Raw genomic sequence first — 72089 nt, forward strand, 5'->3', positions numbered from 1 at the left:
AAAATATGTTAATATGTTAAAGGGTCTAATGTAAAAAGTAGACAACATGAACAGATGGGAATGTCAGCAGAGAAACAGAAACTATAAGAGTGAAATGGACATTCTAGAAATAAAAATGCAATCACAGGGATGAAGAAAGCCTTTAACAGGCAGATTCAAGGAAGGTAATACGTCAAAGATAGGATAATAAAAATTATAAAACAAACATTTCTTAAAAACAACACATAACACTGTAAGATGTGGGACAATGTCAAAAAGTTAAAAATGTGTATAATTTTAATTTCAGGAGGAGAACACAGAGAGAATGGATTATGGGAGAAATATTAAAGAAGATAATAGTTAAGAATTTCCCCCAAATAATGAAAGATCCAGAGATCCAATAACTCAAGAGAGCCCCAAACTGGATAAATACAAAACAAACAAAACTCATATATCTACCTAAATCTAGCCATATAATATTCAAACTGCTAAACCCAAAAATAAAGAGAAAATCTTGAAAGTAGCCAAAGAATTACAGTAGACTTCTCATTAAAAACTCTCTAAGCTAGAACACAATGGAATGACATATTTAAAGTGCTGTAAGAAAAAAAATCAACCCCTTCTAGAATCAATTTCTCAATGTTCAAATTTTAAAAGTTGGTATACATTTACCTTAATAAATATACAATCTATGTTCTCCTATGTGTAATATATTGTCAATGATAGTTTAGTGGATACATTTTATTTCACATCATTTACCCCTTAGGACTGTGGAGATATCATCTCTCTTTTTCTTCCTTTAAAAAGATTTTTAGGTGAACCTAAATATAATAAAGATGTTCTTTTGTTCTCTAATTATCAGCTAAAATGTTCAAGGCCCAACCAATATAACTCTAAGAAGCCTGGACTCTCATTGAATTCTGTACTAGTATTGGCATTTGAATTTATCACCGCTTGATATCAATTATCATGTACTACTTTGTGCTATTATAGGTCACTACTCTGGCCTTCTTAATCCATTTCTCTTGCCCTTTGGTCCTTAGGCATTTCTGTTGCTTTGTCCATATTAGTATTGCTTTCTTTTGATATTTTTCTCAAGGTGTGTGCCCATGCTATTCTTTTAAATCCTAAAAGCACAACTAATACCTGTCTATAGTATTTAACAAAAGAGTAACTGTATGAAAAATTAATTTATAGCATATTGCTGTGCTTTAAAGTGTAGCCTCTGTAGCCAGACTGGGTTAAAATTTTGTCGCCACCATTCACTAGTTTGTGACCTTGGGCAAGTTATTTAATCTTGTGATGTCTGTTTTCTCAATTTCTCAGAAAAATAATACTGCTATCATGAAAATCACATTGTTTATAAAGTGCTCAGTCCGGTGCCTGGCACTTAGTAAGTGCTATATGAATGTTTGTTAAGTAAGTTAAACAAAAATTCAAAACGGTTAGCAAATTTCAGTATTTCTATAATTCATTAGCTAAGGTAGCACTCAGGAGATAATAGAACACTGGTTAGCATATTTAAAAAAATAAATAGTAATTGCTATTATTGTTTATTTTGTGACTTGTTCCTTAGCCTTTATTCCACCTCATATAGGATGGGTCAGCTTACTTCCCAAGGATGGAATTGCTTTTAATTATGTTCCCTGCCTCTTTATTTCATCTTTTTTTTCCAGCTTTATTGAGATACAATTGACAAATAAAATTATGAAATGTGTACAATGTGATGATTTGATACATGTTTACATTGTGAAATCACTACCATTGCCCCTACTACTTTAAATCTAGGCCTCCAGGTCTATCTCAGGGTCAGGAAGAAGAAAAAACAAATATTTATCCCCACCACACCTACACTGGAGCCACCACCTGAACTGACTGAACATGTTAGTATGTACACCCTAAACATAAAAGTTAGCTTTTTATTTTCTCAACATCTCCTTTCCAAAAGAGGTCCATATTAACCTAAAGGTTCATCAAAATATTGATTCCAAAGCCAGAAAGCTCTAGCTTCCAATAATGAATTCAAACATTCACTTACCTCCAGCAGAAGAACCTAAAGGCAACATCCAGCAATTTGTTATATTTGCCCTTATAGGATTTTTTATTTACCTTTGAATCACAAACCTCATCACACCAGTCATGTTTAGACTCAGTTTTGGTATGCTGATACACTATTATAAAGTAATTTCTCAAAGTTTCCAGTATATAATTTTTTCATCCTAAATTTCTATCACTGATACTGATTTTTCATAAATTTTGTAATCGGTAATTAATATAATCTTATATTATATAATCTTGATATTTTATATAAATAATATAAATAAATCTTATATAAATATAATCTTAATAGGAACTTTTGGGAGTGGGAAATTTAGACACATTTGCTCAAATATCCATCTTATTCAAAGGCTAAAGACTATTTAAAAGTAATGGAAATGAGGGCGCCTGGGTGGCTCAGTGGGTTAAGCCGCTGCCTTCGGCTCAGGTCATGATCTCAGGGTCCTGGGATCGAGCCCCACATCGGTTAGCAAATTTCTCTGCTGAGCAGAGAGCCTGCTTCCTCCTCTCTCTCTGCCTGCCTCTCTGCCTGCTTGTGATCTCTCTCTATCAAAGAAATAAATAAAATCTTTAAAAAAAAAAAAGTAATGGAAATGAGAACCTAATACTTAAAAATATTAGATAGAGCTAAAACTTTATTCAGAGGTAAATCCTTACCTCTAAATACTTTCAGAATTAGAGAAGGAAAGAAATTATTGAGCCAAATATTCTACTCAATACGTTTTGAAAAACCAAAACTAAACCAGTATAAAATAAACAGATAAAAATGATATAACAAGAAATAAATTGTAAAACAGAATTATAAATCATAGTTATAAAAAATAAGTTTGAAATTGAAATAGAGTCAAACTGATAAATCAACTTAAGAGTCGAAACTTTGGAAAGCAAAAACAAAAGAGAAGAATAAAAACCAGACAATTTTTCTCACAAATCTAATTTAAAAGAAAGAAAACATGCAAAAATTTTAAGTCAAAGTGTAGATAAAATAGGTAATTCAAATTATAGAAATTACGTAGGACTTTATACTACTCGGGTTGAAAATCTCAAATGATGGTTTGTAGGAAAGCAAAAAAACTAAATTATTTCTTTTAATCTAATGAAAAATTGTTTAATATCACTAATCAACAAAAAATGAAAATCAAAATCAAAATGAGATAATCACCTCATAGCTTTTAGGATGGCTATTATCTAAAAACAAAAAGATAACTGGTCTTGGTGAGAACTGGAATTCTCATGCACTGGTGGTGGGAATGTAAAATGGTGCAGCCATTATGGAAAACTATGGAAATTCCTTAAAAAACTTTAAATATAAATGCCAAATGATCTAGCAATTTCCCTTCCAACTATATACCCAAAATAATTGAAATCAGGATCTTGAAGATATATCTGTACCCTCCTCACCCATGTTCAGAGTAGCACTATTCAAAATAGCCAAGACATGGAAACAACTCAAATGTTCATTGGCAGATGAATAAATAAAGAAAATGTGGTATACATATACATATATATGTGTGTATATATTATATATATATAATATTATTCAGTCTTTAAATAGAAGGAAAAATAGAAGGAAATTCTTCTATTTATGACAACATAGATGAATCTGGAGGACACTGTGTTAGGTGAAATAACAGACTCAGAAGGATAAATGCTGTACGATTTCCCTTACATAAGGTATCTAAAGTAGTCAAACTCTTAAAAGCAGAGAATAGAACAGTGATTACTGGGGGGTAGAGGAAAAGGTCAGTGTTGCTAAATGGGTATAAAGGTTTAATTTTGTAATGTGAATAAATTCTGGAAAACTTTAAATTAGTAAAATAGGTCTAAGATGTAGAAAAACTGAATAGCAGTAAACCAAGGAAGAATTTGAAAACATATCTCAACAGCATACACAGATAAGGCCAGATCAATTAAAAATCTGAATGTAACAGATTTACATTAATCTTCTATAACACTGATAGAAGATGATAGCAGAAACAGGTAGGAAAGTAATTCTTAAGTAAAATTCGCCAGACCAAGCCACTAGTTTGTTAAGCCATTAATTAAGTGTGATTAGTTGGTTATATTAAAATTAAATATTTCTTTTTGTGGAGATCATGCACAAAATTAGAGGTGACTTACTGGGTTGAGAATGTGAGAAACCGATAATACCAAAATATAGTTAAAAGCCATGGTGGATAGACTAAATGGTTTCACATATAATAATAAGAACTGTAAAAGGAGAAAAGGAGGAAGGCGTAATATTCAGAGATAATGTCAAAGAAAGGTCTGAGCCCTAACATTGAAGAGACACAGTCGGTGCCAGGCAAGAAGAGTAGCAACATGGGTGAAGCTGGTCAAGTACAAACAGCCAGTTATAAGTTAAATAAATCCTGGAGATGTAATATACAGTATGGTGACTATAGTTGACAATATTATATTGTATATTTGAAAGATGTTATGGGAATAAATCTCAAAATTTCTCATCATAAGAAAAAAGGTAACTATACATGATAATAAATGTTATCTAAACTTATTGTGATGATCATTTTGTAATATATATATATCTTAAAACATTATGTTGTATACCTAAAATTAATACAATGTTATATATCAATTCTGTCATAATTTTAAAAGTTGATTTTAAAATACCCAAAAAACAAACAAACAAAACCCAAATTTCCATGTCAGCTCATCGTGGCAAAACTGTAGAATATCAAAGATATAGAGAAAATCTTAAAAGCAACCAGAGAAAAAACAAAGTCTCCCAAGGAGCAACAAGTAAACCAATAACAACTAGACTTCTTGGTGACAACAGCAGATGTCTGAAGACAATGTAGTAATAGTTTCCAAGTGCAGAGAACACCTGTCAGATAAAGTATTATTCAAGAGTGAAGATAGAATTTCTTCAAAAACTAAGAAAGTTTGCCATTCATGCACACTTATTGAAGAAATTATTTACAGATATACTTTTAAGGTAGCTTACTATTTGGGAACAAGAGAACTAATAAAGCTTATTTTATTCAGTAAATAGAGGAAAGAAAAAAAAACAGTAAATTGAAAACAAAATAATGTGGTAGAAACAAGCACAAATGTATGTGTAATCAAAACAAATGCACAAGGAATAAACTCATAAATTAAAATACAGACTTGAAATTAGAAAAACAAAATCTAGGTATTTAATCTTCTAAGTGGCACACTTAAATTATAATAGTGTAATTCAATAATGAAACATATCATGTTCTAGTGGGATTTTTAAATCCTGTAAACATGTTCATTTCTTTTTATTTATCTATAAATTTCATGAAATTCCAACAAAAAAAGTTTGATTCAGAAATTTACCTGGAAATGGAGAAACCCAGGAACTGGTAAGATAATTCTAGGAAAAATACCACTGAAAAATAATAAAAATGTATGAATAAATTAAGTCTCTAAAACATAATGTTGAATTTTTAAAAAGTTGCAGAAGGAAACATAAGTATAAAATAATTGAAATAAATGTTTAAAATACAAATAAATGTTAGGTAGTATTTATGCATATTTGCATATTTATGTAGTAAATAAATAGATACATAGACTGTAGGAGAATTCATTCTTGTTATCTTTGAAGAGAAAGAAGGGAGAATGGGCTTGGTTGAGGATCAAATGGAATTCCACTTTATATTATTTATGTTATTTCACTTAAATAAAATTTAGTTTAGTTTTAATTAACTAAGCAAAACATAATTTTTGTTTTTTAAAAAACTGTAGCAAATATAACAAATATTTTATGTTCATGCTGGGTGGCATATATATATATATATACATATATATATATATATATATGGATTTTGAAGTACTACTTTCGATTTTTCATTTTTACCAATTAAAAATGGAATATATGGATAATAAACAAAAAACATTGTTAGCACTGTTGTAGAGGGAGAATTTAGTGGAAACCTCTGTCACTGACAGATCAAAGTGACAAAAATTAAATAAGATTGAAATATTTTGAATATGTTATTATTAAGGCTGAATATACATATAAATGTGTGTATGTGTAATTTTCATGAAATATTTATAAAAATTGATCACATAAGCCACAAATTGCATCTTAATTTATCTTCCAGAGTGAAAATTTATAGGTCACAGATACTGACATCAATAGAATCATATAGTAATTTAGTTAGAAGAGCTTAAACCCAGCAAAACAAAAGAACATCAACAGAAAGAACACTTTCAATTAAAAATTACTCAAATACTTTTGTATCAACGAGGAAATCCAAATTACATTTATAGGTTATTAAACATAAATGAGATTGAAAGATCCCTAGGCATTTGAGGAAAGCCTGCAGCATGATAGCAAAACCAAGAGAATAAAGTAGTAAAAGTGCCTCTAGAGAAAACAGAAATAAATTAGGGAAAAAGAACTTCAAAAAGAAAACTCTAATTATTGATCTCAGAAAAATTCAAGACTAAAATGCATGCATAAAACAAATACTGTATTCTACAGGAAAGGCAAAATCAAATAATAAGATAACTCTTGAGATTTAAATAAATGATTACCTCATTCAAAAAATAATGTAAGATTTGAAAAATAAAGTTAAAGAGCTTAAACAGAAAGTGTAATGAAAAAGCAAGCATAAAAAATATATGGAAAAGGATAAGAGACACAGAGGATCAGTTCTAGTAGTCCAATATACAATTACTAGATCATCCAAAAAGAGATGACAGAGAAGAGCTGGAAAGAATGTTATTAAACTATAAATATAAGTAAGTTATAAATATAAAATTATAATGTCCTAGAACTGAAGGGAAAATATTCAAGTGTTGAGAAGATAGATGAATAAAAATTTCAAATTTGACATAGCCATGTGAAGTATTACAAAGTCAAGCATAAAGAGGAGTGCCTAAAAATTCCAAAGAGAACAAAAAATAATCTACAAAAGAATGAAATTCCAAATGAAGTCATATTTCTCAGAAATGCTGGATGCTATGAAATAATGGATGCCTTCATGCATCTGAGGAAAAGCAATTTTCATTCTAAACTCTCCTTAGTCATATTATCCATCAAGTGTGAGGACAGGATAAAAATATTTTATGATATGCAAGAACTCAGATATTGTCTTTCTTAGGATTTATTTTTTTAAGAGGATGAATTCTGTTGAAATAAGGGAATGAATTAAGATGTGAGGTCAGGGAACAGTGGGGGGAAGTGCAATTCTATCTGTGGCCTCTGAATCCATGTTGGAGAGATGAAAGGACTAAGGGCTGGGGGTGGGGGGAACCGACTTAGAATGTGATGGAACATAAACTATGATGGAGAGTTTAGGAACACTTTGTATGATACAAGCAAACAGACAAATGCAAGCAGAGATTCAAATGCAAAACAAACAGAAGAAAACTATATGAGAAAGGCATAATCCAAACAGGCAGACATCTAAATTGTGGCATAATTTGTGTCACTCAGTAGGGTGTGAACAAAAATAATAAATATGAAGTTGGCCCAAGAGTATTCTTGAATGTCACAGGTGACCTGACAAAACTGTTTAGAAGCACAGCTGAAAAATGTACCCAGTCATTAGAATGTCATTACTATGTATTGGTTTCAACTTTTAGAATCTTATAAATGACTTATAGTCAAATCATGGAAAAACTAAGATTAGAGAAGAGAATAAAAATATTATAAAAGATTACAATGGAAAAGCTAAGGTAAAGTCAGCACCATTTGGGATTTGGAAAGGCAATAGAAGGGGGATAATGATAATATTCTTATCATATAAAGAGATTAATTAAAAGTAGTATATATTGTTACTGAGAAAAGAAGTGGTAGTTTAAGAATATTACTATAAGTGGAAATTGAAAACAATGTTTTAATTCTAGTGAGAAAAGAAGGAGTAACAGAATTGTGTTAACTCCTTTTCTATCAAAACAAGAAGCCAGTAGATAATATCTAAATTATGTGAATACTGAAATAGAAGTTCATTGACCTAATTTAAAGATAAATAGATTATCACTCAAGAAATTAAAACAAAACTGGTTAAAATGGCTATCACTAGTTAGTGACATCTGAGTGGCGATAATAGGGCATAACTTGGGCATAAATTTCTTTATTGATCATTTAGAACTTTGTTATTTAACTCTGTGCATATATTACTCTGGAAAATATCTGTAACTCAAAGTTTATATAAAGCAAAATGACAACAAAAAGCTATATAAGGAATATAGAGAATGTGGTCAATGTGAATTCAGAGAGAAATTAATAGTCTTTAAAGATATTATTAAATAAGAAATAATTAAAGGAAGTGAAAAAATATTCAATGCAAGTTAGAAAAAATGACTAAGAAGACCAGAAAGAAGGGCACAATAAGGATACAATAAAAAATTATAAATTAGAAAGAAAGAAAATTACAATAAATATAATGTATCTCACACCATTTAAATACTTTCTGTTTTTTAATCCTTTTACTCTTCATAACAATTATGAGGGAATTGCTAGTATTTTCCTCATTCTCAGATGAGGAAATTGATGCATACTGATAGATAATTTGCAAAGAGTTACCTGGGAAGCAACAGAACAAGAATTCAAATTACTGCTGCACTAGTTACTTGGCAATGCTTAACAAACAGTTCTCCTCCCTGATCTCCCTGCTCTCTACAAGTTCCTGACTTGTAGTGTCTACAAGTTCCTGACTTGTAGTGTCTGCAAGTACTCCCACCATGATCAGTTTCAAGCTACCAATAAATCAATAATATGAGTGGAATTGGAAGGAGATCCACACAATTTGTTTTTATGAGCCTGTTTGAGTAGGTTCCAGCACACCACTGATTCAAATCCAGGCAATCTGGCCCCAGAGGATTAAAACAGAAACCAACAGTGATGGTATTCTAAGCATATTTCCATTAATATTAATTCTAAGAGAGAGATTCTGTCATTGTTAGATTGCTAACATTATGTAATAACACTATTAACTAATGCAATGAAACAAGTAAGTGGCTACAAATCTACTAAAGTCATAAAAGTGGCATTTGATCTTTTTTATTATTTGTGTCTATATATTTCAAGTGGAGGCTAATGTAATAATGCAGGAAAATCAATAAAAATAATTCTAGAAAGCCAGATAACTACTATCATTATTTCCAGATGATATGTCTATGTATGCAGAAAACCTAAGTGACTTGGGAAACCTATTAGAAAACCATATCGGGGGCACCTGGGTGGCTCAGTGGGTTAAAGCCTCTGCTTTCGGCTCAGGTCATGATCCCAGGGTCTTGGGATCGAGCCCCACATCGGGCTCTCTGCTCAGCAGGGAGCCTGCTTCCCCCTCTCTCTCTGCCTGCCTCTCTGCCTACTTGTGATCTCTCTCTCTCAATTAAATAAATAAAATCTTAAAAAAAAAACAAAACACCTGCTCAGAACACTTAACATTAGTTGCATTTGGGCAAAGTCAGTTAACATAAACCTCTCTGATAATAAAGCGTTGACTATCTCCTGCGATTTATTATAAAAAAAAAAAAACCATATCGGCCTAAAAATTTCAAATTATTAAGTGAATTTTTAAAAAATCAGTAGTTTCTCATTGTATCAGCAAAAATACATTAGAAAATATAATTTAAAATGTTCCTTTCAAAATAAAATGCAAACATGGAATACTTAAGAATAGATTTAGGAATTAATCAGTATTGGGATGAAAGAAACATAAAACTTCACTGAATAAATGGACTCATACAAAGTTCTTGAATGTGGAGATACTAATAGAAAAAGTAAATTTTCTCAAATTGAATTATAAATTTGTTACAACTTGGTTTTAAAGTTAATCTTAAAAATGAGAGAACAGCCAAGAAAATTTTTGAAATTTTAAAAAAGAAGAATTATGATTAGGAATTATACTGCCAGATATGAAAATGCATTTTAAAGTCATGATAATTAGAAATCTGGTACTGTTACATAATTAGATAGCACAGCAGAATAGATTAGAATGCCTTAAAATATTGCCAATTACATGCCAATTTTAGTGTATGATAAAAGTAGCATTTAAAGCAGGAAGAAAAAGATGGGAGTGTGATTGAACAGATGCATTTATCTTCTTTCCCTATAGAAACTCTTCTAAAATATCAGTAAAAGGATCTTTTAAAAGCATAGAACTACAAGTACAAATAAATGGATCAGGAAAGATGACAAAAGCAGATGAGTCATGATAAATTTTTTGGAAAAGAGAGAGCAAATGAAGGTATAAAAACTAACTCAGCAAGGGAAAGAGCTGTAACTGAGGAGCCTGCAGGAAGTGACACTGGCATGAAATACAATGAAGTCCAGGCACAGTGGATGGAACATAAGGTTGAAAACAGAAGATCAAAGGAGCTCTGATCCTGAATCCTGGGTCCTCTCCAACACTCTTTCCATGACAATAGCCAGGCATGTACTTACCCAAAGCTGAAGAAAAGAGGATTCTTTTCTTGGGAAATTGAGAAGGGGCCCCAGTGTCAGTTACATTTGTACTCTGGTATCTAAAAAAACTATCTTCTTGCCTGATCACTCTAAAATGAAGCCTACCAATTTAAAAGCTAATTTTTTCTCATCCTTCCCCTAGAAAAGCTTCAACTATATTTGTGGAATCTTTTTTTAAATATGCATGGTACACTAAAGATTACAAGAAAATTAAGCAAAATGTCTAACTTGAAATAGAGAAGCCAAACCAAACACAAAACAAATAAATTCTTCAGAGGAAAGGAAGACCCCCCCCCCCAAAAGTTTCAACACCCCCCCCTTAATTTGTATCCTCAGAAGAATAAAAGAAGATACTGCATCCATGGAATAATAACAAGATAATATATAAAAAGAACAACCAGACCACGAAAGAACTCTTAGAAACTAAAAAATAAGAATCAGAAAAACAACAAATCAATAAAAATGTTGGAAGATAAAGCTTAGGAAAAGTTTTCATTTTTTATTTTTACTTTATTTTTTTAAGGATTTTATTTATTTATTTGACACAAAGAGAGAGAGTACAGGGAAGGGGAGCAGCAGGCAGAGGGGAAAGGCCAATCAGGGAGCCCCATGTGGGACTTGGTCCCAGGACCCTGAGATCATGACCTGAGCCAAAGGCAGCTGCCCAACCGACTGAGCCATCCAGGGCCCTAGGAAAAGTTTTTAAAAAGTACAACATAATAAAACATATATGGAAGTAAAGAAAAAAGATTTTTTGAAGGTCAATCTACAAAGAAAAACCACTGGATTAATGAGTTACAGAAAAAGAGAATAGATGTGGAAAGGAATAATTATCAAATAACATACGAATGAAAATGTCCCAGTACTGAAAATGTTTCCAGATTAAAAGGATCCACTGATTACCAGCAATCTATGATTCTTTTGGTCATTAATAGTAACTGGCTCTTTGTGGCCACCTGGCTTCTATTACCTTGAGGAATCATCACCATTATGGCTATTAGAGTGTGACTATTTTTCCTACCATCAGCACTACCCTGTAGAAGTTAGTTACCACTGGATCTTAGTGATGCTGGTGCCCTCTTAGCAGCAGATTCTTAATGGTCTTGATGAATGATGGGTCCTCAGCACCCTTCTTTAGTCTGTTGTTAGTCTTCTGGTCTTTTACAACATATCTACTTCAGCATGCTGACTTCCTTCAGCCTCTTTAATTCTTTCTCTGTGACCTGCCAGAACAACTCAGATATTTTCATGTCACTAGACACTGGCCATCACTTTTTCCAGATGTCTAAGGGCCATCCTAGCAGTGATTCTGCCATATTCTTGTGGTCCTTGCCAGAATGAAACAGTATTTGTCCCAGGAAAATTCCTCAAAGCCAGTGAATTGTTACAATAGCATTCCTTTCCACCAAGGCATTTTACCAGGCTGCCACTAGTGAAATATTTATCAACTGAGCTATTATTTTTTGCCAGGGATTATCCGTGAAACTGAATGCTCCACCTAACAAATAGGGTGTTGTCCTCTATGTTCATCAGGTAGTGAGTGAAGCAGTCCCAAATACCCATCTGTTTTCCTAGACCACTCTCAGTACCACTTGTATTAGTCCTCTAAGCATTAGGTGCCAAGACAGGACCTTTCATTATAGATACTTACTAAGGGAATACCTATGTGGGATAATAGGAAAGAACTTTGAGGAGATTAGGAAAGTCATCAAACCTTGATGTAGGTCTGATTTCTTTAAAGGAGACAGGGAATGAAGAAATGTCATAGGCTATAGAACAGTTTTGAGACATTTGGCAAGGCTGATGGGGAGTCCTTAAGTCAAAGGTACTTGTCAGAGGAATCTCATGTCTCCCAGCAATGGGCCTGCAAGTGACTTGGAACAGCTGTGGAAAGTTTGGCCTTGGTATGAAGGGAGTCTTGGATTCAGAGCCAGGAAGCTGTGGTTATCAATCCAATCTGTTTTTCACACTAGATCAGAGAAGCAGTTTTGTTTTTTTTTTTAAACGAGAGTTACTTATTTATTTCAGGGGGTAGGGACAGAGAGAGAGAGAGAGAGAGAGAGAAAGCTCCAAATAGACTCTGTGTTGAGCACGGGCTCAACCCCACAACTCTGAGATCTCAACCTGAGCCAAAACAAAGAGTGAGACACCCAACTGACTGTGCCACTGAGGCACCCCTGAGAGGCAGTTTTCATAGTTACTGCACTAGATTAATGTGTCTGTCTGTCTATGTTGAGAAGGAATTCCATGAATAAGGCACAACATATGAGAATACCCAGAGGTAAGAGAGCTTGGCAGTTTCCAGAAATAGAAAGGAGAGAAAACCAGGTGTTATAGCCAGGTTTGTAACAACTGGGATGAGGAATGAGAGGAAGAGTGATTTAGTTAGAGATAAAGAATATATGTGCAAGGTGCAAAGTATGCATGCAGTATAACACAAAACTGCAAATGATATAGCTTGTTGAACCATAAAATTCAAAGAGATTTGGAAAAGGTAGGATGGTCTGGGATGAGGATGGAGAGATAAGCAAGAACCTGGTTATGAATGGCCTTTCAAAACCCAGTAAGGGATTGAGTTTCATCCTAAAATGATGATGAGTTGTGAAGGGCTTTAAGCAAAGGGATGTTGATCATGTCTGTGTTTTAGAAGGATCACTTTGGCTGTAACACAAACTATAGATTAGAAGAGAGCAAATGGGATCTATTCAGAATCTACTGTAGGAAATCAGGTTAAGAGGTGATGGTGACCTGGAATAGAATAGTGGCAATTGGCTTAGAAAGCTGAAACTAATTCAACAGAAATTTAGGAGAGACTTAATAGAATGAGTCTAGGATTAAGTCGGTATGGGACATGCAGGAAAGGGATGAGTTAATCACAGATGTTGCCCATGTTTCTTGCTTAAGATCTGGTAGAAGGTGTTGTCAGTCACTCCAATAGAGAATGTAGGACAGGAAATTTTGGAGAAAGATAACGGGCTTTGAATACCATCAATGCAGAGATGTCTAGAAGGAATTTAAATATGTGGGCCTGAATTTGAAAGTGAGATCTAGTCTTGAGAAACAGTAATGGTCATTGTAGCTATGGAGTAGATCAATTGCAAAGGGAAGGTATAACAAGTAAGATTAGAAGCAGAGCCCATAATAGATTAATTTACTTGAGGTCGTATGATATCTTGCTGTAGATTTATAAGAACAAGTTTATGTTACCATTACCTTATTGTCAGACCTGAACATTTTTTTCTCCAGGTTTTAACTCTCACAAATAATCTTGCAGTGAATAGTTTTGCTCCTAAATATTTGTCTAAATTTCAGATTGTTTTCTTAAGATAGACAGCAGAAGTGGAATTACTGGGATGCTGTCCCACTTTGAAGTAGTAAGGTACTTAGGAAACCAGTTGATTATTTAAAGGATATTTATGGATAAAGCAGAGTGTAAAATGGTTTGAGAAAAGATCCTGACTGACCAATTCTTTCTAGGGGAAATGTAGTCATGAAAAACTTAATTTTTTCAGTTTACTAGGGGAAAGTTAGGCCTCTTTAGAGTCTCTTAGAGGTTAGAAGTTACTGGAGGAGTGTTTGGGGTTAACGGACAGAAACAAATCCTCAAGAGGATATTCACAAGAAACTCGTGAAAAACTGGAAGTTTTCTCCCCAGGTTTTCCATGAAGAGAGTAGTTAGTGTTGAGTTTGAGATTAGGGAAATAGGGGACAGTTACCCGCAATGAGAAATACTTCTTTGCTGTCTTCTTGGTAATAATCATCTTTCCTTTCCTTCTGTGCTCAAGTCTCAGTACCTTTTGGATAAAGCTGCTCTGTTATTCTTTTTTTGTCATTGTGTCCCTTCAAGATAGCAGAGGAAAGTGCATGAGCTTCAGAGTACAAAGACCTGAGGTCAGGACACAGTTCTTCTACATCTTTGATGGTATTTGAGTTATTCATTGCTCCAAAACAATCACCTCATGAAAGTGCAATTTAGGCAGAGTTTGGCAGGGACAGCTCATCTCTGCTTCACTTAGAATCAGCTGGCATGGCTCAAAGACTGGAGGTTGGAGTCTTCTAAAGCCAGGTACCTCTATTTTAGCATTTTTAACCTTGTAGGTTGAATATTTTTGTTGAAGGGGACTGGGATTTGTAGAATGTTTAGCAGTATTCTCATTCTCTACACACTAGATGCCAGTAGTATGACCTCTCTAGTTGTAACAACCAAAAAATTATCAAATTCTGTCTCCCTGGGGAGGAGGGAGGCAACATTACCCACAGATGAGAACCAAGGGGAAGCTTGCTTGCTCCCTATTGATGTTGACGAGTAGTTGATGCTCGCTATTGACTAAGACCTTAGCAGAGACTAATGTAAAGGCTGGAACACCCACACATGGTCTCTCCAAAGTTATATGCTTCCTCACAATGTGGTGGCTGAATTCTAAGGGTAGGTGGGAATGCAGAGCAGAGAAGGCCATATTGCTTTCAATGACATAGCTTTGGATATCATGCAACTTCACTTCTGTTGCATTTGTTCACACAGGCAGCCATAATGGTCATTCTCAATATCAAGGGGAGTGGAAATAGATTTCATTTTTTGATGAGGGACTCTATAAATGACTTGTATATAATTGTTAATTATTATATATTTGTGGGTTTATACCCTTTCTAATTCTACTAGCATTATTTTGCTATTGACTTAATTAAAGCATTTAATCTACATTTCCCTGAGGTTTTCTCCAGAGGGTTTGAGAAAGAACTATGTATTGTTCCTAGAAGGCATCCCAGGGCCCAGAACAAGAGAATGGATGGTTGTAGCAGCAGAAGAATTCCTAAGTGAATCTGTGTGCAGAAAACTGCAGGATCGGGGCAAAAAACAACAGGTGAAAATGTTTGTCTTGGGCTGCATGAATGCAGTTGGTTTTCAACAAGATTGAATTCATATAATTCAAGATACATCTTGTTTCAAAAACTAAGCACAGCTTTCCTGGGGCTACTCAATCTTTATCAGGTTTTTCTTCCGCAAAAGGCTACTCTTGCTGAGCAATTTCATCTGGGAAAAGATGTTCTATAACATTGTCCTCACCAACCAGAGAATGCTTTCTGGAATAGCAAGTAGTTACTAATGTCTGAGTCTTCATGTTGGCAAATTATGATAAAAAACAAGCCACCTTTTTGCCACCTTGCTTCGCCTTACTGTGTTGGAGTTGGGTTCAGTCACACATTTTGAGATGGTAGAAATAATAATTGCTTATAATTTAGCAATAGATCTTGGCAGTAGGGTCAAGAGCAATAGGGTCTTGTTCTTGGTTTCAAGAGGATTTTTCAATTCAATAGGATTCTCAACCTTCCACCAAGTAATGCCATCCTGGGGCTCCAACCTACAGAAATTTATTTCAAAATGAAGAAAATTAAAAACCCTATCCCCCCAAAAATATATATTATAACATTATCTATAGTGTAAAATTGATAACAGTGTAAAAGTACAGCAATAGGGTAATTACTATGTAAAGTAGCATATTCTCTGGAATATTTTATATTATTAAAATAATGGTTATTAAAAGCAGAAAAAATGTTTCAGTATAGTGTCAAATGAACCTGATGATATCTAAAATTATATGAATATTATAATTTTTTCATTCCAACACTTAAAAAATTATACAACAAATATAGGTATAATTGCATTATAAATATTCAAATATATGTATATTATCTTATCATGAAAATTTAAAAAATTACAAAAGAAAACCTCTTTATGACTCTAATCTTACTGTTGTTGCTAGATGTAATCATTGGTATTACTTTCATGCATTTCCCTTCTTACCTTCTATATATTTCCATGTATCATTTCTTAAATGAGAATATATTAACTCTATTGTTCTACAACATGCTTTTATTAGTGAATGATATATGTTGGAAATCTTTTCCATAATTGACAATGCTATTATTAATATTGTGTCATATTTTTAAACATCTATTTTTGCCAGTATTTAATGTAAATTTATTTAACAATTCTCCTGATGCAGATTTAGATGGTATCTTTTTTTTTTTTAACTCTGCAAACAATGATTCAATGATCATTGTTACATATATATTTTCATGCATGTATGTGGATATTTTTGTAGGATGATGCCTCAAAGATAGAATTTTAATAAATAGTGCCAAATTTCTCCCCCATGACCTTTTTCCAATATACTCACCAACAAATGGAATATAGCAATGCCTGTATCCAAAATTTTTAATCTTTTGAACTTTTGCCAATGAATAATGCCTCATTGTTTTAATTTCAGTTTTCCTGATTACCAGTGAAGCATACTAAATGCCCAGTTATATTTCTTCTTCTATGAATTGCTTGCTTTCATCTTTATGGACATTATTATTTCAACCAGGAAAAAGATAATGAAATGATGAAAAGAAATACATATAGATATTCATAGTAGTTGTATTAAGGAGTAGAATTATAAGTGATATTTTTTATCTTCTGTAATTTAGAAAATGTTGATGTGGTTATATTAAAAGCTTGTTGTGGTTTTGTTTTTTTAAATGAAAGGAAAAGTCACAAATTCTTCTATGACTATTCTTTAGTTACTTTTACTCCTTCAAATGCCTCTTTGGGACTATTTACTAAAAATAAGTCTATACACTTGATAGGCCATGCGGGAAAAAGTCAGAACAGTTTGCTCACTGTTTGAGGCTGTATGCTTTTTTATAAGCTTGAAAAAGCAATACTGATTTTTGGTTCTGGAACTTCTGCTGTGGTGGATCTCAAATTCTGTTGTGTCATCTCCACGAAAATCTGGCATTACCATGCTTTGCCTGCCCGTGTTTTCAGCTGATAAAATTGCATAAATTAATTGCACAAGAAACAGCTGAAAGAATCAAAGTGTTAAGAGTGATCTTCTCATACAGACTATCTTGTTCAATATAGTATTGGAAGTCTTAGCAACAGCAATCAGACAACAAAGAGAAATAAAAGGTATTCAAATTGGCAATGAAGCAGTCAAACTCTCTCTCTTCGCAGATGACATGATATTTTATATGAAAACCCAAAAGACTCTACCTCCAAACTACTAGAACTCATACAGCAATTCAGGAATGTGGCAGGATACAAAGTCAATGTACAGAAATCCGTTGCTTTCTTATACACTAACAATGAAAATACAGAAAGGGTAATTAGAGAATCAATTCCATTTACTATAGCACCAAGAACCATAAGACACCTGGGAATAAACCTAACCAAAGAGGTAAAGGATTTGTACTCCAGGAACTACAGAATGCTCATGAAAGAAATTGAAGAAGACACAAAAAGATGGAAGACCATTCCATGCTCTTGGATTGGAAGAATAAACATTGTTAAAATGTCTATACTGCCTAGAGCAATCTATAGTTCCAATGCCATTCTGATCAAAATCCCACCAGCAGTTTTCAAAGAGCTGGAGCAAACAATCCTAAAATTTGTATGGAATCAGAAGAGACCCCGAATTGCTAAGGAAATGTTGAAAAAGAAAAACAAAACTGGGGGCATCACGTTGCCTGATATCACAGCTTTACTACAAAGCTGTGATCACCAAGACAGCATGGTACTGGCATAAAAACAGACACACAGACAGACCAGTGGAACAGAGTAGAGAGCCCAGATATGGACCCTCAACTCTATGGTCAAAAAATCTCCAACAAAGCAGGAAAAAATATACAGTGGAAAAAAGACAGTCTCTTCAATAAATGGTGCTGGGGAAATTGGACACCTATATGTAGAAGAATGAGACTCGATCATTCTCTTACACCATACACAAAGATAAACTCGAAATGGATAAAAGACCTCAATGTGAGGCAGGAATCCAACAGAATCCTAAAGGAGAACATAGGCAGTAACCTCTTCGATATCAACCACAGCAACTTCTTTCAAGATATGTTTCCAAAGGCAAAGGAAACAAAAGTGAAAATAAATTTTTGGGACTTCATAAAGATCAAAAGCTTCTTCACAGCAAAGGAAATAGTCAACAAAACAAAGAGGCAACCCACGGAATGGGAGAAGATATTTGCAAATGACACTACAGACAAAAAGTTGATATCCAGGATCTATAAAGAACTCCTCAAACTCAACACACACAAAACAGATAATCATGTCAAAAAATGGGCAGAAGATATGAACAGACAATTCTCCAATGAAGACATAAAAATGGCTAACAGACATATGAAAAAATGTTCATTGTCACGGGTCATCAGGGAGATTAAAATCAAAACCACATTGAGATACCACCTTACACCAGTTAGAATGGCCTAAGTTAACAAGACAGTAAATAATGTGTGTTGGAGAGGATGTGGAGAAAAGGGAACCCTCTTACACTGTTGGTGGGAATGCAAGTTGGTGCAGCCACTTTGGAAAACAGTGTGGAGATTCCTTAAGAAATTAAAAATAGAGCTTCCCTATGACCCTGCAATTGCACTACTGGGTATTTATCCCAAAGATACAGATGTAGTGAAAAGAAGGGCCATCTGTACCCCAATGTTCATAGCAGGAATGGCCATGGTCACCAAACTGTGGAAAGAATCAAGATGCCCTTCAACAGACAAATGAATAGGAAGATGTGGTCCATATATACTATGGAGTATTGTGTCTCCATCAGAAAGGATGAATACCCAACTTTTGTGTCAACATGGATGGGACTGGAAGAGATTATGCTGAGTGAAATAGGTCAAGCAGAGAAACTCAATTATCATATGGTTTCACTTATTTGTAGAGCATAAGAAATAACATGGAGGACATGGGGAGATGGAGAGGAGAAGGGAGTTGGGGGAAATTGGAGGGGGAGACAAACCATGAGAGACTATGGACTCTGAAAAACAATCTAAGGGTTTTGAAGGGGTTGGGGGTGGGAGGTTGTGTGAGCCTGGTGGTGGGTATTATGGAGGGCACATATTTCATGGAGCACTGGGTGTGGTACATAAACAATGAATTCTGGTACACTGAAAAGAAATTTAAAAAAGACTATATTTCATAGGGGGAAATGATTAATTATTTCTTAAAACCGTCATTTGTTCCTTGTCCATTCTATACAAAATGTATCTGAGAATTATAGCAGTTCAGTTTGGTGCTCTTGAACCAAGTCTGATATTGAAGAATGTAAAGGAATGAAGTACATGCTAACTTCAAGTCTCCTTATTGATTTTTAATCCTTTCTTTATTGATCTGTGCTCACACAGGAGGCCAGGAGTATGTTACAGCACTTCTGGGGACAGTTGGCATATAGCTTGGGAACGTGGAGAGGACTAAAGCAGGAACCTCAATTATCAGGCTGTTTGCAGGGATCTAGATATAAAGTGAGAGAACAAACTCAAAATGTAATTAAATGAGGAAGATTCAATACCTGGAGTTGGGCTTTGGAGTTGAATTAACTTGGGCTAAAATCCTGACTTGGCCTTTGGTAGTTGTGAAACTTTGGGCAAGTAACATCTATTTTATTTAGTCTTGGGTTTTTTCCCCAACTTAAAATGGAGTAAAAATACAATTAGTCCATTAGAGTTCTTGTCAGAATTAAATGAGGAAATGTATGTGAAGTGCTTTGCACAGCACACATAGCATAAAGATACTGCTCAACAGTGATATGACTTTATTTTATTATTTTATAAGTTTAATAAACTCAGAATCAGGTGGGTAGAGACCTAATCATGGAGACTGGCACTGAAGTTTGGATTCCATGCCCTAGAGGGCTTGAGGGAGGAAGCCTTGTTCTATATTATTTCCTTATTCCATGCTTGTTCCTTGATTCCACTTTTTCCTCCAATTCCTCTAGGATTTAGAACCAGTGCTGGCTCACTTGAGAATAAAACATTAAACTGTTTGGCATATGCTGTTTAAATCCCTGTAGTCCAATGGCAAAATTGGCTTCACCTCTTACAGTAAGGATAAAGTGGCCATGGTTGGGGGGGGGTTGTCTCCATAGGGTAAGGTAAGTAGCCAGGCAGGAAAGTACTGACAGTAGATGGTCTGAGAGGCATTTTGAAGGAGAGAGAGAGAGAAAAAACAAACAAAACAAAAAAAGCCTTAGTAACAGTTCAGATGTAACAGTGCAGAAAGGAGGAGAGTCAAGAATGTATAAACATTTTCTGGTCTGAAAGAGATGGGGCAGTAGAGACCAAGATTTTCACTATAGCATTCCTCATACACTTAGCCACTCATTAGGACTAGACTAGCAGTCAAAGCAAACCTTCACCTTGTGCAATGATCAGTAGCCAATGATTTTTACAAATTGTCTCTGACACAAACTGCTTCCAGAAAGAGGTTATGTTTCTTCACAAACTGATTTTACAGAAAGGTTCCTTGGGAATAACTTTTTGATTGTACAAGATTTCAATGATTCCAGTTTCTTTTTTTTTAAGTGATTTTATTTATTTATTTGACAGAGAGAGATCACAAGTAGGCAGAGAAGCAGGCAGACAGAGAGAGAGGAGGAAGCAGGCTCCCTGCTGAGCAGAGAGCCCGATGTGGAACTTGATCCCAGGACCCTGAGGTCATGACCTGAGCCGAAGGCAAGGCTTAACCCAGTGAGCCACCCAGGCGCCCCATGATTCAAATTTCTGATACAAGTCATGTGCTATGCCTATTGATAAAAATAACCCACTGCAGTTCACATTCTAAAATTATCTTTTATGATACTGAAAGGCACTATACTTAGAGTTTTACATGCCTTATTGCATATAAAGGATAATAATCTCATTACCATTTTATAGTTGAAAATTAAAGTCCAGAGAAATGAGATTACTGCAGCTGCTGGAGTAATCTCATTTAAATTCAGGCTATTAACTTTGTACCTGGACCATGTATTCCAAGCTGGGTCCTAAGGTTTCACAGCAAAGTAGCAGTGGTTCCTTAAAATCACAGTTTGTATCTTCCTGGAATGTCAATTTTACTAGTGTTAAAAAGAAAACCACAGGCCCAAAATGGAGTCACTTGTGTTAAGGATCTCCTATCAGCAAACCAAGACTTAAAACCTAATCTGTCATTTCAACCATTCCAGAAATGTGTCTGTTAACCAGCCAAACTAGAATTCCTTGGCAAAAATTTCATTGGTAAGTTTTAGTTGTGCTTTCTTTGTGTTGAATTCCTGATCAAATTGGCTTTTCAGTCGAGGGTTCAGTGGGTCAGTTTAGGCTGACACAGCTCCAGCTAGAACCCACATGCCTAGTCCTTGGTTCCATCCATCTTTCCCTAATTGTTTGGAATCCTTTTTTCAGATCCTGTTCACAGTCCCCATTTACTGGAGTCTTTTGGTTTAGTCCACTCTGGGGATTGCTGGTCATGTGCACGGCCTTTCAGTCCACAGTGACATCTTTTGGTTACTGCTAGTGTGTTGACATATACATTTGTCCTGTTTTGTGTGAATAAAGACTATTGCTAGTGTGGATCTCAGAGGCCAAAGAGCTGAAAAAATTGATGGGCATGGGTTGAGCATTTAAGAGCTATTACAGGACTCACTACCTAACTCAAAGATTGCCATGACAGAATAAGTTGGTCGTGGACCATGTTAGATTGACACCAGGTCACCTGCCACCCTCAAGAAAACTTCCATGCAACCAGGTACACTGGTTGTACAATCTCCAACCCAGAGGCACATCCCTTTTAGGTTTTAACTTGACTCTAAGAAACCCAAAGACTAAGCTAATGGGAACTTTAAATGCTAAAGTTAAGCATACCATCTTCCAGCACACTTGCTTATTTATGTCTAAAAACTATGGTCTTTGAAGCTGTGAATATCACAAAAATGGCAAAATTTACTGAAAACAATCTAGAATTACAATAGCCAGGGTGGAGAATGTTCCAATTAGACAAGATTGTTCATTCATGAAGAGCACTGGAAAGTAAGTGTTCCCAGATTAAACAAGTAGAATGTGATACCTATTTTAATTGGTATGCAGAAGTTCCCAAAAGCCTTCAAGATTTTAAAATAGCTATTAAAAGACTCATTACAGAAGGCTAATGAAAAATTAAAGACACAAGAGGTAGCTAAAACAAAAGACAATAGGACTGACGTGACTCCTACTGCCCCCCTCTATCCTCCTTTACCCAAGTATTTATGTTTTACTAATTCTCTATCTGAACCACCTTTCCACTCTGAAGAGACTATTAAACAGTTATGTTTTAAGATAAAACTAGGCAAGGTTGAAATGCACCTCTTCAGGTATCTTTTCACCTCTTAGTAGAAGACTGAACTAAGAACAATAGCTAAAGAATTTCCCAAACCTAGAGAGAAAGCCCAATAGTTTCTTAAAGAATTTACAATCATTATCAGTGCCTATGACCCTGGGCTGTCAGATCTTTATCAGCTTGTGCAAAAGTTGGTAGGACCTGGGGAGGCCCCAAAATGGAAATAGGTAGTAAAATAAGTAAAACCCCAAATAAATAAGACCCTCGACAGGAAAGGGGTTGCATAATAGAAACTGTCTTTTTACAAGCCACTCCTAGAGTCTTCTCTGTCCCTTCTGATTTATCTGTTATTCCATATGCAAACAAAAGAAAGATGAATCTGTGGCTGACTTTAAAGCCCATTTGGAAGCTCTCTTCCTGTAGCATTCTGGAATCACTCTACCTGCTCTAGCTGCCCTATGGTAAACGGGTTGTCTCCTGAGATTAGTGGGTTGTTTAAAAGACAGAAAAGAGGATGAAAGGCCACCAGCCTGACTGAACTTGGGATAATAACAGAATTTGAAAGGGCTTTGCACCACAATCATAAACAAAGGACTGACAGACTAATGGCCTTATAGCTACAACAGTTCCAGGGCCAAAAACTTCAGATAGTACCTGGGCCTCCAACAGCACACCCCCCACAGGGGTCCAACATCTAAAAGCTGACCCAGAGGCTGATGTCTCAATTGTAATCAGTTGGTGCAGTGGAGAAAAAATTGTCTACAAATGTCCTATAAAATTTCCTTAACATTCAGTCGACTGTTCCCAAAGAAAGGCTCCTACATAAGACCCTCCTAAAACTGATAGAGTTCTAAGGGAGTCTCTGGTAAACTACTACCTTTAAACAGCCAAAGGAAAACTAAACTTAAAATTAATGGAAACCCTTGCCAAATTCCAGTAGACACTAGGGCTGAACTTTCTACTTTAAACCCCACTCTCATAAGACAACAGATCCCTTGGGGTACAAAGGCTCCGATGGTGGTCATAATAAAGGTCAGAGAGAATTTCTCTCTCAACCAGTACAAATGACTTTAGGATCTTTTACTGGAAAACATTCTTCTTTGCTATGTGATACAGCTCTAATCTATTAGGTAGAGATTTCCTTTCTAAATTAAAAGAGCTGGTACAGTTTGCCTCCAATGCAGTCCTTACCTTAGCATTTCCTGTCCTTGATATAGAAGAATTCCAATAAAAGTTCCCTAATTTAACTGAGGTGCCCCAAAATCCATGCCTCCTTCCAATATTGATATTGGGAGAATAAAAAATGCAGAGCCTATAAGAATTTAGAGAGATATGACTAAACCTCTTACCAAATTGCTTCAGTAAAGCCTGTGGTCATGCAAGGCCTCCTACCAGTAATAGAACTAATCACCCAGGGGTTAGTCATTCCCTGCACCAGTCCCTGTAACATACAGATCTTACTAGTCTGAAAAACGAATAGGATGGGATAGTGATTTGTCAAAGACTTAAGAGCTTTCATCAAGATAGTTACTCATTTCCCAACTGTTCCAAATATGAACATCCGTTTGTCACAAGTGGCAACCCCAAGTCCCACTCAAAAGGTTCACTGCTGTAGATTTTGGCTTGGCCATTTTCAGCATCCCTTTAGATTCCAGGAGTCAATACCTATTTGCCTTTACAATCAACAAAATATCCTGGACAGTTATGCCTGAAGGGTTTCACTGAGGCTCCTTCTTATTTCTGCCAAGTGCTCCACCAAGAGTTAAGTACCCTCCAGTTCCCTGGGAAATCAAACTGTTTACAATATATAGATGATCTCTTGCTGAGCTCAGTTACCAAAGAGGGGTTCATAAAAGATTCCATTTATTTGTTACAATGGTTAGCTGAAAAAGGACATAAAGTATCTAAAGAGAAATTATAATTATCCATGGACACTGTTCGTTACCTAGGTCATATTGTAAATGCTGAAGGAGTCCAGCTATCTCCAAAAAGGATTAAGCTAATCCAGGAATTTCCTAGACCCACAATGAACTGACAGCTTTGTGGCTTTCTAAATGTAACCGGCTATTGCAAACCATGGGTTCTTAATTTTTCTGTTTTTTTCCCCACATTGTGAATTTACTAAAATTTCAATCCCCAAGTCTCTTCCCTGGGAAGATAAATGTGAACAGGCCTTTATAAGACTAAAACAAGTGCTACAAAAGCTGCCTGCTCTGGGGCTGAGTATTCACAATACTTCACCTTATTTGTACATGAAGAGGATAACAAAGCCCAGAGAAAGCTCATGCAAGCATGTGGCAATAAACATAGGAATGTCACCTATTACAGTGTACAACTTGATTTGGCTGCTTGTGCATATCTGACTTGCCTTAAGGTGATAGCCACAGCTGCAAAGCCTCAGTAGATCTAACCTTAGAACGTGACATTTATTTGAAAATTCCACACACTGTCCAAAGTCTTCTTAGCTCTGAATCAACTCAACATTTCTCTGAGAGCAGACTAACCCCATAAGAGATCCTTCTGCTTTCACCACATAATCTACATCTTAAACAATGTAATGTTCTTAATTCTGTCATATTACCACCCCTGTCTGATGAAGGTTAGCTCCATGACCCATTTCATGACACCACATTCTGATTTATGACTGACTGATCCTGATCTAATTTTTTTTATTAATGGTTCATACTGTATAAATGAAAAAGGGTATTTCCAGGGTGATTATATTGTTACCATCCAATATGAGTTCCTTGAGAGGGGAAATCTCCTACAAACTAAATCAGCACAATGAGCAGAGCTCCTTGTCCTTACCAGAACATGCCAGTTATCAAAAGGGCAAATTGGTACTATTTGTGTTGATAGCTGATACATCTTTGGGACTATCCATGGTTTGGGAATGTTATGGAAACAAAGGGGTTTTCTTACATCTACTGGGACCTTGATCTGCAATAGACAAGTACCTTCTGAAAATGCTGTCGTCAAAACTGAGGTTTACACTGTAAAGACTGACCCTGACTATCAGGGAAATGTTCTAGCTGACTGTCATGTAAAGGTAACAGCAACATAATCTGTAAAGGTTATGGCATGTGTGGATGAATTCCTTTCTGCTTCTACAAAACATTACCTCTTGTTACCAGACTTTTGCCATCCTGATGTCCTTGTGACATGGCCACAGTCTGTTCCAAAATCAGAGAAATAAGATGAGGCAAACAATGGTTTGTAAATACAATACATTTTGGAAACCAAGACAGCCACTTGATTCTTCCAGGCTCCTTGGCAAACCCAGTTTTTTTGTTTTCACATTCCTTCACCCATCATGGGTGAAGGTTTGAAGATTTCAAATGTGAAATCTTTCACAGTTAAGATGACTCAAATTACAAATAAACAGTGGCAGGAATCAGGAATACATATAAAATTGCAAAAATGGTTTAACCATTTTTGGTCAATGGACCTGAGAGGCAATGTGACCTGTCTCAGGTCCATAATCCTAGTGAAACTATTTTTGTTCCCAGGGGCTTTAAACCTCCTCCCTGGAGACCCTCTGAACAATTGCTGATGGCCTTCATTCAGTCGTCTCCTGGAATGCATTATCAATATGTTCTTGTTATTATATGTATGTTTACCGGATGGGTTGAAGTCTTCTCCTGCCACAAAGCTGATGCCCAAACAGTGGCAAAGAAACTGTTAGAAAATGGGTTTCCCACTTGGGGTATACATTTCCATAATTTCCAGTATTGAGATATCCACTTTACTGGTCAGATCAGACAAGCATTAATGAACATCTTACTAACTTCTTGAAATTATCACTATCTCTAACACCCTCAATCATGAGTGAAGGTTGCAAACCATGGCTCTGAAGTGCACTCAGAACACTGAGAATTATCTTGCTTATAATCATAAAAATCTCCTTGGAGTGTTATGTTCTCTCAAAAATTTTAATTGCATGTTCGCAGCTGCTAACCACCAAGTAAATGATCATCTTAAGACTGGAACATCAAAAAGGAATGAAGAGGATGTAAACCTGTAGTCATGGCCTGTTAATATCACACAGAGGATCAACCAAATTTCACAGAAGCTGTGAGAACTACGGAACAGTAGCTGAGAGTTGCACTAATACCTTTGATCATATTTCTCAGTTAAGCTGAGAGTCATTAAAACAGGGGAATTGTTTAAAAAACAAAAACAGAAACAAAAACAGGGGGAATGTTAAAAAAGAAAACCACAGACCCAAAATAGAGCCACTTATGTTATGTCTCCATATCAGCAAACTAAGACTTAATACCTAACTTAATTGCAGTTTCTACCCCTACCTCCAGAAATGTGACCTTTAACCAGCCAAACTGAAATTGCCTAATCAATGTTAGGAGGTGAGTAATCCACTAATAGGCCCTTTCCATACCCCTTAAGAGGGTGACCTTCCCTGAGACAATGCATTCGTTGCTAAAAATTTCCTTCTCTCCACTCTCGCTCTGCCTTTAAAAACCTTCCATTTTTGTATAGTTCCTTGGAAATCCTTTTTATTTGCTAGAGGGGATGATGCCTGATTCATGAACTGTTTCATAAAGCCAAGTTGGTCTTTTAAATTACTCAGCTAAATTTTTGCTCTTTATTAGTAGACTCTTTAGATGAAGACATTTCATACTAATAAGATGTATCACTGGAATGCCTAGATTTATTAGTTTGAAGTGTGACCGCTGTGGGATTCGCTCTATCAACATGCCCAGACTTTTCTAGTGGCATTTCTGTTATGTCCAAGGATTCTAAGGGGGCTCACTCACATTCACAGGGTGAGTCCTGTCTGCTTCAGCCCTTCACTGGTTGATGCAGATCTCAAATATTCTTTTTTGAGGATGGAGGACAACACAAATGTAGCTCTGGAGGCTGGATCTCTAAGAACCTGGCCGAGGTACCTCTGTGCAGCTGCTGTTGTCAACCCTTACCATAGATGCTTAGTGCAGCGGCTTTTTGTCTCCCTGAGCCAACTGCTTCTGCAGCCTTGCACTCTATTGATGCCCTGTTTGTTCTGGATGCCCTCCCTTGATCTGGATTCAGCAGAGGGATACTGCTCTATTCTTCTAAACTGATTCTTCCAAGAATCCCAGTTCTCTGAGTCCAGGATTTTGGCCTTGTGGAAAAGAAACCTTTGATTTCTCTCCAGGCATATACCTTCTCCCTTCCAGACTGGCATGTGGTTAAGTGCAGTTTGGTCCCATAACTGGAGTTTACTCAGGTCTTCCACAAGTAACTGACATGATCTGCTTTATTAATTTACAACATAAATGCAGTTCAAGTTAATTATTTATGTTTTGCATCCTTCCTCTGACTCAAATATTTAAGAACTCCAGGGCCTACTCTGTCCATAGGGATTAATTCCTTCTTAAAATGCCAAACAAAGAAAAATAGAAAGTCCAATTAATCTGCTAGCACCATTGGTTTGGACACTGCCACACATGTAGCTGTGGAACCCAAGGATAACAGTGCCTTTGGTAGGCTTCCCACCAGCAGACCTGTGTTGGGACTACCCTAATCCAACAAGGATTTTTAAAAAATAGTTCTGAATTTCAAAACCAAAAAGGGTTCATTGGTTCTTTGGAGAAATTTTTAATCCTTCTTCAATTTGGCTTCCCCCAGAAAGTTTTGAATATTGAGATATATTTAGTGACCAGGAAACTGTACTAAGCCTCTGTCACCACTGATTCCCAGCAGAAATGTGCTAATTCACATTAGGTGTCCCTACGCATGGATAGCTTTAAGATCTAAGTGTTGAAAGGGGACAGTTTTACTTCACTTAATATCTGGTTCCCTACATCATGCTCTAGCAATCTTTTCAGTATAATAGAGAATGAGAACATTCTTTTTTCCTCAGGAAAAATCCTACACCTAAGCTCTATTATTCCTAAATTCTGGGTACATCTATTTTGTATATGGTTATCTGATTGCACACAGTTATCTTATGGATTATAAGGCAAAACTCATATTATTTTTTTAGGTAAAATATGAAATGGCAAAGGTATTTTAAGCTTGAGGGAAGCAATTATGGGCCAACACCCCCAGACCCATGGCATTTAGGGGTACTTTGGAGGAAAAATCAAAAACTACTTTAGGGCCCCAAGTGTGAAGACACTGTTAGACTATGAATCTAATATTAGACCTATAAGTGTACAGTATTACTTCTCTCTACAGGTGGTTTATGTAATCTGTAGTCTTATAAATGTATAAGACTATCAGACTTTACAAGAAAGTCAAATTGAAACAAATTCAACCAGTCAAAATTCATTAATGGTTCTATCACAATATCACAAACACCCCTATACAATGAGTTTCTGTCAAAATATGATAACTAAACTATATTGACGGTTGATATGATACTGCATAAACCTAATGGAGCAATTTTTTTAAAAGATTTTACGTATTTGACAGAGAGGTCACAAGTAGGCAGAGAGGGGGAAGCCAGCTCCCTGCTGAGCAGAGAGCCCAATGTGAGCCTCGATCCCAGGACCCTGGGATCATGACCGGAGCTGAAGGCAGAGGCTTAACCCACTGAGCCACCCACGTACCTAATGGAGCAATTTTAAAAAGTAATTACCTATGTTGAATGACTAATTGAAAAACAAAATTTTCCTCTTTACAAAAATGTTGATGAATATAAGAATACAATAAGAAAAATCTTACTCAAGGAAGATTATCAGAGAATATTAGAATATGTTTATAATTTTCCAACATGACAAAAGGAGAATATTTGAAGAATGTAACTTGCCTCCTGTCCCACAATCTTCAGTTCTAGAGTCCATTCAGGGACTGACTCACACACTACTAGTGTATGGGCCAAATGCTGCTGATTGACACATTTCCTGCCAGCACAGTACTATAAACATTTTGAACAAATTGCAAACATTTAAAAAATTGTGAAATTAAAAACAAATTCCAGAGTTTCTTGAAAAAGTGAATGGGCAATAATCGTGTGTGGCATATGAGTCCCCATCAGGACTACCACTCTGCATGAGTCAAGGAGATGCTATCCACATGGATATTCGGTAAATGATGGTCCCTAGAGTTGCACAGCACTTTGGTCTTCAACTCTTTATCTGGCTCGGATCATTCCTTTATGTTACCTAGGTAACCCATATTTAAGGATTCTACATACCATTAAACTGTGTACAATCACTATTACTCTTCTTCTCCCTTTGGAAATCATCAATGTCAAAGTAAAGTTCATGCAAGGGAACAAAAAGGGGTTAGAGCCAGTGAGTCACCACAGAGATGCTTCAGGGTTGATCAAAATAACAAACATGGAAATCCATTGGCAGGCAAAGGATGGTGACTGGTATGTCTCAAATAAGAATGGTCCAGAAAACAAACAGGAAAGATCTTATAAGTGTTGTTATTTTGTTTTTTTTTGTTTTTTTTTTTTTTGTTGTTTGTTTTTTTTTTTAACCATAGGCCAGTGAGGAATGAACACAGTTATCTAGCACATTACTCCCAATCCAGGAAAATAGTTGAATTACAGCAAGTCTGTCTGTATAGAAAGGGAACTAGCTAGCAACAGGACTGGGTTACGCATCAAATCTCAAATTCTGAGAAGCAAGGAAGTCAGAAATCAAGCAGGCAGCCAAAGTTGAGGTTTAGCTGTTGGTATTTCTGTGAGTGCTAGAAACATTGTTATGTATCAGGGTGAAATCAGCATCAAGCAAATCTAGTGCTAAACTCCCCAAATGGAAATCGTTGGTTCATTGAATTATATGCCTGATTAGGAATGGAACTGGTCAAATCCAGGACTGAAGGTCATACACACAAACATCAGAGCCTCAGATGGTGATTAAGTGTATTCACGCAGGCTGAACTGATAAGGGACAAAGGGTCTAAAAAATTATTAGAGTCAGACTAAAAGTAAAGTGCTGATGACTTCAAATGCCCTGAAATAAATTGTAAGAGAAGAATGGCCAACATTCTTTAATTCAATTCAGAGAGTTGAGTTGTTTCTTATCACTTAATACATTTCTTCATATCCACATTGAGTCAGTCCACCTGAATTAAATACGGAACCATGGGTTAAGAGTTTTTAAAAGTTTTTTGAATATTTCCAATCCAAAGTTAATGACCCTTCCTTTTTTTTTTTTAAGATGTTATTTATTTATTTGACAGAGAGAGATCACAAGTAGGCAGAGAGGCAGGCGGAGAGAGAGGGAGAAGCAGGCGGAGAGAGAGGGAGAAGCAGGCTCCCTGCTGAGCAGAGAGCCTGATGTGGGCCTCAATCCCAGGACCCTGGGATCATGACCTGAGCCGAAGGCAGAGGCTTTAACCCACTTAGCCACCCAGGCGCCCCAATTAATGACCCTTCCTTACTAGGCAAACAAGAATGTGTTGCAGACGCTATACTGTCTGTACCCATGCTTTGCTAGATATTATAGAGCTAGTTCCAGTGCCATACAAATGTATTTAAAAGATGGAGCAGCATGGCCAACTGAGAAGATAATTGTCTCTGGGCAAATGCACAATACAATCCTAGCCATAGTTCCTCCATCTGGTACTGGTTTTACAGTTGCATTTCTTAAAGACTCAGCAAAATGACAAAATGAATGAGATAGTGATTCTTTCTGTGCCAATCTAACTACTTAAGAAAAGTTACCAGTTACTGTTGTGTTCATCCATGTGATATTCCAGGACATGGCATGACTAAGTAGAATAAACTGAACAGCCTAAGAAGGCTCAGGTTCTAAAAACAGAGTTAACCATTACAGTGAAGCAGAGATGGGAGAAACAGCTCTAAATTCTAATTGATTATTCATGTATAATAAAAAAAAATAACAGTGGCCAACTGCCAGCTGTTACTGAACAGAGACTAAACTTTTTCAGTACCTGGTCATATTGACATCAGTTGTTTTTGATTGACCGGCATCCATTCAATCTCTTTGTAACAACTCTCTGATGTCTCTTGGAACTACGTTTCCCTATCTTTACTCCACGTGGTTCAGACAGTCTGGCCTAACTTTAAGCTTCATGGGTGGACATGTAATTCAGACCTGATCAATCAGCACAGTCTGTCTCTTTCACTGTAATGATTGGTTCTGGAATGGTCATGTAATCCAAGTTGGTCCAGTGATACTCAACCCTAGGAGTTTTACTGAACTGTAGAGGAGAAGCTCAGAAAATCTCTTTACTAAGGTTGCTTGGCTTTGTAGTATGAAAAGCTCAAACCAACAGGGCCCACAGTATCAAATGAGCCGGAGAATGAAGCCAGGACAGAGCCTAATATTGGAGAGACATGAGTTCTGATGACAATGTTTGTGCCCCTGGATCTAACCATGCCTGAAGCTAGTATATCTCTATGGACTTTTCAGTTATGTGAGCCAGTAAATACCTGTTTTCTGCTTTAAAAAAGAATAACAGTGGCAAGCATTAGTACTCTCACTTATTAGTGACCACACACTAAATAAATGTACATTAATACTCCATATTTCATTTAAGCAGTGATGACTCAAGATTATCTGAAGAATTTTCTGGGTAATAATCTGGTTATAGGTGGGTGAGGGAGGGTGGCTTTGTCCTGAAGAATCATTTGCATAACAGGAGCACCATTTTTTTTTCTATTTCCATTGAAAACCATTTTCCAAAAATTTGTAAGTGAGGGAAAAAATTTGGCAGCATATATTTTTTTTCACTCTCTTATGAGGAGACTTTTTAACAAATTCAACCGAGGATATTTAGAAGGTACTTTGTCCAGACTTAGTGAAGATACATGTTACATGTTAATTTGTAGATTTTTACCTGATAGGCATGCAAATAATTCCTGTCCATTTGCAAAGATAACACTGAGGGATGTAGTTTATTGCCTTATAGGCATTTTGTATGTATTAGAAAATTCATTTAATTATTCTTTTGTGTGACTGACTATATAACTCTCCATTTTCTGATTCTCTCTTTTGTACCAGCAAGCCCTACCTTGCTGATTATCTGATTAATGACTAAATTGGATAAAATATTTGATAATGTTCACCCTGTATGTGCATAAGTGTATGTTCTTAACTTTTGGGAAATGGTAACAGATATGCTGTAGGCATAATCATTGCTGTAGGCATGCTCACCACTGCCGTCATTAGGACAAAGCAACATCCGCTGAGTCTGCAGTCCTTCTGAATACTCCAGAAACTGCCATAGATTCTCTTGTAGCCTAGAACTGACAGCTGCTGCTGCTGGATGCACCATCAGAGCAAAAAAAGTAATAGCTTTCTCTTCCTCCCAACTTCCCAGCCATTTTGCGAAAGGTCACCAAAGAAGTTTGGCAAGAGGGCCTAGAAACCTTGTAGACTACTTGCTAACTATGATATTGGTAAGAGCACAGAGAATGTTTGCCGGAGTATCATGAAAAGGAGGAGATGGAGATGAGACAAGTAACTGGGACAAGGGAAAAATAACTGCAGATGAAAGTGGCACAAAAAACAGGATCTATAAGGTACATATAATTATAAATAATAATTTATAATTTATAATTATAAATCCCATTTTACAGGAAATGCGGGTGCAGAGAAATTAAGTAGCCCACCGAAGATCACATAGCTGTTAGGCAACAAAACTGGGATTTGGAGGTAGGCTTTACTCAACATGTATTATTTAGCATTAGGCTACATCTCCTCCTTTATAAGGTGGAGGACAAACTGGAGTAGTTGGCAGTGCAATACGGCAGTAAGTCTGTAAAAGATTAAACAAGAACTTATAGAACCAGGTTGATGGGGTCTAGGAACTAGCAATATTTGGAAGTCAGAGCAAGCAGGTAAAAATCTGTAGCCCCTGAACTGTCCCCATCCTTACGTCTGAAACTTGGGTTCCAATTCCGAACCTTAGAACACTTAAGAGGGAATGAAGGGGAGAGGTATAAATTACTAGGTAGAGATTCAGTCCCAGGACAAGCCAAGAGCTCTTTACTAGCTGGGGCACAGGATTAAGGTTAGAACACCACAGGGTCCAGGTTAAAAGATCTAGTTAACTAATTGAAGTCCATATCAAGAATTCCAGGGAATATCACATTTGCATCTTAGGTGATTTTCCCCTCTTCTTGTCATTGTTCTGTAGTGAAAGGATGAGATAAACTCAGATAAGTGCTTGCTGTCCCAAAAGAATTGGAACTGAAGGTATGCTCATCACTTGTCTGATTTCTGCTAGTGTAAGAGGAACTCTGAAAAGATATCCTTAATTTAAAATACAGGAGAGGGGCGCCTGGGTGGCTTAGTGGGTTAAAGCCGCTGCCTTCGGCTCAGGTCATGATCCCAGGGTCCTGGGATCGAGCCCCGCATCGGGCCCTCTGCTCAGCAGGGAGCCTGCTTCCCTTCCTCTCTCTCTCTGCCTGCCTCTCTGCCTACTTGTGATCTCTGTCTGTCAAATAAATAAATAAAATCTATAAAAAAATAAAATAAAATACAGGAGAATGTCTGCAGAGCTATTTTTAAAATTCAGCCTAAGAGAATACTTTCAAAGAGATCTCTTATCACTTATTTATCATCCACTTGCTCATTAATTCACCTAAAAACATAAATTAATCACCAAACTAAATTTTGGGGATACAAAGATGAGTCAAACTCATTCCTTGCCTTCAAAGTGCTTACCATCCAAAGATGAGTAAAACAGGTGTAGGCAGCTATCTGCAATGTGAAGCACAATTAAGTAAATAAACAAGCAAAGAACTAGAGAAGAGAACATAATGTCCCGAATTCTCTGAGGGGTAAGAAGGGGCTTATGGAAGAGGTTGCTTTGTGGTGATTCTTAAGGCAGGATCATACTATTTACATGAAAGTTGTGTCTATTTTTAAAACTTTGTAGTATTATGACACTAGTAAATGTGGATATACCTCTTGTGTTTAATTGCTGTTTTCATGCTTATAAATTTATATCCCTTGTCCAACACCCAACATAATCGCACAGATACACATGTTTGTATTTGAACTTAAAATATCTGGATAAGGGCAGGCTGAAGTGGAATAAAGCGAGGAGGGAGACGACCAGATGTCTTGTACTTTTTGCTTCAAACGTAATTATTTTGATTGATATTTTTAGGACAAGCATGAAATATCTTTATAATAAATTATCTTTCTAAATAATACTTCCCCTTTTCCTACCCAGATCAATATGATTCTGTTAGGAAGAGCATGGACCTAACAGAATAGGACCAGAAACAGCAGATGGTATATAGTTTTGGAGCAAAGAGTTAAGGAACTTGAGGCTAATTGTGTTGGGTCCTAAATGCTTGAGTACTTGGAAGTCTTTTGGCTGAAAAAATAGAAAACTGACTTACTCTGGATTAAGCATGAAGGGAATTTGTTATCCAAAGTAACTGAAAGTCCATGGGAGATGTCTTTTCCGGGGCACAGCTGAATCCAGGTGCTTAAAGAAACTTCAGAAATATTTCTCTTTTCATATCTTGCCCCTACTTTTCTCTAGCTGGGCTTATTTTCAGGCATCAGAATGGCACCAGCAGCCACAAGCAATATCCTATTGGTTTAGGAACTCCTGTAGAAAGAAAGCTTTCCCTTCCCCCAAATTCTAACAAAGGTCCCAGAGCCACCTTTTTTTTGGCCTGACTTCAGCCATGTCCCTTTCTGTGAAGAATCACTGATTCTAGGAGCTCTGAGAGTTGTGATTGGCTTGGTCTACTTCATTTTCCCACCTCTAGAGTATCTTCCTCTGAGAAAGGGAAAGGAACAAAAAGTTTAACGGCTATGCTCAAGGTTATTATCAGAAGGGTAAATGGATTATGGGCAGGAAAACACCAATAGAAAAGTTATGCTAAGGGATTTGCAGATATGAGGAATGAGGACATAAAATCTTTTTTAATCCCTTGGCATGAGTGAGAAATGAGAGAATCCAGCTAACGACACACAACTACAGTGTGGGGGAATGGCTGGATGGCTGCATGAGTGACAAAAATGACCTCAGAGACTATGGTAAATAATGAATTATTCATAAGAAAGCACCTCTCTGGTTGTTTTTAAGAGAATGAAAAAACAATCCATGTTGCAAGATACAAATGCATATTCCCAAAGTAGGTAATTTGTTCATATGGAAATCTTTAATTACTGGGGGAATAAGAAGACTTGCGTATGCAGATGATACAAAGACCCACTGTCATTAAAACACTGAACTCTTTTTTTCCTTTAAATTCATCAGGATGTGCTCTGCTTATCTATGAGCAGCAATCTATCTTCCCAGATTTTTGTTTCTTTCTAGTTCCTTCTCCATTCCACCCCTATTACTGAGTCACTAACACAGCGTTATTTTTACTGTATAAGGCAGAGACTTGTTACGTGAGATATGTTTCCATTTGTCATCTGCTTTACAGTGAATTTTGAGTCCGTGACTTTATCACCTTGGTTTCAGTTTTGAATGCTTTCTTCTCTATTTCCCAATGTTGGTTTTAGCACTGGCAGGAGCTTTGCTGTAGGGGGCTAAGAATCATGTATCTGCTAAAGCATTTCTCATAAGCGAGTGTGCCAAAAACAAGTGTGAAAGACTGAAACACACCACACACAATTATGGGATAGAATCTAGGCTTATCCACTGCCTCACTATACCCACTGCCACCACTACTACCTCATCAGATAAGATGATGGTTCATTAAGACTTGGCATATTTTTACTACTTATTACAGTTTAGGTTATATAAAATATTACCCATTACCTAAATTAATTATAGGGAATGGCTACACCATGCTCACATCTTTGAATTCTTCACTTGGCATTCTTCACTTCTTTCTAGATACCTGTTGTGGAGGGAATGTGGGATGGAGTGGCAAGAGCTTTAAGACTCCTTTCATCATTTTTAAAACTGATGTTCCAGTGTAACTATGATTCTGTGAATTCATTTAAAATCTAGCTTCACGTTATTCCTCAGTGAAAATCTGTAACACCCTCTTGCCACAACTAAGGTATTACTGTTTTTTGGAAAATATACCACAGCATGTTTGCTTGAGTATCATGAATAATTAAAAATAAAATAAATTTGTCAAAATTAATGAACACATTTTGCTTTGTGAGCTATTGTCCTTTATTTTTAAATCATATTTCTATATGATACACTGTAAAAATACTCTAATAGGTAGTAATGCTTCTTGTTATTTTTTATTAATGGCAAGTGGATGCCACCCAGCATTTTATATGCTAATACATTTGGCCTCAGTTCTGGCTCCAACTTTGCTTTTACCAGATGGGCAGTTTTGGACAAGTTTTAACCTCTCTAAGTCTCAGTTTTCCTTTGTAAAAAAGAAGAAGCTAATATTATTTACTCAGCATATATGGCAGGATTTTCTAAAGATTGATCATAGCAATGTAGATTAAAGAATTTTGCTAAATTATAAACTACATATAATTTTAAAATATAAAGTATATACAGCTATAGGATATGATTGAATGCAGACCATAAACTCTTTAAAGGCAAAGATTTGGTCTACTTTATAACAGTGCTTGACATAAGAGATATTCAATAAATACTTATAAATGAATGAATAAATGACTCGTCCTGGACTGCTTAACATTAGGTCAGTATTATGGATTAAATTGTGTCCCCCCAAAAGATATGTTGAAGTCTTAAACCTGGAACCTCAAAATGTGACTTTATTTGGAAATAAAGTCTCTGTCGATGTGATTGAGTTAAGATAAGGTCATATGGATTAGATTGGGCTCTAATCTATTGACTAGTATTTAAGAAGAAGAGAGAAATTTGGATTCTGGAACAGAGGAGATCCTCTGAAGACAGAGGCAGAGATTGGAGTGATGCATTCACAAGTCAATGAATGCCAGCAACCACCAGAAGCTAGAAGAGTCAAAGAAAGATTCTCCCCTAGAGCCTTCAGAGAGATCATGGTTCTGCTGACACCTTGATTTCATACTTCTAGACTGAGAGAGAACACATTTCTGTTGTAAGCCACCCAGTTTGTGATACTACATTAGCATCCCTGAAAAACTGATATGGCCAGGATCATGAAAGATGTGGCAATGTCTGTGATGATGTAGGGGATCGCTATTCGATCTGTCTTCATATTCAGAAATTTTATTTTGGAGAGAATTTGATTTACTTTGAATTATATGAATACCTGGAATAATTTATTATAACAGGTTTCTTTATTATTGTAAGGGAAAATAGTAATATTTAATAAGTATTAGATAGTAGTAATTATTCTGCCATAGACAATACAATCTTAAGCCTAGACAACTGTCTAAATCTTCTGTTTTCTGCCAATCACTTTCATCTAAATCATTTCTCAACATATGCTACTTAGGTGTTAACAGATCTACAATATAATTACCGAAAGATATAGGGTCAATTATTACACAAGTTATATTTCCAGATACCTGCCCTTTCTGAAAATGTTTTTCTTTACCATATGTAACTTTCTGGCTACAGTTTTTCATTTGCATAATTTGTATCATTAACTACTACTTGCCTATAGAGCTTATTAAACTTGATTTTTTTTATGTTATGGCGCAACTCCATCTCAAAATACTTGTTGAGCACATAGAGATTTGAAGACTGGAGCAGTCTTCTCAGCCAGATTGGTTTTGGTCCACAGATTTTATGGAGCAATATCACTGGTGCATCTATGCTGTGGATATGACTGAATCACAAATGATGGCATTTGTTATTAAGGTAATTTAAAGCCCTGTATCAACAATTTTCCAGTCATCATTGAGATACAATCTTTCCCCCTTTTCTCAATGATAAAAAATGTACCTGTGATTCAGAAGTTATCCTTATGAGGTACTCCCAACTTTTCAATTTAGTCTTTAAATAGAAACACATATTTTATATTAGAATATCCCCCAACGAACAGCTTTCTCTTTGCAAAGGCACTCCTGAGTTATTATACAAATATAAAAAGTTTTCCATAGGCTCATCATAGGACAGAATTTATAGAAACTTCTTCTATCTGGGTATCCAATTAATATTCAAGGACATTTCAAATATGCCAAGATTTGTCATGAATTATGCATTCTTTTAGATTCCTGTAATCTCCACTTTCTTTGAAATATGTGCTATAAATCTTGCCCTGATTTCTCCAGTTTTTGATATAACATTTTTATCCAAATCAATTTTCTGTTCTAACTTTTTTCAGGGAGTAAAGAAAGTACGATGATTTGCTAAAATTACAATGAAGCGTTTAAAAAATCTCAGAATGCCTTAAGTTACACAAAGTTGTTTTTGCTGTTTTTCTTTATGTGTGTAGGTGCCAGTGTTGTGTACTGGAATTTTATTTTTTAAATTTTTGTGCACAGGATTGTCAGTGGTCTGCTGAAATGTATTAGGTTTCATTTCATTGGTCAGAAAAACAATAATCCTCATGCCAGTATCTAGGCTGACCCAATTAAGCTGTTCCATTAAAAACATTGCATATTATTGTATTTTTGTCCCATAAACATCAAATAGTAGTAAGACTTTTTTTTTTTCATGATATCCTGGAGTCATCTATTAATCTATGCTTGGAAGTCTAGTCAATGCATTTGTGCAAGATATTCCAATAAAAACAGAGGCAAAGACCGTGTCAGATAGAGTGGGAAGAGAATTTTATAATATATTAATATGAGTCTTGATTTCTTTTTTAAAATAAACATTGCCTTGATAATATTTGCCGCAATGTTATTATTCAAAGAAACATTAGCAGCATCTGTATTTTGGCAAGAGAATTTTTTTAAAAATTACCTGTCTGGGAAATTTTTGAATACTGTTTCCAATACAATTTTTTACCTTTTGTTCTACCCAATCAATGCTGAAATAAATGAACCTCTGCTTCATTTCCTCATTTTTGGAACCATATCAATAGATCAAAGAAATTAGAGATGCTTTCAGTAAACTATTATTCTGCCTGAAAAAGATAATATTCCTGGTAAATTTTTAAAAAAAATAATTAGAATTTAGCAAATGGGGGTGTGGTGCCTGGGTGGCTCAGTCAGTTAAGTGTCTGACTGGATCTCAGCTCAAGTCTTGATCTCAGGGCCATGAGTTCAAACCCTGCATTGGGCTCTGTGCTGGGCATGGAGCCTACTTAAAAAAAAAAAAAATTGAATTTAGCAAACCAGATTTTAAAGACTTATTTTAAAGACTTACAGACTTTTGATACAGGAAAAAAATCTCAACTCATTTGATCACAAGAGTAATAGTGAAAAATATATTATGCAGTTACATTTTTGTAAGACTTTTTGTTTTGTTTTGCTTATAAGAACTTTTCCATTAAATTGATTGTCTATCCTTAAGTCACCTCTGTTTTATCATTTCTCCTTTTCCTATGGTATATAACTATTTATTCAAAATGTACACTGCTTAAAGTTAAACCAAAGCCAAAACCAAAGCCAAAATTTCTCACATCTAACTCTTAATTGTCAACCCAATTTTTTTTTATAATTTTTAATTTTTTATTAACATATAATGTATTACTAGCCCCAGGGGTACAGGTCTGTGAATCGCCAGCTTTACACACTTCATAGCACTCACCATAGCACATACCTTCCCCAATGTCTATAACTCCACCACCCTCTCCTACCCGCCTCCCCCCAGCAACCCTCAGTTTGTTTTGTGAGATTAAGAGTCTCTTATGGTTTGTCTCCCTCCCGATCCCATCTTGTTTCATTTATTCTTTTCCTACCCCCCCAAGCCCCCATGTTGCCTCTCAACTTCCTCTTATCAGGAAGATCATATGATAATTGTCTTTCTCTGATTGTCAACCAAATTTTACAGGTATTCATTCCCAGTAACAGGTGAAAGTGTGTTTTTCAAAATTTTCTCTCCAATTCTTTATTGTAGCAGATCCTATATCAAAATCTATTTCTCCTTCCTGTTGCCTTTTTGCATTGGTGTTCCTCTTGATTGCCACTCCGCCCCATTTGACCTTTTCCTATCTTTATAAAACTCCCAGACTTAAATACATTTAAATAACTTATCCAAAGTCACAAAACTGGTTAAGTGTTGACACCAGTCTTTCTAACACCTAAACTCTTACTCTTTCTACTATTTCAAAAAGTACTCCAGCAAGAGCGATTCCATCCATATACACTCATGAGTTTGTTGGCTATTCAAAGTAAATTTGTTGTAACAGCACTTCTTAAACTTTCATGTATGTACAATAAGGTAGGAATCTTATTAAAACTACAGATTCTGATTCTGGAGGTCTGGGGTGGGACCTGAGATTCTGAATTTCTCATGAGCTTCCAGGGGATGCAAAGACTGCCATACTTTTAGTAGGAAGGCCTTGTAAGGCCCAGCAGAGGTTGGAGGTTAGCTAACCTATTATCCAATTTTATTCGCTATTTTTCCTACAAACAGTTTTCTGTTTAGTGTTTATTATTTTATTCATTGCTAAATATTTAAAAATGATGATCACAATGAGTCATTTTAGATTTATTGTTATAATAAAATAAATGAGACTCAAATAAATTAATATTCAGAAATTATTAGCCAACCTGTCATTTCCTTGTGTCCTTTTTCTTTTGTAATGGAATTGGCAGAGCCATCATTAACAAAGAAAATGAATTGAGTATTATCTACTTCAACTGGCCATTTTCTCAAGAGAAAAAAGGAGGGCCAAGTGGACAATTTTGAACATGTACTATCTCCTGTCTCTTCCAATATTTTTATCCAAGTGAAAACAGGTATGAGGAATATGAACAGCCTTGAAGGAGAAGCAGTTCATCCTAGGGCAGACAGAAGAGCAGGTATGAAAGCAGGGAAGGGGCTATTCTCAAAGAAGCATGGGGTGGCAGCAGGTAAAGGTAGGGGGGAAGAGCTTTAAGAACCAGATAAACCTAAGTTGGAACAATGGCTTACTCTGTTCACTGGGCATATGACTTTGGGCAAGTCATTGATCCTGGTTGAGCTTAGTTTTCTAATCAGCAAACATTTATCTGGCAGTATTGTTAAGATTAAGAGAATAATGGATGCAAAAGGACCTGGTATATATAGTAGGCAAGACACAGTTTGATTTTTTGCTGTATCTGTCTGAAGGTGAGCTGCTAAGTGCTGATTTTATGCACACATCTTGAGGAGGTTTCCCCAGCTTTTTAGCTCATGCTTCCTCCCTGGAGTTTTGTCTAGTTGTCTTCAGCCCCAAATAATATCAAAAAAAGGGGTCTAGAGGAATTAATCTGATCTTAGACAGGGCACTGTCATGGTATCTGAGTCACCTAATCTCCCACTTACATTTGCACATATATTATGATACTATGGGTCATAAATATTTTACCGATTAATGCAGTTGGGACTGGACCCATCCCTATAGTCATTAAATCAAGTCTGTTTGGTTTGGTCACAAAGCATTATTTGACATACTTATGCAAAATAAATTTTGCATTTGCTTACTTTACAATATAGAGAGAAGTCTGAAACTTTAAATAATGAGTAACCGAAATTCTGAAAATAATGAATTCCATCCTTTTTAAAAGCAGATCGTGGTGAATTTCTGTTAGCATTTGACATTTAGATCTATAGTCATACTTAGCATGAACAAGGCTTTTCAGCACCCAACCTCTGCTTTCTCAAATCTATGGTAACTGAAGGTAGTCTTTCAGATATCTTTTGGATGCTGTTTTAACTGATAAGCAAAGGGGAACAAAGAGCAGGGTTGAGGTAGAAAGCTGGATCTAGGAGTCATTGGTTCACCAACACAGCAAAGTGATGAGAATTTTCCTATAGATACTATTTGGGAAGATAATGGGGTTGCTTTTCAACCTCTGGACATACCTCCCCAGAAAGGTTATGCCACTTCAAATCCTGGATTAAGGGATTTGAAGTGACATAACCTTTCTGGGGAGGTATGTCAAGTTCTATAGTGGAGATGGCACCAGGGTCCATTAGAGCTTATTGTCTGTGAAAAGCAAGTGTTTCTAGGTATCCAATAGCAAAATCACTAAAAAAATTTCCTATCTCTAATTCATTGATTTCTCTACTTCCTTTACATCCATTATTCCCTACCTTCCTTCATCCCCATGATTATTTAGCTTGGATTCCACTGCCCAATGCCACTACTACTTCCTCTTCAATCACATCTTCATGGAAAAATCCCATCTGGAAAGAATCCTTCATTCATCTTTGCTGAGCCTTCACTAAAGCAGCTAAGTAGATGGCAGAGAAAAATTACATCCCCAGGCTGACTTACATTGTTCATTTCCCTCAACTGTGTCCTTGATACTGGCCAGAAATCTATTCTTCCAATAAGCTTGGTCACCCATCCATAGTAACTAGCAGATCATAACTTTTCTCTCATTCTCTGACCTTTCCTCCTATCATGGCCATTTTCTGTTAATGTCGTTGCGTAAGAAATCCTAAAGAAAATATAAGTTATCTGCAGTTAGGAGAAGTTAAGAGCTTCCCTATGCTTTGTCACCAAATCTACAATGTATTTTCCTACTCCATTTCCATCCCTTTTTCCTGGATGTCTCCTGTTATGAGCTGAATTTTGTCCTCCCAAAACTCACATTTTGAAGTCCTAACCCCTAGTACTTAGAATGTGACTGTATTTGGAGATAGAGCCTTTAAAGAGGTAATTATGGTAAAAAGAGATTACATGGGTGGGCCTCCATCCAATATGACTGGTGTCCTTTTTTTTTTTTTTAAGATTTTATTTATTTGACAGAGAGAGAGATATCACAAGTAGCCCTAGAAGCAGGCAGAGAGAGGGAAGGGGAAGCTGGCTCCCCAAGGAGCAGAGAGCCTGATGCAGGGCTTGATCCCAGGACCCTGAGATCATGACTTGAGCTGAAGGCAGAGGCCCAACTCACTGAGCCACCCAGGTGCCCCTGGCTGGTGTCCTTTTAAGAAGAGAATGTACAGATCAAGGAGTGATCATGTGACCATGTGACAACACAGTGAGAAGATAGCCTTTGCAAGCCAAGGAGCAAGGCATTAGGAGAAAACAAATCATACCTGAACTCCAGAGCTGTGAGAGAATTAATTTTTGTTGTTGAAACCACTCAGTCTATGGCATTTTGTTGTGGTGGCCCTAGCAAACTAACACAGCCTCATTCAAGACTCAGCTTAAGTGTCTCTTAAAAGAAAATACAGCCCAATCTAAATAAGCTTTCGAACATACTATATTTTTCTCCATAGCATTTATCACAATTGGCAATGATATATAGATTTGTTTATGTCTATCTTCCTTCATAGAGTTTAAGATCTTGAGTAAAGAATGGAACTAGTGGTAGCATCAAGGGATGGGAAGGTAGCTATCCCCCCTCTATTATTTCCCTATGTTTATTTGATATGGATAATTGGAATTTTGTCAGTGCTGAGTCAAGTGTGCAAAAAACACTTGAAACAAGTTCTCTGCTCTCATTTCAACAAGTTTTTACTTCTAAATCTCTTTGACATAGAAATTGTATACACAGAAATTGTAAAACTGATTCATGTCTGTAATTCACTGCTATATTCCTAGGACCTAGCACTATACCTGATACACAGCTCTTGAACAGTAAATTTTTCGGGAAGGAAGGGATGAAGGATGGAAGGAAGGAAGAAAGGAAGGGAGGGAGGTAAGGAGAGTGAGAGGAAAAAGAGGAAGTAGTTGTGACTGTAAGGAAAACCAATACCTGCCAATAGAGACATCTCAGATATAGCTGATGTGAAGTGAGCAGACAACTTTCCATTTAGGGGTTTTTAACATGGAGTTTATGAACATGATAGGCTTATTAAATTCCTTGTGATCAAGGATTAACTGAGGGATCTGGAGTTTCATTAGGTAGCTGGTTTGCCTGGTTCATCCTGTTCGTTTCACCTCTGAATGTATTATAATTTATTAAGCACTGTGGTGATTAATTTTACGTGTCAACTTGACTGGGCTACAGGGTGCCCAGATATTTGTTGGAAACATTATTCTGAGTGTGTTTGTAGGCTGTTTGTAGATGAGATTAATATTTAAATTGGTAGAATGGGTAAAGCAGAGGACCCTTCCCAATGAGAATGGGTATCATACAACCCACTGAGGGCCTGGATAGAACAAAAGATAGAGTAAGAGAAAATTTTCTGTGTCTGACCAACTGTCCTCAAGCTAGGACATCAGTTTTCTGCCTTCAGACTTGGACATGGGCTGGAATTGACACCATTGTCTCTCTCTAGAATCCAGCTTGCTGACTATGATCCTTGGACTTCTCAATTTCCATAACTGTGTAAGTCAATTCCTTATAATAAATTTCTTTGTATTTATCTGTACATCTTCATCTATCTATATATTATATAAATATTTTATAAATAAAATATTCATTCTGTTTCTCTGAAGAACCCAGTCTAATAGCACCTAGCAGATATTTATGGATTCTTAGAGATGAAAAGGGGAATTGTAGAAACTATTTTATTCCTCAAACCATTACAATATGATAGCCATCTGAGTGAGTTCTTACAATTTGAAACAGATTGTGTAAGTCAGTGTTTACCAATGTAACAAAAGTTCTTGGGAATTTTATGTGGAATGTTCCATTGTATGCATTTCTATACTATATATTTCTCCATAATGAAGCTGCTAGGTTTTTATCAGTTCTTTTTTAACTTTTTATTATGAAAAATTTTAAACATATACAAATATAGAGAGAATAGTATTATAAACCCTCATGTACCCATTAACCCAGATTCAACAATTATCAACTCATGACCAACCTTATTTTATCCTCCTCACTCTGATTATTTTGAAACAAATCCCAGACATCATATCATTTCATGAAAAAATGCCAAACAGCTAATTTTCAAATATATTTTTAGAACACAATCCTCTACTGATTTTTTTTTAAAGATTTTATTTACTTATTTGACAGACAGAGATCACAAGTAGGCAGAGAGAGAGGAGGAAGCAGGCTCCCCGCTGAGCAGAAAGCCCGATGTGGGGCTCGATCCCAGGACCCTGAGATCATGACCTGAACCGAAGGCAGAGGCCCAACCCACTGAGCCACCCAGGCCCCCCTCCTCTACTGATTTTAGGATTGCCTTGTATTTCTACTTTGAATTGAATAATGGATTTATTAATTTTCTATTCTCTTTTCCTTACGGACATCCTCCTATGTATGGAGAAGAAGTAAATCACTTTGCCAACTACTTAGCCACATTATTTTATTTATGTAGACAGAATATGAGTAGAGAGTCAAACTTGGCTTGTTACTAAGTATGTGACTTTGGTAAAAATTTAGCTGTCTTTGTCTCAATTTCTTCATCCCTAAAACAAGAAAATAGTTGAGGAGTGTACCTGTGACATGCACTCTTTATAATAATAAAATATTATTATTATTACTATTATTTCATGTGAAAACCAGAGCTAGAATACTCAGGTGAAAGTGATGACTTATCTGTAATTCTTGTAGTTACTAGTAACTCCAATAGCTGAGTATATAGCAGGTGCTCAGAAAATGTCACCAAGAAAGAAAGAAGTCACCTTTTCCTCTTTCCATCTTAGAGAATGTCAGGTGTACTCATGTACCCTTATAATAGCTTTTCCCTGTGTCAAGGGGATAACAGTGCAGATTGATCTCCTCTCTAATGGTGGGTGCGCAGACTCTCAGCTTACATCTGGTGATAAACAATGAGGCAAGCTAACAGATCCAGCCTGCAGTCAATTATCCCAGGTCCATGTTTCTTAGTCTTCCAAGGGGCCCTCAATAGGGACTTAGGAAGCCATAGAAATGAGAGAAAAATGGAGAAATAAAGAAAAAACAATTCCATCTGTCAAAATGATGATGGATGCTGTCCAAACCTGTGAACAAAACCTGAAGTGCTAATTCTACGCACTGCTGATGCCTTTAATTATGCAACTTTGACAGATGGAATGATTGTTATGCAGTTTTTATTTAAGAAGCTCATGCAAAACTGCCGTTTTTGTGCCAAGGGTAATCAGTCACATTAAAGAATTTGCCAGAAAGTAAACTCTGCCTTATTTATAGCTTACTAGGTCCTAATTATGCTTCATAAATGGACAGTCATATAATAAAACAAACACAAAATATACATGACTGTGAATTACTACACAGCAGTTACATGTCAGAATAGGCAGTCATTTCAAACCACATAATATTTTCCTGTGAATATGCAGAACACACTCCAGGTCATATCTTGTTGAGGCAGAATTCCAAAGACCTGAAATAATGTTTTTCCTTAGTCTTAGCTTCAGTAGGCCCTTCAGAAAGTGACAGAACGATCATTGTTTGCCTTATATATATATTCCTCTTAGTGTAGTTCATACATATACGTGCTTGTCTAATTACAAGGATTTTCACCAGCCCCTTCTGCTAATTTCCTGCAGTGTGCTTTTAGTGTCACCTGCATTGGTGTCTCACTTAGCCCCAAAATACATCTTAATAGATTTTTAGTTTCTTTCCTCTGGTATCCTTGCCTCAGTGAGGCTGTATTCCTTTTATCTCCTCCTCAATCTCCTTATCATGGCCTTTTTCTAAAAAGGAGACCTAGATATCCAGGATCCGGAGGGGACCTTGGATATATAATCTGTGTGTGGTTACTAAGCTGTTAAAGCTATCCTTTTGGTTCCACAGCTACCACTCAGTCTAAGCCTTCATCATCAAGCTATTGTAGGTCCATGGCAATAGCCTCCACAGTTCTCTCTCTCCTGACTTAGTCTATACACTCTTGAAAGATGATTTTCTTGAAGCACAATTCTTACACATTTCCCCTGCTCAAGACTCTTCAATGGAACTCTTGCCTCTAGTGTAAAGCTTAAAGCCTGGCATGCAAGCTCCTCATGACCTGGCCCCAGTCTCTTTCCCCACTTTTCCTTCAGCTTACGAATACATAGTCTCTGCCCTAACTGTATCAGACAGTTTACCATTCTCTGGCTTCTCTCTTCTAAGCTTCTATTCCTTTGCACATTTCCATTTATCTACCTTAAACACCTTTCTAAAATCATCTTTTCCTCTTTGAACCCTAGACTTCCTTTCCAGTTAAGGCAAGACAACTCCTCCAACATGTTCACCCTCAATGCAGTTTTGAACACGGGCTTTGAATATGGGTATTACATTATCTGGCATTTGGAATATTCTAAATTGCTATTTTTCATTTTCATATTTCAAGCTTTTTTCTTTTCCAATAAAAAATTTTGTTAGCTTCTCCTGCAATAAAGAAGCTAACAAACTAGCTAGTTAATATAATTTAGCAAAGTAGCTAGTTAATATAAAATATCTATATCTATGTCTATATATAGCTTTCTAAATTATAAGCTACTAGAGTTTGGGACTCTGAGATAAAAATAGTATAACATAAGATTATGAGAATTAGCCTCTACCAGATTAAAACTCTGATCCTGGTACTTGCTAGCTATGTGCCACTGGAGGAGGTACCTAAACTCTGTGAACCTCTGTTCCTCCACCTATAAAATAGAGATAATAGTCTTTTATCTCAGAGGGCTGTTGTAAGATACAAATGGCATAATAAATCAAATGTGCCCAGTAAATTATAGCTATTAGGATATAAAATTATCTTGTATTTTTACTGCTGAGCACAGTGACTGGCAAATAGTGGGCATTTAATAAATAATGATTGAACTGAACTGCATTTATGGTAACAGCATTTACATCAGCCTACCACCACTCTTGATGGTTGATGATGAATCTTCCTAACTTAGTTGAATTTTTTAACATCAAAGATAAGGTTTGTTTTAAACTAGTCAGTATATAAAAATTAATATTATAAACTTTTATATCATTTATTAATAAAATAAAAACATTTTCAGTTATGAACATGTGGATTTCAGTTGGATGTAGACCTTTACGTGTTTAAGTGATGGAAAATCTTCTTGACAACCCAGTTAAGATGTACTTGCCAACATTGTGAATTGAATACAATAGAAACAAGTGTCATCTAAATTTCAGTAAAAGAAATAGTTGCTAAAAGAAAAGAAAGTATTAGAAAAGTATGGGAAGGAGGAAAAGATCTTCAGAACTTGGGGAGGCAGCTTGGTATAATGGAGACAACAAAGACTGAAGTGTTAAGTTCAATTTTTTTTTTCTAATTTATTTACTTAACAGACAGAGATCACAAGTAGGCAGAGAGGCAGGCGGAGAGAGAGACAGAGGAAGCAGGCTCCCTGATGAGCCGAGAGCTCGATGTGGGGCTCGATCCCAGTACCCTGGGACCATGACCAGAGCCGAAGGCAGAGGCCTTAAGCCACTGAGCCACCCAGGCGCCCCTTAAGTTCAATTTTTTATCCACAGCTGGCCTTTCACTTTAGACTGCTATTTGTAAATTGAGGGGGTTAAAATAGACCATAATTTCACAAACTTCAGTCATTTATGAACCACCTTGATGATTTTTGCCATATCTGAATACCATGTAAGTTATTGTTCATGTAATGTTTTATTTAAATTGACTCACTTTTACTTTATTCAAATACAGTTATTATAAAAGGAAATGACATGTCACTGTCTTAAGTAGAAAACTAGAATTAGATGCCACAAATAATTACTGTAAAAATAAACAAAAAAGAGCTATATTATTAAAAGAAAATACATTAGCTAGATAAAGTTTCCTAGTAAAAGATTTGAGCCTGAATCAGATCTTATTTTGATAAAAAAGTAAACGATCAAGTGTTAGATAGATGTTAAAGAAAAAACAGCACAAAAATAAGATATCCTCATTCATGTAGTCCAAATATATTGAAAGAAAATTGAAAAGGAAATGACTTCCTCACTGGGTCACTCACTGTTAGCGATTGCCATGTACCTTCTATCAAACTCTTTTGGACTCTCAGCAAGGTTGTGGACTCCCACTAGGTAATCTAGATTACATTCCTCACATTCAATCACACTTAACATGTGGTGAACAAAGCAGAAATGAAAAGTTTGTACCAAAGATTATAGCCCAGGGTATAGTATGACAAAATACTTATGGTTACATGATAGTTTTATTTTCTATTGATAATTTCATGTGACAATTTTAAACTCTCAGTGTGTTTGGAGAATCTCTGACCAATCTCAGTAATCATTTAGGCAACCATCACAAAACCAACCTTTGAAGCCTGCTTCCCTCCACAAGCAACAAAACAGTTTATCTCACTTGATAACCAGTGGGTAAGAAGAAATGGGTATTGACTTTGGAACCAATCTAAGTTCAGATTCAAACTCATCACTTTCTAGTGTGTGTGTCCCTGCGAAAAATTGTTTAATCTCGTTTATTTCTTGAGTTGTGTTGTGTTGGGGGAGGTCACTGATTGGATGTGACTCTTGGCTACTCCCTGAGCTGGACCATGGCAACTGAAGGCTCCTCAACTCCTTCCCTTCTCTTTGAAATATGGGTTTTGCTTGCCTTCCCTATTCCCAGATGCTGCCCCCAGGACATAGCCTTGAGATAGTGATGTAGAGCTCAAACCATCTGGGTGGTATATGTGACTAAACCCAAGTAAGGCCTATACATAAAATTATAAGATTTGGTGGGTAGGCGCAAAGATCTACTAATCTTGTGGCCTTCCAAGACAAGCCTCATATGTAAGTCCCTTGCTTATTAAACCTGTCACCTGCCAACCTGGAAGGGCTTGCCTCTTTTTTCAGTCTCCCTCGGCCATCTATGTCTGGGGCCAGTTTCGGATTGCACCTGGGAAGTCCCCAAAGAGCTCGTGAACCAACAGGGTGGTCTTCGAAGACGGTGACAAAGCAGGCTCCTGAACTCCCCTTCTCCCCCAAATGTACAATTATACGAGAAATTCCTTTTGTAAGAAATGCAGAAATGGAGTGACTCCTACACTTTGAGAGAATGAGAAAATACCCACATCAAAACAGGACCTTCAAGTCACTAGTACCTCCCTGGAAGGTACTACACATATTTGCACCCTAGCTCCCCAGGGACAGGTCCCTAGACTGCCCTGCTTCCACTGCCAGTGGGACTTCCATTCAAGACTTCCATAGGATTGTAGCAAAGAAGCATTTTTTATTCTTTTTTTACTTAAAGAAATGTTTATTTTTTAAAATTTTTTTATTTCAATTCAATTTAATTAACATATACTGTACTATTAGTTTCAGAGGTACAATTTAGTGATTCATTAGTTACATACAATACCCATTGCTCATTACTTGAAGTACCCTCCTTAATGCCCATCACCCATTTCCTACATCCTCTCTCCCACCTCCTCTCCAGAAACCCTCATTTTCTGTCCTAGAGTTAAGTGACTCTTATGATTTGCCTCCCTCTCTGTTTTCATCTAATTTTACTTTTCCTTCCACTCCCCTATGTTCTTCTGTTTTGTTCCTTAAATTCCACATATGAGTGAAATCATAGGTTGTCTTGCTCTGACTGCCTTATTTCACTTAGCATAATACCCTCTAGTTCCATCCACCAAAGAAGTACGCCTTAACTGGTTACCCCTCCAGGGCTGAGTGAAAAGGGAACAAGCAAAAATGCTTGGTTCTCAGAATTTCCCAGGGAGAGGTCTATTTGCATACTTAAAAGCTCTTGCCTGAAGGTCAAGCTTCTAATTTAACACACACCTATGGTTAACAGAGATTCTCCCAAGGGACCAAGATAGCTGGGAGATTCCCTTCTGCCCTTTCCTTCTAGCCTAATCCAAGTCACTAGTACCTCTCTGGAAAGAGTTTATACAAAGTTCTGGCACACCAGATTTTAAGACCGCTTTCTGAGGGATGGGCCCCCAGATTGCCTGGTTTTGATAGCTAGTGGGGCTTGCTTTCAACAGTCCCACAGAACTGAAGCAAAGAAGTTCTTAAAGGCTCGGAAACATCCCCTTCCCCCATGGCTATATACCTAGGCCTAGAGCACAGGGAGCAGGCAAAATTGCCAGCCTCCCATTTTCTACATAGAAGGGGCCTAACTACTTAGTTTACCAGCTGCTGCCAAACGGTCAACTTATAAGCAGTCTGCATCTAAGTGTCAGCTTCAGTGTTCCCCTCTGGGAAATTGATGGGTCTAGGCATACTCTCAACTACTGGGTGCCACTAAGAACAAAGGGGCATCTTGGACCATCATAAAGACATTTACAGAACTTTCCTGCAAACACCAGTGGAATATACGTTCTTCTCAAGTGCCCATGGCCAAGCATGAAATCACATAGTGTGATGCTTCTCGCTTTGTTCTTCTTTCTCAGGATTCCTTTGGCTATTTAGAGACTTTTGTGATTTCATACACATTTTACGGTAGTTTTTTTTGTGTGAAAATGCCATTGAGATTTTGATTGGGATATGTTGAATCTTTTTTTTTTTTTTTAAGCCAATTTCATAGAAACAGAGAATATAATGTTGCTTTTCAGGGGGCTGGGGAAGAGGATATGGGGTTATATAGGTCACAGCATACAAATCTTCAATTTTAAGAATATGTTCTGAGGATCCAATGTACAGCATAATGACTATAGTTAATAATACAGTATTACACACTTGAAAGAGATCTTAAGCATTCTTTACACACACACACACAAAGAGTTAATTATGTTAAATATGAGGTGATAGACGTGTGAATTATCTGGATCTTGATAATCATTCTACTATGTTTATCAAATTATCATGTTTTGGGACGCCTGGGTGGCTCAGTTGGTTAAGCAGCTGCCTTCGGCTCAGGTCATGATCCCAGCGTCCTGGGATCGAGTCCCACATCGGGCTCCTTGCTCATCAGGGAGCCTGCTTCTCCCTCTGCCTCTGCCTGCCATTCTGTCTGCCTGTGCTTGCTCTCTCTCTCTCTCTGACAAATAAATAAATAAAATCTTAAAAAAAATTATCATGTTTTATAATTTAAATACATACAGTTATATTTTTCAATTATTCCTCAATAAAGTTAAAAAAAAAGAACAAAGTTGAAGGCAAGTCATATATCTGATATAGAGTTAATATTCATAATATATAAAGAACACATAACTCCATAGAAAAAACAAACAATTAACAGAGGAACTAAAATAGACATACAAAGCCAATAGGTACAGGAGAAGATGATCAGCCTCACTAATTATCAGGAAAATATAGATCCAAACTACAATGAGATATCATCTCACACCTGTCAAATGGCTATTATCAAAAAGATAAGAAATAATAAGTATTGGCAAAGATGTAGAGAAAGTGGAACTCTTATGCACTCTCAGTAGGAATGTAAACTGGTGCAGCCAGTATGGAAAATAGTATGAAGTTTCCGCAAAAAACTATATGACCAGTTTCATTTCTGGTTATTCAACTTAAGGAAACAATATCCAAAGGATACTGAGGAGATATCTGCTTTCCCATGTTCACTGAAGCAATATTCACAATAGTCAAGATATAGAAACAACCTACATGCCTGTCGTAGCATGGAATATTATTGAGCCGCAAGAAAGGAGGAAACCCTGTCATTTAAAACAACACGGGTGGACATAGAGGGCATTATGCTAAGTGAAATAAATCAGACAGAGACAGACAAATAGCATATGGTCTCACTTATATGTGGAATCTAAAAAACAAAACAAACAAAAATAGAAACATACTTATAAATACAGAGAAAAAACTCATGGTTGCCAGAGGGGAGGAGACTGGGAAGGATGGACAAAATAGGTAAAGGGGATTGAGAGGTACAAACTTTCAGTTATAAAACAAGGAAGTCATGGGGATGAAAAGTATAGCATAGGGAATATAGTCAATAATATTGTAATAATGTTGTATGGTGTCAGATGGTAACTACACTTATGGTGAGCATTGCAAAATGTATATAAATGTCAAATCACTATGTTATACACCTGAAACTAAAACATATTGCATGCTAACTATTCTTAAATTTAAAAAAATTACACAGGTCACGAAAAACCTGGAGAAGAAAGTAGGGAAGCAGTTTAATTTTAGTTTAGGGCATTATGCTAAGTGAAATAAGTCAGATAGAGAAGGACAAACACTTCATGATATCAGTAAATCTAAAAAAGCCAAATTTATAGACACAGAAAATAAAATGGTGGTTATCAGGGGATGGGTGGGTGGGAGAAAAGGGAATATACTGGTCAAAGAATACAAACTTCCAGCTATAAGATGGGTAAGTTCTGGGGATCTAATGTACAACATAAAGATTATAGTTAACAATACTATGTATATACTTGAAAGTTGCCAAGAGAATAGATCTTCAATGTTCTTACCACACATACACAAATGGTAATTATGTGACATGACAGAGGTATTAGTTGACACTATGGTGGTAATTGTTTTTGTAATATCTAAATGTATCTAATTAACATGTTATGCACCTTAAACTTACACAGTGTTATATGTCAATTATGTCTCAATAAAGCTGAAAAGGAATCTTATTACTTCTCTTTCATCAATTGAAAAATGAGATTAATAAATCTCACTTCATAGGATTGCTGTAAGAATTAGAGGTGCCGCATGTAAAGAAACTAATACTTAATGAGATTTCAGAACAGACAGTTCATCCTCATGAGCGATTTGTACAATCACCTGATAAGGCAGGCAGGACAGTTATTTCCATTCTACAGATATTGCTACTAAAATTCAGGGAAGGTCAAAACAGAAATTCTAATTACTAGTAGGTATTAACTTTGATTTACATCTAAGTCTTTTGATTTTCAGTCCAATTTTCTTTCTTCTATCTATTGCATCTCTCCTTTCCACCTCACTGCACAGGTCCCTGGAAACAGGGACCTGGCCTAAAAATGAAGTACTGGAAGATGAAGAGTTGATGTTTCTGCCTGTTTGCTCAGGTACATCTATGCACTTGAGCCAAGGAAGTGGGTAATTGTGAACTAGAAGCTCCCTTGCACTCTTTGCCTAACTTAACTTTGGCACTTATTCCTGGGGGGGCTTAAAATATAGGCAGTGTCTATATCTCTATTGAGGCGCATGATTTTCCCCTAATACACTGAGCATTTGTGTAGTCTACTGCCTTTGTTCCTTTTGTTAGCTGCTTCTGAAATATAATTCCTTATTGCATTCTTGGCCCTGTAAAACAAAACAAAACACTCTACAAAATAAAAACCCTGGGCTCAGACCAAATATTACTTCACTGTAGCTTCTCTTTCCTTTTCCCAAAGAGAAGTGATTGTTTCCTCATCTGTGTCATCTCTACATATCTACTTACACTATCCTCACATTTGGAATGGTGTTTTTTGTTAGTTAGTTTGTTTGTTTTTTCATATTTGTATCATCTTCCAGTCTGTGAGCTCCTTAAAGGGAAAAGGTGCATGCCACTTTTGTAACCAGTGTCCAGCGTGTCATCTGGTAGTACTGTATGTACTCCACAAATGCAGGCTGATGTGAATTCAATTGATTTTGTTCTAAGAAATAGTAAAAGAAATGTAACTTGTCTATATATAGAATTAGAGACACCAACAAAAGTGTTTAGCATAACACTGGTTTACTGTGGAGTTGTTATGTCGCTGCTGTATCTTTGTTTGCAAATGGTATAATATGTATATAAATTCATACATCGATTAAAACACAAATAATATAATTTTTATAGCAAGGCAGAGAGCACAGATGCTGCTGCTTGAAATTTTCTTAGCATTCTGTGCTTTGCTAAGAAAATAAAGCTATATTAAGAGTACTAAGTTGAAATTGCCAGAGTATCCAGTTATTGGAGGAACATGGTAAAATGTAGTTATGCAAATGAACACAGGAAATTGATCAAACTTAAAGAATGAATGAAATAGAATCAACCTGAACTTGCTACTGCAAAATACCATTAAGGTCCTTGCTTTGCTCCCTTGGGTAATTTTTTTTTTTTTTTTTTTTGGGTCCCTGCAAGATACCCTGGGACCAAGTAAGAGATAATTCATTTCAACAATGAGAAGGCCTATTTTTGGAGTACTGCCCTGAATTTTCTCTTTTGCCTATAATAATCTATTGTCCTGGATACCAAAAATAGTGTGGGGCAGGGATTATTTAAAGCTCTTTGGCAGAAGGCAGTAATGCAGTCTGCTGCACTTCTTAGAACAAAAGAAGTAAATTTCAGTTAAAAGAACTTTGGAGCTGTCTACAGCAGTGGATCCATGTATTGGTGCCATCAGTATTTTTGTTTGCCTTTGTTTTTATTTTCCTAGATCTGGTGAAGGCCTCCCAAACCAGGCAGAGTAAATATTTGAGTTGATAAAACATAATTTGTAGGCCTTAGTTGGGATACCGCATCTCATAAAACAAAGAACAAAATCAAAAAAGAAAAAGAAACAAGAAAAGCAACAACAACAAAACGAATAGAACCCTTTTTAGAATGCTTATTTATTGGATGGTGTTGGGGCACTAGAAGAGGCCACTGCTCTTTGCTTAAATATCTTTAAACAGGAGACCCAACACTTCTCGGCAACATGACTTCTTCATTCAAGGGTCTCAAGAAGCTCCTCAACTATTTGAAGGATTTATTAGTTTCCTATTGTTGCTCTAAAAAATAACCACAAACTTAGTGGCTTAAAACAGCATAACTGTATGCTCTTAGAATTCTGGAGGTCAGAAGTCTGAAATCAGACTCATTAAGCTAAAGTCAGAGTATTGACAGAGTAGTTACCTTCCAGAAGCTCTGGAGGGAGAAACCATTACTTGGCCTTTTTCAGTTTCTGGTAGCCACCTTCATTTCTTAGATGGTGGCCCCTTCCCTCGTCTTCAAAGAAAATCACTCCAATCTCTGTGTTCATCATCACTTGCCTTCTCTGTATGCAAATCTCCTTCTGTCTTTCTCTTATAACACTTGTGATTACATTTAGGGCCCACCTGATCAATCCAGGATAGTATCTTCAACTCAAAATTCTTAATTTAATCATATCTGCAAAGTCATTTTTGCCATATAAGGTAACATTCACAACTTCTGAGGATTAGAATGTGAATACCTTTTGAGGGGGTTCTTTTAAGGGATAGTGCAAAAAGAGATGCTTTATGTTGAATGAATATGCCCTTTCTCAAATGGCGGGTTTAAAGGTACAAGAAGCCCAGAGAACACATGTGGAGCTTGCTATAATATTCTGCTTAAGAGGACTTCTGCCAGAGAGTGAAGAGAGTCCAGTACAGAGTTGGGTTAGGGAAGACCACTGGAAAATCAGAAACTGAAGAGGGAGGAAGAGCAACCAGCCAAAGGTGAAAGTCATCTGAGAGTCATCTCAGAGAGGCCCAACAGGAGAGCCTTTGAAGAACAAACCAACTCTATGTACTCAGGAGTTATCAGGTTTAATCATTAATCAGAATAATGAACCATGGAATTACAGCAGTACTTGAGACAGTTTCTAAACACAGAATTTGAAAAATTCTCTTTGAGAAAAAGAGGAAAGCATCACAAATACAAAATTAACTAGAAGGCCTTTGAAGGGGTCTTTGCAAATGAAGATCTCTAAAGTTTGGTTTCAGTAGTTCTATGGTAATTCTGTGAAGTGAGAATTTTCTGCTCCCTTTCTTCCTCTGTCCTCCTGAACTCCAACTCCAGAAGGGTCTAAGACCAAGATTAGCTAGGTAGGCCAGAAAAAAAAAAGGGCAAATCACCCTTACTAAAGGGCTTTGATGGAATGGATAGGGTAGAGAGAGATTTGTGCCTTGTAAAAAGACTGAAGTGTGAACAAAACATTGAATTGAATATTTAATTATAAAATTAAGAATGTACTCTTGTGACTTAAAAAAACCAGCACTGTGCATTAACTGTGAGTGACTGGAAGCATCATGGGTTCTGCCAGGTTTCTATTTAGAAGCTGGAGAAAGATTCTCTCATCAAGTACATTTTAAGGTGACAATGGGAAGTAAAAAGTTGTATTTTGATTATATTCCATGAACTGTGCTTGTTCAATAGACTGGTAATAGGTGATGGTGAGTTCTACACCACTAGCATGTGCAAGCAATTGCTGTCAGCTTGTCAGGAATGTCGTAGAAGAGTTTTAAGCATCCAAGTGTAGTTCTACTAAGTGATCTTTAAGGTAACTCCTAGATCTGATGGTTTCCGTTTCTTCTATGCTACTCAACCACGGTTAACAGAGATTTTTTCTAAGAAAGTTTTTGACAAAGAGAATGAAAAGCAAACAAAAGGTCAGGAAGATGATGTTACACAGAGAAGAATGAATCTAGCAAATGGTACAAAAAAGGGCATTTGCACTTCTACCAAAGGGCAGAATGTTGATTTCCATTAAAAACAAAAAAGAAAACAAAAACAAAAAAACTGAAATGCAGAATGAGAAAAATGAGTGGCATAGATTTAGAATTTAAAATACTACTGCTGGGCGCCTGGGTGGCTCAGTGGGTTAAGCCGCTGCCTTCGGCTCAGGTCATGATCTCAGGGTCCTGGGATCGAGGCCCGCATCGGGCTCTCTGCTCAGCAGGGAGCCTGCTTCCCTCTCTCTCTCTCTCTGCCTGCCTCTCCATCTACTTGTGATCTCTCTCTGTCAAATAAATAAATAAAATCTTTTAAAAAAAAATAAAATACTACTGCTGACTTCTGGTTTCTGGTCTGGCACATAAGGATTTGGAAATTGCTACTCTACTCTTAACAAGTGAAAACCTGAACAAACTGAAGAATCAAAAGATCTTAGATCCTTAAGACAGGTAAGGTCACAGGGCAAACCATTGCCCCAAAACTGGAAAGACAGAAAGGCAGATCCAGAGAACCACAACTTACTGAAGTAAAAACCTCCATGGGAACCAGTGCCAGGATAAGAGAAACCTGAAATATAATAGATGAATTGCTGGAGGCTCAGTGTGGACAGATCTGAGAGTCAAATGCTCTACAGAGACCTAATCATGGGAAGTTGGAGGGGGGCTTCATTCTTTTGTGAGTTTTGCCTCTGGGGACTCAACCATCAGGGGAGGGGAAAGAAGCCATTTAAAAATACATCAGAGCATTCTGTTCTTCTTAACAGTCAGTCCTCAAGAAAAACTACTTAACCAGAGTTTAACCTGCTAGGGATTTATTAGAGCCTAACTGACCTTTGAGAAGGTTAAAAACCCATTTTCAGTTTTATTTAGCCATATATCTCATCTAAGGGGGTGGGGAGACCTGGGAAGCATTTGTGAAGTTCATAGTCCAGAAACAGTTTCACCGAAAGACTGAGACCAAGTCATAGCCCTGTTCCTCCCTTACACCTTACCACATTACTAAAGTCCTATTTAGAGCAGTTCTTTTTACTCACTATATCATGTATGCATATCAAGTCAACATTACAAAGCATACTAAAAGGCAAAACATGTTTGAAAGGATAGAGCAAGCATCAGAATCAGAGTCAAATATAGAAGCCATGTTGGAATTATCAGAGTGAGAATTTAAAGCAACTACAGTTAATATAATAACTCTAATGGATAAAGTAGATAGTAATGCTAGAATAAATGGGCAACATATAGACAGATGGGGATGCCTGGTAGGCTCAGTCAGTTAAGTATCTGGCTTTGGTGCAAGTCATGATCCTGGGGTCCTGTGATCAAGCCCCGCATCGGGCTCTCTGCTCAGCAGGGGGCCGACTCCTTCTCTGCCTGCCGCTCCCCCTGATTGTACATTTTCTTTCTTTCTGTCAAGTAAGTAAATAAAATCTTTAAAAAGTAAGTAGAGAAATGGACATTATAAGACAGAATCCAAAAGAAACTCTAGAGATCAAAAACACTGTGACAGAAATGAAGAATGCTTTTGATGGGCTTATCAGTCAACTGGACACCAGTGAGGAAAGAATTCGAAGTTTGAGGATATATCAATAGAAACCATCAAAATGGAAAGAAAACAGAAAAAAAAGACTAAAACCAGAATATAATACCCAAGAATAGTAAGACAACTACAAAAGACATAACATGTATAATGGGACTATCAGAAGGAAGAAAAAGAGAGAAAGGAATAGAAGCAATATTTAGAATTGAGTGAGATGGGCACCTGGGTGGCTCAGTGGGGTAAAGCCTCTGCCTTCGGCTCAGGTCATGATCCCAGGGTCGTGGGATGGAGCCCCACATCAGGGTCTCTGCTCAGCAGGGATCCTGCTTCCCTCTCTCTCTGCCTGCCTCTCTGCCTACTTGTGATCTCTGTCTGTCAAATAAATAAATAAAATCTTAAAAAAAAAATAAAAATTTTGTGAGAATTTTCACCACGTAAATGTTATACACCAAATCGGAGATCCAGGAAGCTCGGACAATACCAAGCAGGATAAATACAAAACAAACAAAGAAATCAAATCAAATCAAAACAAAACTACACTTAGGCATATCATATATAAAAATGCAGAAAATCAAAGATAAAGAAATAACCTGAAAGAATCCAGACAGAGAGAGAAACACTTTACTTATAGAGGAAAAATGATAAGAATTACATTTGGCTTCTCAGAAACAATGCAAGGAAAAAGAAAGTGGAACAAAATATTTAAAATGTTGAGGTTAAAAATATCACTAACCTAAAATTCTGTCCTCTATGAAATTATCCTTCAAACATGAACATAAAAATATTTTATTGGACAAATAAAACTGAGGGAATTTGTGGCCAATAGATCTGCTTTACAATAAATGTTAAAAGAAGTTGTTTAGAGAGAATTAAAATGATATAAGCTAGATGCAACATGGGGGGTTAGGGGGTAGGAGAAGAGTAAATGAAACAAGATGGGATTGGGAGGGAGACAAACCATAAGTGACTCTTAATCTCACAAAACAAACTGATGGTTGATGGGGGGAGGGGGGTTTGGGAGGGGGGTGGGGTTATGGACATTGGGGAGGGTATGTGCTATGGTGAGTGCTGTGAAGTGTGTAAACCTGGCAATTCACAGACTTGTACCCCTGGGGATAAAAATATATTATATGTTTATAAAAAATAAAATAAATGATATAGGCTAGAAACTCAGATGTATATAAAGAAAAGACAAGTATTAGAAAAGGATTAAGTGATGATAAAATTAAAAATTTTTTTGTGTTTCTTTTTCTTAATTGATTTAATCTATAACAGTTTGTTCAAAATAACAGTATCAATAATGTATTTGATTATATATGCTGATGTATATATACATGCTTATGTATAAATGAAATGAATGACTGCAGTGATAAGAGACAGGAAAGAGGAAATAGGATTATTTGTTATCATACATAGTAGTACTACCAGTGAAGTGGCATAATGTTATTTGAAAGTGGACTTGGGTCAGCTGTAAAAGTATATTGCAAACTCTAGGGCAATAACTAAACAAATGTAAGAAGTATACTGCTGTACTTAGAAAGGATAGAAAATAGAATCCCCCAAAATACTCAATTAAAACTACAAATAGGAGGAAAAAAAAGAGATGAAGATAAAAATAAGAGTAAAGAATAAGGACAAAAATTAGAAAATAGTAACAAATATAGTATATATCAATTTAGATCAATAATCACTTTGAACATCAATAGTCCAAATACACTAAGTTAAAAGATAGAGATTATTGGAGTGGATCCAAAAACCAACACTCAAGTACATGTTGTTTACAAGAAACTCACTTTAAATATAAAGACACATATAGATTAAAAGTAATGGATTGGAGAAAGGTATACTATGCTAACACTAATCAAAAGAAAGCAGGAGTAGCCATATTAATTTCACACGAGCAGACTTTCGACCAAAGAGAGTTAGAAAACAGTGACAAAGAAGGACATTACATAATGACAAAGAGGTCCATTCTTCAATAACACATAATCCTTAATGTGTATAAACAACAGAGTATCAAAATTCATGAGGCAAAAACTGATAGAACTGCAAGCATAATGAATTATTATTATGGTTGGAGACTTTAACAACCCCCTATCAGAAATGGTCAGATCTAGTGGGCAGGGAATTAGTAAGGACATAATTGAACTCAACATCATCAATCAACTAGATATTATTGACATCTATAAACTACTTTATCCAACAACTTCAGAATACACATTCTTCTTAAGTCTACATATAACATTCACCAAGAGAGACCACATTCTGTGCCATGAAACACACTTTAACAAATTTAAAAAGACTAGGGAGCATACAATGTCTGCTTTCAGACCACAATAGAATTAAACTAGAACTCAATAACAGCAAGATAGCTGGAAACCTCTAAAATAAATGGTAAACAATACACTTCTAAATAAGACAAAAACAAAGAAGAAATATCAAAAAAACTTTAAAATATTTTGAACAAATAAAAATAAAAACACAACTTCTCAAAATTTGTAGGATATACTGGAAGGGAAATTTATAGCATTGCATACATTAGAAAAAAAAAGACCTAAAATTAATAATCTAAGTTTCCATCTTAGGAAACTACAAAAAGAAGAATAATTAAATTCAAAACAGAAGAAAAGAAGTAATAAAAATTAGAGCCGAAATCAATGAAACTGAAAATTGGGAATTCAATAGAGAAAATCAATGAAACCAAAGGATGGTCCTTTCAAAAGATTGATAAAATTGATAAGCCTCTAGTAAGGCTGACTAAGAAAAAAGAGGAAGGATACAAACTACTAAAGTCAGAAATGAAAGAGAGAATATCATTACATATCCCATGGACATTAGAAGGTTAGTCAAGGAATTTTATGAGCAACTCTATGTCCACAAGTTTGATAGCCTTGATGAAAATGGACCAATTTCTTGAAAGACATTATATGCCAAAACTCACACAAGAAAAAATAGACAATATGAATAGGCCATTATCTACTAAAGAAATTGAATCAATAACTAATCACTTTTCAAAACAGAAACCACCAAGTAGATTGATTCACTGGTGAATTCTATCAAATATTTGAGGATAAAATTATACCACTTCTCTACAGTCTCTCTTAAAATTCTCTTTCTCAGCTGTAATCAGAGGTAATACTTCCTAACTCATTCTATGAAGCCAGAATTATCATAATACCAAAACTAAACAAAGACATTAGAAGAAGAGAAATCTATACACCAACATCTATCATAACCATTGATGCAAAAATTCCCAACAAAATATTAGCAAATCCAATCCAACAATGTTTAAAAAAAGTTATACGTCACAATCAAAAGGGGTTTATCACAGGTATGCAAGGCTGGTTCAACATTCAAAATAAAATTTACATAATCTATCACATTAACAGACAAAAAAAATCACATAATCATATCAATAGATGCAGAAAAAACATTTGACAAAATCCAACACCTATTCATGATAAAAGCTCTCAGGAAACTAGGAACTTCCCTAACTTGATAAAAATATCTATAAAAAACCTATAGTTAACATTGCATTTAATGACAAACTTGAAGATATTCCACAAAGATCACGATCAAGGTGATGATGATCCTCTTCACCATTTCTTTTCAAGATTGTATTGGAAGTCCTAGCTAATATGATAAGATAAGGAAAAGAAATAAAAGATAACTAGAATGGGAAGGAAGAAATAAAATTGTCTTTGTTTGCAGATGACATATTCATCTATGCAGAAAATCTGAAAAAAATTGAGAAAGAAAAATCCTTGGGATCAATAAGTGATATAGCAAAGTTGTAAGACATAAGGTTAATATACAAGTCAATAACTTTCCCATATACCAGCAGTAAACAAATGGAATTTTTAATTAAAAACACAATATCATTTACCTTAGCATCTCCAAAAATGAAATATTCAGGTATGAATCTAATAAAATATGTATAAGATCTATATGAAGAAAACTATAAAACTCTGGAAAAAAATCAAATGAACTAAATAAATGGTGAGTTATTTTGTTCATGGACATGAAGACAATATTATCAGGATGCCAGGTCTTCCCAACTTGATCTAAGATTCAACACAATCCCAATAAAAATCCCAGCAAGTTATTTTATGGTTATAGACAAATTGAATCTAAAGTCTATATGGAAAGGCAAAAGACCCAGAATAGTCAACATAATATTAAAGGAAAAAAAACGAAGTTGGAAGACTGACCCTATCTGAATATAAAGTAACAGCAATCAAGACCGTGTGGTATTGGTGAAAGAATAAACAAATAGATCAATAGAACAGACTGGAGAAGTCAGAAATAGACCACAAAAATATAGCCAACTGATTTTTGACAAAGGAGCAATGGCAATACAATAGAGCAAAGACAGTCTTTTCAACAAAAGATGCTGGGACAACTGGACATCCACATATGGAAAAAAAATTACTCTAGACATAGAGCTTACATCCTTCAAAAAATTAACTCAAAATGGATCATAGAAATAAATTTAAGACATAAAACTGTAAAACTCCTAGAAAATAACATACAAAAAATCTAGATGACCATGGGTTTGGCAATGGATTTTTAGAGACCACACCAAAGGCATAATTTATAAAAGAAAGAATTGATAATTTGGACTTCATTAAAATTAAAAATTTCTGTCAAGAGAATAAAAAGTGAAGCCATAGACTGGGAGAAAATATTTGTAAAAGACACATCTGATATAGGACAATGATCTAGAACATATGAAGAATTCTTAAAACTCAAAAATATGAAAAAAATGATTTTAAAAATGGATTACACCTCAACTATATATATGTGTGTGTATATATATAATACATATATATATATATAATAAGTATGAAAAGATCCTCCACATGATATGTCATCAAGAAAATATAAATTGCAACAGTGAACTATCACTACCCACCTATTAGAATGGCCTCAATCTGGAAAACTGATGACACTAAGTGCTAACATGGATGTGGAACAGCAGGAACTCTCTCATTCACTGCTAGTGGGAAATCAAAATGGGATAGCCACTTGGGAGGCATTTGGCAGCTTCTTACAAGACTAAACATACACTTATCATATGATTCAGCAATTGTATCCCTTGGTATTTATCCAAAGTAGGTAAAAATAAGTCCATACAAAAACCTGTATTCAGATGATAGTAGCAGGTTTTTTCACAATAGCTAAAACTTGGAAGCAACCAAGATGTCTTTCAGTAGACGAATGGATGAATAAACTGTGGTACATTAAACAATGGAATATTATTCAATGCTAAAAATAAATAACCTATTAAACCATTAAAAAGACATGGAAGAACCTTAAATGTATATTATTAAGTGAAAGAAGCCAGTCTGCAAAGACTACAAACTGTATGATTCCAACTATACGACATTCTGGGAATGGTAAAACTATAGAGATAGTAAAATAATCAGTGGTTGTCAGAGGTTGGCCAGGGAGAGGGATGAATAGGCAGAGCACAGAATGTTTAGAGCAGTGAAACTGCTTTGTGTGATACTATAATGATGGATACATGTCATTATAAATTTGTCCAAATCTCTGCAATTTACAACACCAAAGTGAACCCTAATGTAAACTATGGACTTTGGGTAATCCTGATGTGGCAACGGAGGTTCATCAATCAAAATAAATGTACCACTCTGGTGGGAGAGGCTAATAATGGGAGAGGCTATGCATGTAAGGGCAGGAGTTTTATGGGAAATCTCAGTATCTTTTGCTTAATTTGCTGTGAAACTAAAACTGCTCTAAAAAATGAGGTCTATTAAAAAAATAATAAAAAAAAATTGCTACTGCCCACACTCAAACATTTGCATTCCTTTGTGGGGGCCACTGTTCAAAATATATGCTAATGTGAAAGAATAATTTTACAGCCAAAACTCATTTTTAAAGCTGGTTTATCTCCAAATATGTGAGTGTTTTATTACTGTTATTATAAATGCCCTTTAATGCAGGCCTTCTCATTCATTAGCTTAGAGAGTTCCAAAGTGAAAGGAAAAACAACAGTTTCTTGACAAGCTTACAGACTTTAAAGCTGTTAGAGTGGGTGGGAGAAATGAGTGTTGTGAAGCTTTATAGATATTGATAGGATTGCTTTATTCTGAAATGATAACATAAATAAGCCTCTTTAAAGGATTCACTGAATGGAAATTGCCATGTCAATTTTGGAAACTTGATAAACTTTGGAACTTGGGCTTAGATAATGCATTGCCCAGCAAAACTTGAGCCAATACTTCTATTGGTATGCTTACAAATTTCTAAAGCTTTACCGTGACAATTCTTAAAAAGGCAACCCCTAATCTAACATTTTTTGTGTGCATATTACTGTCTATTTTAAACTGAGGAAATGAATTTTTTTTGAAGAAAGTACAAATGGAATCCATGTTTAATGTTTACTATGTGCCAGGTACTTAATATAAACTATCTCATTAAATCCTGACAACAAATTTGTGAGGTCAGTATTGTTACCTCTGTTTTAGATTTAAGAAAATTAAGAAGTACTGAGAATAATAATAGCTAAGGCTTACACAATACCATGTGTCAGGCAATGTTTCAAATACTTTTCACATGTATTGGTGGACTTAGTTCCTCATAACAACCTTAAAAATGTAGGAAAATTTATTATCCCCATTTTGCAGCTGAGAAAACTGAAGCACACAGAGATCAATGACATATTTAAGGTAAGTAGCAAAAGCCAGTGATGCAGGTAATTTGGTTCGAGGCTGATCTTTAACACTGAGTTATATCCTAAAAAATAGCAAAAGACCTTTTAGCAAGGCAATAGTGGAAGTATTTTTTCTCAGGTCTCTCAAACTTGAAATCTTTCTCATCCTTTTGGGTTCAAGTTTCCACTAAAACGAGAGTCATTATTACGCCCTGACTCTTGAGGCGCTGTTAGGATAAACTGTTTCCCTGAGCTGCTATTACTATATTGTTTGTAGTCCTATGTAGCAAGCATTTAATTATGATTTAGCTACATATGTAAACATGTAAGCTCTTTGAAGACATAGACTAATGTTTTATCTCTAAGCAAATAATTGTTGTAGAGTAGTGGGTGCTCAGGAAATTCTGAAATATACATTTCTTTTTTTTAAGCAACAATGATTTCTTTTTTGTCTTCTGCTAAGAGAGCAAATATACCTTGAATGAAAAGGTCTGTAACTGCTGTTATTAGCATAGAAGATTGAATAATTTAAGTCTTTCTAAAAATTAGTTTCAGAGGTGGAATTTGGTGATTCATCCATTGCATATAATACCCAGTGCTCATTACATCAAGTGCCCTCCTTAATGCCCATCACCTAATTATTCCTTCTCCCCATCCATCTCCCCTCCAGTAACCTTCAGTTTGTTTCCTAGAATTCAGTGTCTCTGATGGTTTGCCTCTTTCTCAATTTCCATCTTATTTTATTTTTCCTTCCCTTCCCCTATGCTCATCTGTTTTGTTTCTTAAATTCCACATATGGGTGAAATCATATGGCATTTGTCTTTCTCTGACTGACTTATTTAGTTTAGCTTAATATCCTCTAGTTCCACCCATGTCATTACAAATGGCAAGATTTCATTCTTTTTGATGGCTGAGTAATATTCCATTTTAGATATATACACACCACTCTTCTTTATTAATTTACCTGTGGATGGACATCTGGTTCTTTCCATATTTTGGCTATTTTGGACATTGCTGCTATAAACACTGGGGTGTTCTTGCCTCTTTGGATCACTGTTTGTATCTTTTGGATGAATACCTAGTAGAGAATTGCTATGTTGTAGGGTAGCTCTATTTTTAACTTCTTGAGGAACCTCCATACAGTTTTCCACAGTGGCTGCACCAGTTTGTATTCCTACCAACAGTGTAAGAGGGTTCCCCTTTCTCCACATCCTCATCAATATCTGTTGTTTCCTGAGTTGTTAATTTTAGCCATTCTAATGGATGTGAGGTAGTATCTTATTATGGTTTTGATTTGTATTTCCCTAGAGGGAAGTGATTTTGAGTACTTTTTCAGGTGTCTGTTGGCCATTTGGATGTCTTCTTTGGAGAAATGTTTGTTCATGTCTTCTGTCCATTTCTTGAGTGGCGTTTTGTTTTCTGGGTGTTGAGTTTGATAAGTTCTTTATAGATTTTGGATACTAGCCCTTTATCTGATAAGACATTTGCAAATACTTTCTGTCTTTCTGTCTTTCAGTTTTGTTGACTGGTTCCTTGACTGTGCAAAAGCTTTTTGTCTTAATGACGTCCCAATAGTTCATTTTTGCTTTTGTTTCTCTTGCCTTTGGAGACGTGTCTAGCAAAGAAGTTGCTGAAGCCAAGGTCAAAGATGTTGCTGCCTGCATTCTCTAGGATTTTGATGGACTCCTATCTCACATTTAGGTCCTTCATCCATTTAAAATTTATTTTTGTGTATGATATAAGAAACTGATCCAGTTTCTTCTGCATATGGCCATTCAATTCTCCCAACACCATTTGTTGAAGAGATTGTCTTTTTTCCTTTGGATATTCTTTCCTGCTTTGTTGAAGATTAGTTGCCCTTAGAGTAGAGGGTCCACTTCAGGGTTCTCTATTTTTTTTTAATATTTAATTTTTTTATTTTACACAGAGAAAGAGCACAAGCTGGAGAAGTGGCAGACAGAGAGGGGGGGGAGAAGCAGAATCCCCGCTTTGTAAAGAGCCCAACATGTGGCTTGAGCCCAGGACTCTGGGATCGTGACCTGAGCTGAAAGCAGCTTCTTAACTGACTGAGCCACCCAGGTGCCCATGGGTTCTCTATTCTGTTCCATTGTCTATGTGTCTGTTTTTGTGCAAGTACCTTTTGTGCCAGTATCTTGATTATTATAGCTTTGTAATACAGTTTGAAGTGCGGAATTGTGAGGCCGCCAGCTTTGGTTTTCTTTTATAACATTCCTTTGGCTATTTGGGGTCTTTTTGGGGTCTTTTGTGGTCCCATACAGGTTTTAGGACTGTTTCCTCCAGTTCTATGAAAAATGCTGATGGTATTTTGATAGGGATTGCTTTAAATGTGTAGATTGCTTTGGGTAGCATAGACATTTTAACAATATTTGTTCTTCCAACCCATGAGCATGGAATGCTTTTCCATTTCTTTGTGTCTTCCTCGCACAGAGCCTTTATCTCTGGTTAGGTTTATTCTTAGGTATCTTACGATTTTTGGTGCAAATTGTAAGTGGGATCAACTCCTTGATTTTTCTTTCTTCCGCTTCACTGTTAGTGTATAGAAATGTAATTGACTTTTGTATTTTGATTTTATATCCTGCCAGTTTGCTGAATTCCTGTATCAGTTCTAGCAATTTGGGGGCAGCCTTTTGAATTTTCTATGTAGAGTATCACGTCATCCGTGAAGAGTGAAAGTTCGATTTCTTTCCTGATTTGAATGACTTTTATGTCTTTTTGTTGTCTGATTGCTGAGGTTAGGACTTCCAGTACTATGTTGAACAGCAATGATGAGAATGGCCATCTTTGTCTTGTTCCTACCCTAGGGGGAAAGTTCACAATTTTTCTCCATTGAGGATTATATTCATATATCATTTCATATATTCAAGTCATTTGATATATGACTTTTATGATATTGAGGTATGTTCCTCCTACCCCTACACTGCAGAGAATTTTTATCAAGAAAGAATGCTGTATTTTTATCAAATGCTTTTTCTGTCTCTATTGAGAGGATCATATGATTCTTGTCCTTTCTTTTATCAATGTGGTGTATCTATAGATGTTGAACCACCCTTGCAGTCCAGGAATAAATCCCACTTGGTCATGGTGAATAATCCTTTTCATGTACTGTTGGATCCTGTTAGCTAGTATCTTGCTGAGAATTTCTGTGTCCATGTTCAAGGATATTGGTCTGTAATTCTCCTTTTTGGTGGGGTCTCTGTTTGGTGGGGTTTTGGGATCAAGTTAATGCTGACTTCATAGAATGAGTTTGGAAGTTTTCATTCTGTTTCCATTTTTTTTAAACTGTTTCAGAAGAATACGTATTAATTATTCTTTAAATGTTTGGTAGAATTCCCCTGGGAGGACATCCAGACCTTGATTCTTGTTTGTTGGGAAATTTTTGATTAATGTTTCAGTTTCCTTGCTGGTTATGGGTCTGTTCAGTTTTTCTATTTATCCCTCTTTCAGTTTTGGTAGTTTATACATCTTTAAAAATGCATCTGTTTCTTACAGATTGACTAATTTGTTGGCATATAGTTGCTCATAATATGTTCTTATAATTGTTTGTATTTCTTTGGTGTTGGTTGTGATCTCTCCTTTTAATTCATGATTTTATTAATTTGGGTCCATTCTCTTTTCTTTTTGAGAAGTCTGGCCAAGGGTTTATCAATCTTATTAAATCTTTTAAGGAACCAGCTCCTAGTTTTGTTGATCTGTTATACTGTTCTTTAGGTTTCTATTTCATTGATTTCTGCTCTAATCTTTACTATTTCTCTTCTCCAGCTGGGTTTAGGCTTTCTTTGCTGTTCTTTCTCCAGCTTCTTTAGGTATAAGGCTAGATTATGTATTTGAGACCTTTCTTATTTCTTGAGAAAGGCTTGTATTGCTATATACTTCCTCCTTAGGACTGCCTTTGTTGCATCCCAAAGATTTTGAACAGTTCTGTTTTCATTTTCGTTTGTTTCCATGAATTATTTAAATTTTTCTTTAATTTCCTGGTTGACACATTCATTCTTTAGTAAGATGCTATTTAGCCTCCATGTATTTGAGTTCTTTCCAACTTTCCTCTTGTGATTGAGTTCAAGTTTCAAAGCATTGTGTTCCAAAAATATGCATGAAATGATTCCAGTCTTTTGGTATTGGTTGAGACCTGATTTGTGACCCAGGATGTGATCTATTTTGGAGAGTGTTCCATTTGCACTAGAAAAGAATGTGTATTCTCTTGTTTTTGGATGGAATGTTTTGAATATATCTGAGATGTATATCTACTCCAGTGTGTCATTTAAAGCCCTTATTTCCTTGTTGATCTTTTGCTTAGATGATCTGTCCATTTCAGTGAGGGGGTGATAAAGTCCCCTATTAATATTGTATTATTGTCAATGTATTTCTTTGATTTTATTATTTATTGGCTTATATAATTGGCTGCTCCGTGTTAGGGCATAAATATTTACAATTGTTAGGTCATCTTGTTGGATAGACCCTTTAAGTATGATATAGTGTCCTCCCTCATTTCTTCTTACAGTCTTTGGTTTAAAATCTAATTTATCTGATGTAAGGATTGCCACCCAAGCCTTCTTTTGATGTCCATTACCATGATAAATAGTTTTCCACCCTTTCACTTTAAATGTGGAGATGTCTTTTGGTCTAAAATGTGTCTCTTGCAGCAAGAATATTGATGGGTCTTGCTTTTTTATCCAGTCTAATACCCTGTGAATTTGGGTAAGTGGCTCTGTGCCCATTTACATTCAGAGTAATTTTGAAAGATATGCATTTAGTGCCACTGTATTACCTGTAAAGTGACTATTACTGTATATTGTTTCTGTTCTTCTCTGGTCTCTGTTACTTTTGGGCTCTCTCTTTGCTCAAAGGATCCCCTTTAATATTTCTTGCAGGGCGGTTTAGTGTTCATGAATTCCTTTCATTTTTGTTTGTCTGGGAAACTTTATCTCTCCTTCTATACTAAATCACCATCTTGCTTGGGAAATTATTCTTGGCTGCATATTTTTCCCATTCAGCACATTGACTATATCCTTTCAGTCTTTTCTGGCCTGTCAGGTCTCTGTAGACAGGTCTGCTGCCAGGCTTATGTTTCTACCCTTATAGGCTAAGAACTTCTTGTCCTGAGCTGCTTTCAAGATTTTCTCTTTATCTCTGAAATTCGCAAGCTTCATTATTATAATATGTTGAGGTGTTGACCTATTTTTATTGATTTAGAGGAGGGGGTTCTCTGTGCCTCGAATACCTGTTTCTTTTCCCAGATGAGGGAAGTTCTTAGCTATAATTTTATAAATAAACTTTCTGCTTCTCTCTCTCTCTCCATCTTCTGGGACCCCAGTTATTCTGATATTACTTTTCTTTATGGAATCACTGAGTTCTCCAAGTTTCACTTTCTGACCCGGTAGTTATCTTTGTCTCTTCTTCTCAGTTTCCTTACTTTCCATCATTTTGTCTTCTATATCACTCGTTCTTTTGCCTCCTTTTTCCTGGCTGTTAGAGCCTCCATTTTTGACTGCATCTCAGTAATAGCATTTTTAATATCATCCTCATTTAACTTTAGTTCTTTTATGTTTATAATAAGTGATTCTCTAGTGTCTTCTATACTTTTTTCAAACCCAGCTAGTATCTTTATAACTGTTGTTTTAAATTCTAGTTCAGGCATATTACTTCTATCTGTATTGATAAAGATCCCTGGCAGTGAGTACTACCTCCTGTCCTTTCTTACTTCTATCTGTATTGATAAAATCCCTGGCAGTGAGTACTACCTTCCTGTTCTCTCTGTCTCATCATTACAAACAGAAAAGAAGGGAGGAGTCAAGATGGCGGAGAAATAGCAGGCTGAGACTACTTCAGGTAGCGGGAGATCAGCTAAATAGATTATCTAAAGATTGCAAACACCTATAAATCCAATGGGAGATTGAAGAGAAGAAGAACAGCAATTCCAGAAACAGAAAATCAACCACTTTCTGCAAGGTAGGACTGGTGGAGAAGTGAATCCAAAGCGACGGGAAGATAGACCGCGGGAGGAGGGGCCGGCTCCCGGCGAGCGGCGGAGCAACGGAGCACAAAATCAGGACTTTTAAAAGTCTGTTCCACTGAGGGACATCGCTCCAGAAGCTTAACTGGGGTGAAGCCCAGGTGGGGTCAGCGCGGCCTCAGGTCCCACAGGGTCACAGAAGGATCGGGGGTGTCTGAGTGTCGCAGAGCTTACCGGTATTAGAACAGGGAAGCCGGCTACAGAGACAGAGCTGAGGAGTGAGCTCTAAACTCAGGGTTACCTTGAACCGGTCGCAGGCTCGGTCAGCTCGGAGCGCGGCCGGAGGCCAGGGTGATGGGAGTAATTG

This window comes from Lutra lutra, chromosome 1 (assembly GCF_902655055.1).
Source record: "Lutra lutra chromosome 1, mLutLut1.2, whole genome shotgun sequence".
NCBI lineage: Eukaryota > Metazoa > Chordata > Mammalia > Carnivora > Mustelidae > Lutra > Lutra lutra.